Here is a 71,128-nt window from a genome sequence, read left to right as displayed (position 1 = left end):
CGCGCTGCGAGTCGCGAATGCGCGATTCAAGATTGTTTAGGATCGGCGCGAAATGAAGCTGGGTGCGCGGCAAGATACAGTTAAGCTGGCTGGGTTTACGGCTGAGCGCATCAGCTACCACATTAGCTTTACCAGGATGATACCGGATCTCACAATCGTAATCGCTGATGAGTTCGTTCCATCGGCGCTGTCTCATGTTAAGTTCCTTTTGATCAAAGATATGCTGAAGGCTTTTATGGTCAGTGTAGAGGATACACTTAGTACCATAAAGGTAGTGTCTCCAGATTTTCAAGGCAAATACAACTGCACCAAGTTCGAGATCGTGAGTCGTATAATTCTTCTCGTGAATCTTAAGTTGCCTTGATGCGTAAGCGATAACCTTGCCTCGTTGCATAAGAACACAACCGAGACCTTGGTTAGAGGCATCACAATACACAACAAAATCATCATTACCCTCAGGTAGCGCAAGAACAGGAGCTTCACACAACAAACGTTTGAGCGTTAGAAAGGCTTCTTCTTGCTTCGAGCCCCAAATATACGGCTTACCTTTGTGCGTTAGAGCTGTTAAAGGCAAAGCGATCTTTGAAAAGTTCGAAATAAAACGCCGGTAATAACCAGCTAAGCCCAAGAAGGAACGGATTTCGGTTGGAGTAGATGGCGTAATCCAGTTCTTGATTGCTTCAATCTTGGATGGGTCGACATGAATACCCATCTTGTTTACAACATGACCAAGAAACTGAACTTCATCCGACCAGAAATCACACTTGGAGAGCTTGGCAAAGAGTTGCTCGGCTCTAAGCTTTTGCAACACCAATCGAAGATGTTGTTCATGCTCGGCCTTAGTCTTGGAATACACCAGAACATCATCGATAAATACAATCACGAATTTATCCAAGAAAGGCCTACACACCCGATTCATAAGATCCATGAAAACGGCGGGTGCGTTGGTTAAACCGAAGGACATGACCAAGAATTCAAAATGGCCATAACGAGTACGAAAAGCAGTCTTGGGAACATCTTCATCACGAACACGCAACTGGTGATAGCCAGAGCGGAGATCGATCTTCGAGAAACAAGAGGCACCTTGGAGTTGATCGAAGAGGTCGTCAATACGCGGTAAGGGATACCGGTTTTTAATGGTGAGTTTGTTCAACTCGCGGTAATCAATACACATGCGAAACGATCCATCTTTCTTTTTAACGAACAACACCGGAGCACCCCAGGGCGAAGAGCTAGGGCGAATGAATCCTTTAGCAGTCAACTCTTGAAGTTGGCTTGCCAATTCTTGCATTTCAGCGGGTGCAAGACGATAAGGAGATTTGGCTACGGGGGAAGCACCAGGGACAAGATCAATACGAAACTCGACTTCACGAGCGGGAGGGATACCAGGAAGATCATCAGGAAAAACTTCAGGGAAATCACGCACAACAGGGATATCGCGAAGCTTCTTCTTTTCTCCATCAGGTTTAACCACATGGGCTAAAAATGCAACACATTTCTTCCGCATGAGTTTCCGGGCTTCAGCGCAAGACATAAGCTTAAGACCGCGGGAGGGTTTCTCGCCAAAGATATGAAGATCACCATCTTCACGAGGAATGCGAATCAACTTCTTGGCGCAAATAACTTCGGCGCGATTATGCGAGAGCCAATCCATACCAATAATAACATCAAAACTTCCAAGAGGCATAGGAATGAGGTCAATTAGAAAATCGTTCTCGTTAAGGTTAAGTGTGCAATCTTTAATCACAGCGTTTAATAAAATAGTTTCACCATTAGCCAATTCAACTGAAAAATGTTCTTTTAAATCGCTGCGCGGTCGCGCAAGCTTCTGCTCGAAGGCGCGAGAAATAAAACTTCTATCGGCGCCAGTATCAAAAAGTACAGATGCATAGTGACCGTTAAGTAAAAATGTACCATTAACTACGTCATTATTCGCTTGCGCTTGGTGCGCTGTTATGTTAAAGGCTCGGCCTCGCGCCACTTGGTTCGAAATTTGGTTCACCGGATTCGCTTGAGTAATCTGGACTTGTAGTCTCGGGCACGCGTTCCGGAAATGACTGGGATCACCGCAGTTATAGCACGACCTGGGTCGTGGATTCTGGTAAGTTGGTTGTGGGTTATGCGGGTAGGCTGGTGGTGTTTGCACAATTGGGTTGGCTGAAGGGACTCTACAGTACTCAGTAGTGTGACCAGTGCGGCCACATCTGTTACATTGTCGACACGGGGTTTGAGGTGGGTGATGAAGTCTACAGGTTGGGCAGAAGGGTTGGTTTCCTGTGTAAGGTTTCTTAGTTGGCGGGGCAGGAAGTGCTGGAGTGGTTAAGGCATAGTTGTGGACTGCAGGAGGTGCTGGGTAGGTTGATAGTGGGTTAGGCGTGTAAACTGGAGGTTGATATGCGGGCTGCTGGACAACAGGAGGGTTGGTAAGCGCATAGGCTCTGCGCTTACGTTTGGGGTTATTATGGTGTGAGGGTTCTGGTTTGGTTTCTGATGGTTCAGGGACAGTCTTGGTGGGTTTGGTCTTCTCAGCTCCCCGCAGGAACAGGGTTCCTGCTCTGACATGGTTGTCGCTGAGCACAGCGGCCAACTCGATGGCGTCAGAAAGGGTTGCTGGGTTTCTGGCCCATACGGAGTCTTGAATTTCCATGGGGAGACCCCCCAAGGAACTTCTCGATGGCTCGGCGGGTAGGGGTAACAAGGTGAGGGACCAGTAAGCTTAGCTCGTGGAAGCGCGTCGCGTACTCGCGCGCTTCGCCGCTGTACTGTTTCAAGTTCCAGAATTCTTCTTCCAGGCGCTTGACTTCGTTGGGAGGGCAGAATTCTCGCATCAGGAGATCCTTAAATTCTTCCCAAGGTACGCTAGAAGCAGCTTCTGCGCCACGCGCATGAGCTACCCCATTCCACCATGTAAGCGCCCTAGATTCCAGGACACTTGAGGCATAGAGGGTTCGTCTGTCAGAAGGGCATTGGGTATGGAGGAATGTGTTTTCAATTTTCTCCAGCCACTGGAGCATCACGGTGGCTCCCTCGAGACCTGTGAACTTGGGTGGTTTACCCGCATGAAAGGATTTAATGTTGTAGCTGGAGGTATTAGCATTGTTTTGGTTTAAGGCTTGGGCTATTGCGGCGGCCATTTCCTGGGAACGTTGCTGTTTACGCCTGCGCGATGCTTCTTTCTGGCGATAGCGAGCTGATAGTGGAGGCATTCTATAAAAGTTTTAGTTTTAGTTAATAACTTGGTTTCAGCGCAAAGTATAACCTTATAAAACTTGTTTCGCGAAGTTACATGCTATCAATGCTGAAGTAAAACATGAATTTAAATGCAAACTTAATACAGATAACGAATTCGAATTGGGAATCGACAATTCATGTATCACCATGACTTTCCGAATTCTCAATTTAAAATATACGAATAAATATATATTGGAGATTGACGATTCATGTATCACCATGACTTTTCAATCTTCGATATAAAACATACAAGAAATAAGCATTGGAGATTGACAATTCATGTATCACCATGACTTTTCAATCTTCAATTTAAAAACATAAAGTAAATGGGAATTGAAAGTCAACTATTCATGTATCACCATGACTTTTCGGATTTTCAATTCCAACAAACGAATAAAAATCGAAAAAAAATCGCAAAATAAAACATAAAACCATACGCTGCGTAAGCGCCAGCATATTTAATAAATAACGAGTAATTAACAATAAGCGCGCGAACATGAGATTTCTCTCATGCGCGAGAAGGGACTCTTAGGTTTTCTAGGTCGTTACGTCTAACCACCTATCCTAAAGTCAACGAGCTCTGATACCAATCTGTAACACCCCGACCGAAGGCGGATTATACATCGGGGCGCCACATATTGCTTCATTACTCGCGACACTATTGGTGTCAATATTTATTAATACACATTTTATCGCGCACGCGCAGCGGGGAAAATAAAGAACATAAATCAACATAAATCAACATAAATCAATATATTTATAAAGCATAATTTTCAAATAATATAAACTTGTCTGGTTACATTTTAAATCTAGGTCCAAAACAAAAGTAAACATCCTAGGTGTCCTCAAGCTTCAAAGCAGCTACTGCAAACCTGAACATGTGTTAAAATAAACGTCAAACACTTGCGTGTTGGTGAGAAATCAAGTTTAATAGATAACCATAGATAATCATAGATAATCATAGATAATCATAGATAATAATAGTAAATCTGCGCGCAACATATGTTAATCTGGTATCTAACAAGGGTGAAATCAGATTGTGACCAAGCCTTAGATTCATAGCTCATAGTTCAATCCGTACTCCCAATTGAGCACAAAAACAAGAAAACTGTGCAAGTGTAAACAAAAGAGAAAACATAAACGATAGGTTCTCCCGTGTCTACCAATGGATCCATGAGAACTTCGGAATAGGCCGAACAAAGCGGTTAATGATACACACATACAAATAACAGCCAAGTAAATATCCATAACACATGGGATACTGCGCGACTAAAACTTCATAAACAGTTTGACTCAGTTTTGTACGAACACATGAACATCCCAAAACATTAAAACAAAAAGGGATTAGATACGAGATTACTCACTTGATAAAGATGCGATGTAAGATAATGCAAGAACCAACTCTTAAACAAGCAAAGTTAACCTATAATTAAGGATTATGTTTCAACGATCGGTTTTAGGTCTAGATAATAAGTTAGCATCATTAATAAGTAAATTATTATATATAACATATTACCGGAAAAGCAGGAAGAACAAGGAGGAAGACGGAGGCAAGAGAGGAGGCGGCAGGAGGACAACGGCAGAGAGCAAGAGGGAGGAAGAGATAATAAGTGTAGTGTGTGAAGTGTTAAGAAAATATTACTATTATTTATAGGCAAACCCTAGGGGACATAAACCCTAGAAAAGATCTCCAAAAGTAAAAGAAAAGATAACAACAAAAAGATTCCAAAAGCAAGATCTCAAAAGATAACAAAAGATATCAAAAGCAAAAAGTAAAAGATCTCAAAAGATATGGCAGCAGGAAAAGAGGAAAAGCAAAAGGGAAAGCTGTCAGGGAACAGTAAAAAGCATGGGCGGAGACAGAAAAAGGTACAGGTTAAGCATGGCAAAAGCAGATCCTCAAAAGATAATGTCAGTTACTTTATCTACCAACCAATGGGGTTGGTACGCATGCTGCGCCGAGAGTAACTTTTCAGACAAAGCAGATTAGGTCAACAGCTCAAAAGATAAGACAACACAAAAGCAAACGGCTAGATTTAAACAGAACTCAAAGGGGTTCAGCGCGAGAAGGCTGAGTGCGCGAGCGCGAAGGCTGGCACAACAATCCTTAGCGCGCTGCGGGAAGAATCACAAATCCTTAGCGCACTGCGAGAACATAAATTCCTAGCGCGCCGCGGGAACTACAAATTCTTAGCGCGCTGCGTGAACCAGAATTCTTAGCGCATCGCGGGAAGAACATACATTCTTAGCGCGCTGCGAGAAGAGTTCTCTTCACGCATTGCAGGAACAAGATGTCTTCACGCAGGCTTCCTTAGCGCGTGGAGCTGCAGACATCCTTAGGCGGGAAAAACCAAAGGACAAGCAAAGGAGAGGGTTCAAGGCTTAAGGGTTAAGCAGGAGGGCGGGATGGCGACAAGACAAAGAGGCGGGACGACAAGAAAGGAAGGCGGGACGGCTGAAAGAAAAGGGGAAGAGAGAGGCGGGAAAGAACAAATAAAAATAAATATATTTAATTTACTCAGTTAAATTTACAAAGATTAATAATATACTTTAAATCATAAAAAAAAAAGAAACGGATCAGAGAAACGGGTACCTGGGTCGGGTCGGATTCGGGCAGTTGTCACAAATCGTTTATATGATTATTGGATTTCTAGTGAGAGAGTAGAGAGAGGTGAGAGCTGTGTTTGGATGTGTGAAAATGAGCAGCCCTTGGCTGCTATTTATAGACGATATTTTGGACCCCATCGCGTACCGCGCCCGGTCCTCCAGCAAGCCCGTCGCGTACCACGACGTAGGCTTGCTGAGTCAACGTGTAGGCTTGCCACGTGTCGACACGTGGCAGGCACCGTTCCACGTGGCGGACGTGTTGCCACGTGGTGACATGTGGCAGCAGACAATGCCACCGTGTGCCACGTGGCACACGTGTCACAACGTGTCAGACAACCCATCGCGTACCGCGATGGGTGTCTCCTTTGATCCATCGCGTACCGCGATGGGTCAAGAAAACAGAATTTTCAATTTAAACCCCAGAGTTTGGAAATTGGCATTTTCAGTCCCTAGACTTTAGAAAGTTGATACTTTGAACTCGAAATTTTCATGTTGTTACACTATGCCTCTCGGGGCCGTGGTCGCAGTTCGTACAATCGGGGTCATGGAAATCGCAACAATTCTAGGAACTATAACAACAATCACAGTTTCAACAACTCTAATGGTGGTAATAGAAATCAGTTTTCTTGGGCATCTACTCAAAACATGGTTTTTGGTACTTGTAACAGGTGCGGAATTGGACATATTCCATCTCAGTGTCCTAACAGGGATCTGAGTACTATGAGGTCTACTCCACCTTCAGCAAACTTTGCTGACTACCATTCACAGGCAACAATTAATTGGCTTCCAGACACTGGTTGCAGCAGACACTCTGCTATGGATCAACACAGCCTTGATCACTCAGAACCATACTATGGTAAGGATTCTCTTTATGTTGGTAATGGTGAAAGTCTCCCTATTTTACACATTGGTTCAACCAAAATTTACTCCCCATACAAAACCTTTACCCTTTCAAACATCCTCCATGTCCCTCAATTAAAACGAAATCTCCTTTCTGTCCAACAATTTTGCTTTGATAATAATGTGTATTTTGAATTTCACTATACTTTTTTTGCTGTGAAGGACACGTTTACGCGGAAAACTCTCCTCACGGGTCCAAGTAACAACGGGCTTTACTCTCTTCGGCTTCCACTTTCACGTCCTGTTCACCGTGTTGCTTTTTATGTTGTTCGTGCATCTTCTGACACATGGCATCGAAGACTTGGACATCCACATCCAGATATTTTGAAGTCTATGTTATTTCAATTTTCTCTTCCTGTTAGCAATAAAAGTTTGAGTGCCTCTTGTAATTCGTGTCACATGGGGAAATCCTCGAAACTACATTTATTATCTTCATCGTTTACTAGTACTAATATTTTGGATTTAATGTTTTGTGATGTTTGGGGCCCTGCACCCGTTAAATCCTTTAATGGGGATTCCTATTTCTTATTATGTGTTGATCATTTTACCCGTTACATGTGGATCTTTCCATTAAAACACAAGTCTGATGTTTGTGCTATCTTTAAAACTTTTCATGCTATGGTTGAAAGACAATTCAACACTAAACTTAAATCTATTCAAACAAATTGGGGAGGGGAATTTTGATCTCTTTCTCCCTTTCTTACTTCCTTGGGCATTATTCATTGTCTCTCATGCCCTCACACCAGTGAACAAAATGGTTTTGTTGAGAGACGCCACCGACATGTGGTGGAAACGGGTCTTACTCTTCTTGCCCGGTCAGGTGCTCCTAAACGGTTCTGGAACTTTGCCTTTGATACAGCTGTCTACTTGATTAACCGGATGCCTTCTCGTGTTGCTTCCAAAATCTCTCCTTTTGAACACATCTTTAAACGCAAACCTGACTATTCCTTTTTAAAAGTTTTAGGTTGCATGTGTTATCCTCATCTCCGTCCTTACAATCCTCACAAAATGGACTTCCGTTCCATACCCTGTCTCTTTCTTGGTTACAGCCATACCATCATGGTTATCGTTGCCATGATCTCAAAACACATCGCCTATACATTGCACGCCATGTTCAGTTTCATGAACAATATTTCCATTTTCTTAATTCGTCTTCTCCTCAGTCTACACAGTCCTAACCTGATCCTTACTTCTCCTCCTTTCCACTCTCTTGTTGCTCTCCGACACAACCTGCAACAAATTATGTTTCTACCCAACCAAATCTGCCCGTTTCTGACCGACAAACCAGCCCACAACCAGCTCACCCAGACCTACCAAACTTGCCCGCTACTAACCCAGAACCATCCCTACCACAACAGCCCGTCTCTGACCCACAAACCAGCCCCGAAACTGCCCACCCTACTGCACAATCGTCCTCGACCGTTACCAGCCCACAATCGACCCACTCACACACTACCGCCTCTATTGAAACACAACCGAACCAATCTATCCCAAATCACCCAACCTCATCGACCTCTATCCCACCTAATACCTCCACCAGACCAGCACATCTTCGCCAAAATCCTCCTAAAACTAAACGTTATGATCCCTCGGCTTTTCACACCACCACTTAACCAATTGTCACTGAACCCACGACTTTCACTATTGCTTACAAGGATCCTCAATGGCAACATGCTATGTCTGAGGAATACAGGGGTTTGATGAAAAATGGCACGTGGACTTTGGTTCCACCTATCTCAAATGTTAATGTGGTTGATTGCAAATGGGTGTACAAACTAAAACGGGACCAACATGGGGCTATTAAACGGTACAAGGCACGCTTAGTTGCAAAAGGGTTCAATCAACAAGCCGGTGTTGATTATCATGAAACCTTCAGTCCCATTGTTAAACCAACCACCATCCGGGTTGTTCTTTCTTTGGCAGTTACCCGTGGGTGGTTTCTTCGTCAGTTAGATGTACAAAATGCATTTTTACACGGTGATTTAAAGGAGACTGTTTTATTTAAGACAACCACCTGGATTTGTGGATCCAGCTAGACCTAACCATTTATGCCTTCTACACAAGTCTTTATATGGCTTGAAACAGGCCCCTAGAGCATGGTTTCAACGTTTATCTAAAGCTTTGCATCTTTTGGGTTTCAAAGGGTCCACTACCGACCCTTCACTTTTTATCTACTCTTCTGCATGCATTATTCTTTACATGTTAGTTTATGTTGATGATATAATCCTAACCGACAACAATGATGCAGCCATTGGTCATGTTGTTCGTAGCTTGAGTTCCACTTTTGCTCTTCAAGACATGGGTGCACTGCCTTATTTCTTGGGAATTGAAGTTAAATCTGTTGGTTCGGACCTCATTCTTTCTCAGAGGAAATACATCTTGGAAATCTTAAAAAAGGCCCGTCTCTTACAATCCAAGCCGGTTACCTCTCCATTCTCCACTACGGCTCATCTTTCACTTGGTGACAGTCTGATTTTTGATAATCCAGTTCGTTACCGGCAGGTTGTAGGTGCTCTTCAGTATCTCACTTTAACTCGGCCTGATGTTGCCTTTGCTGTTAACAAAGTTTGTCAATATATGCATTCCCTGACATAAAATCAATGGTGTGCTGTTATGCGTATTCTTCGATATATACATGGCACTTTGGATCATGGTCTCCTCATCAAACGGTCGTCTGGCTCTACTTTGCATGCTTATACTGATGCGTATTATCAGTCTTTTACAGCATATTCAGATGCGGACTGGGCTGGCTGCCCCGATGATCGTCGATCCACGGGGGGATATGCTATTTATCTTGGTTCCAATATTGTATCTTGGTCAGCTCGAAAACAAAAGATTGTCTCTCGATCATCGACTGGATCCGAATATAAAGCCTTAGCCGACACAGTTGCTGAACTTACATGGCTTGATTCGCTTATGCGTGAACTACGAGTGCCAATGAAATCTGCTCCGATCTTATGGTGCGACAATCTGGGGGCTACATACCTATCTGCAAATCCTATTTTTCATGCCCGTACGAAACATGTTGAAGTTGATTTTCACTTTGTTCGAGAAAAGGTTGCTCACGGTCGGCTTTTTGTTCAATTTATTTCTACACGTGATCAGATTGCAGACATCTTTACAAAGCCGTTGCCAACTGACAGATTTGTGACTCTACGGGACAAGCTACAGCTTGTTTCCCACGCTTAGCTTGAGGGGGGGGGGGGATATTAGACAAGTTATTGATATTTATGTATATGATTTATATTAGAGGGTATTAGAGTGTATTTATGTAGTCTATTTATATCTTGTAATCTCTTATACATAATCACATAATACAATACAATCTTCGTCGTTTATTTTGGTTCATTTCGATTTTTCTTAGTTCACTCAAAAACTTTATATATCTACATTTTAAAATTCATTGGGTTCATGTAAAGCTGAGGTAGGTCCGCCCCTACCAAACTTATTTACTGGAAAGTAAAAAAAAATAAAATTTTTAGACTAAAAAAACAAAGACTTACGCAAAGCATAGACCCGAAATCAGTACTTATACTTAAACTCTAATTTTGTTACTCCGTATATCACATCACATGCATGAAAAAAAAATAGTAAAGTAAGTAATATACTTGATCTTAATTATACTTATACTTAATAAATTTTGTTATAGGGGCATTCTGGTCACCACAATTGAATTACAAAAAAACAAATTAAAAGGTCTTCTTGCACTCCGTCCAACAATGTTTGTGCTCTTCCTGTTGTACTTCTCAAGACTTGTCTTCTTCACTCCTCAAAACACATCAAGATCATATTTTTATAAACAATTAACAAATACCCTCATGTGATTTACCCCAAAATGATCCAAATTTTAGGCTTTCTTTCTTGAAACATAATATAAAAATAATAAGTTTGAAGAAGAAAAATGGGGTGTTGTTATTCAAGAGTAGAGAAAGAAGAACTGGTTTCAAGATGCAAAGCAAGAAAAAGATACATGAAACAGCTTGTCAAAGCAAGACATGCTTTCTCAGCTTCACATTGCATGTACTTGCGGTGTTTAAGAACCACCGGCGCCGCACTCCTCCAGTTCGCCACCGCTGAAACCACCACCATCAACCACCACCCTCAACACCACATGCCACCCACTCTACCTTCACCACCACAACCACCAATGAGCCCCACTTCAGAAACATGGACAACAACAACCACCACCAACACCCCACTTCCGCCACCACCGCCGCCGTCCACGTGGGATTTCTGGGACCCATTCATGCCGTCATCAACAAGATCAGGAACAGTGGATGAAGAAGAATGGGAAGAGTGGTCGACCACCGTTGCATCGGAGATAGCTGTCACCACCACTGCTGGAGCGGCGAGTGTGGCGGCGCCGCCGTCTGCCGTTAGTGGGTTTTCTAAGATCTCGGCGTCTACGGGCACGACGAGTGAAATGGCGGTGGTGGTGTCGACTAAAAACAAAGAGTTGGTGGAGATTATTAAAGAGTTGGATGAGTATTTTCTTCAGGCGGCGGATTCCGGTGGGAAACTCTCAGCCTTGTTGGAAGTTCCGGCCTGTACCTTGCCTGCCCAAGGTAAATTAGGGGTCTGCCCGCTTCGGTTTGGGTCGGTTTTTGGCTATAACTAAACCGAAAAAAGAAACTTCGGTTTTTGGACTTTTGAAAAATCGTTTTCGAGCTCCCAGCTAGAAAATTTAAAGCTGAAAAAGAAAAATTGTTCCTGAATATTGAATTTGGGTTTAAATTATTTTGTTGATTAACTAAATATTATAACTTAGGCTAAAATATTTGAGTTACATATTTATTAATTTATTAAATTATTGTAGATTGATTGCTTAAAAAAGTCTATAAACTCGGTACGGTTATGGTTTTGAGGATATCATTACATGCAAAATTAAAATCGAACCATAAGTTCGGTTTTTACAATAACATAATATCAAATCGTTGGTTTTTGTTTCGGTTTGGTTTTTTCGGTTTCAGATCGGTTTCCCCTGGTAAATAATTAAATAAAGCATTTTCATAAATTAAATACATAATTTAAGTTAAATTTTAGTTTTAACTAATTTAGCTAGCATATTTCCAAGATACCGATGTGATGTTATGATGTTAATCATGTTGTGAGTATGCATCACGTGCACACTTCTGTTCTTTTGTCTACAAAGATTTACAAAATTGAATATTATTTTGCTTGTTTTGATTTACAATAATCTTGAATGTGAAAAATATTGGGGTAGATTTGAAAAGTCAGTGTCTTTAAATTTTGAGTTTATGCTTATATTATATGTTATGTGTTTGTTATAGGTAAAGTTAATGGGTATGGGAAGAATTTGAGCCCGTTGTTCGGCTCATGGAGCTCAACCCCGAAATTGAATGTGTTTGGTTGCAATGACATGGGCGGGGTTGGTGGCCGTCTTAGTGGCGGCAGCCATTGTTCTACAGTGGAGAGATTGTATGCATGGGAGAAGAAGTTGTACCAAGAAGTTAAGGTAACATTATTGTAACATTTGTAACCAATTGAGTTTTAGTTTAATGTGCATGTTTTGAAGTATGCTTTATATGTGCTTTTTGTTGGGATCATAGAATATGGAGAGTTCAAAATTGGAGCATGCAAAGAGGGTGGAACAATTGAGAAAAATGGAACTTAAGAGGGCTGATTATATGAAGACCGAGAAAGCAAAGAAAGAGGTTGAGAAACTGGAGTCGAGAATGATGGTTTCTTCGCAAGCGATCGAGTCAACATCGGATGAAATAGTCAAACTCCGAGAGGAAGAGCTTTACCCGCAACTCGTGGAGCTTGTTAAAGGGTTAGTCTTCTTATTCTTAACTTTGTTGTGGATATGGATTGATCATACTGAACCATGAACCAAACCTTCGAGAGAAATTAAATCAATTGTTAGATATAACACACCTAGGATAAATGGATAATGATATGATGTATATTTTCATGATTTTCTGTTTTTTCCGTATGATTTTTTTCAAAGCAATATCTTGCACCATATGATCAAAAACAAAGGACTAGTGATTCTATGTCAGCTGATATGCTGATGCAAGTTGTACTAAATATCACAGTAACTGATTTTGTACCATTATTGTCTTGCAGATTAATGGTCATGTGGAGGAACTTATATGAAAGCCACCAAGTCCAAATGCACATAGTCCAGCAACTCAAGTACCTCCAACCCTCCCCGTCAACGGACCCCACATCCGAACTCCACCGCCAAGCGGTTCTCCAGCTTGAGCTCGAGGTCCAACAATGGCACCAAACCTTCTGCAACCTTGTAAAAAGTCAACGAGACTACGTCCAATCTTTGACCGGTTGGCTCCGCCTCAGCCTCTTCCAGTTCGGGAAAACCGCGTTATCAAATACCAAACAAAACTCCCCTATCTACACCCTTTGTGAAGAATGGAATCTCGTGGTTGATAACGCCCCTGACAAAGTAGCATCCGAGGGCATCAAAGCGTTACTAACCGCGGTTCACGCGATAGTGGTCCAACAAGCCGATGAGCAGAAGCAGAAGAAAAAGGCAGAATCGTCATTTAAAGTGCTCGAGAAAAAAATGACGGTCCTCCGGGCTCTCGAACGTAAATTTGGCCCGTTTTCTGGTCCTTCAGACGGGAAGGACCAGGTTGGGGACAAACGGGCCAAGGTGGAGTTGTTGAGGGCGAAGACCGAGGAAGAGAGGGGCAAATATGAGAAAACAATTAAGGTAACGAGAGCCATGACTTTGAGTAACCTACAAATTGGGTTGCCACATGTTTTTCAAGCCGTGACGGGTTTTGCCAACGTGTGGACCCACGGGTTCGAGTCGGTTTACAACCGGGCCAAGCGGCCGGATGAGGGGAATGATGTAAAGAGGCTAATGCTTTAGAGGGAAGTGTTTGGCATATGTGTTGAGTTTGTTATGGAACTGAACATGTGTGTAACAAAAAGTATGTGTGTTTGATTCCTGTTTTGATCTTATTGTTTTTAAGACATGTTGGCAGCATGATAAAAAGCCAAAGGAATCTCAAGAAATTCACCACTTGAAGACAACCAAAAGCTGTATGATAATGAATTTTTTTCAAGTAAAATTAACATTAGTTATTAATTAATTTAAAAGAAAGCTGTCAAAGTGATCAATTTTTTTAGTAGCTAATCATGTCATAGCAATTCCTTAAATGTATTGCATATAGGCATGTCAATTTTAACCATAACATGAAACTTAGCCCGAGACATGAATATAGCAAACCCAATCTGTATTATTTCAAGAAGGGTACCGAATACTTCTTTAGAGGTTTTGAGTAATCCCGAGTTACCTGAAAAACATGTTTAGTCAAATGTGACCTAATCTTGTATTAAATGCTTGATAGTCGATGAAGAACCTGATGGAAATTTAGTGCATATTATATTTATACTTGGATATGAGTAGAGCCTTAATGGGCGTCTCTCTCACTTGGGCCTGCCAGGGTTATTGATAGCTAGACTGGGCCTGCCCTTCTTATGTGTTGCGCTTTTTGGGAGGGAACCGTCACAATCGCCCTTAAAAAAATACTCACTCCGTCCCATTATAAGTGTCATAGTTTGACTTTTCAAGTCTTTCTTTTGCAAATTTGACCGTAAATATTTTTGTCCGTGTCATATAATACTTGGTGAAAATTATATCAATGTAAAATACATTTAAAACTCAATCCATTCATATATTTTACATCAAGTATTATATAACACAAACAAAAATATTGTCGGTCAAAGTTAAACAAGAAAGACTTGAAAAATCAAACTAGGATACTTATAATGGGACGGAGGGAGTACTCAATTGTCGTTTCTAGTGTTTCATGTTATATCTAACAAATAAAACACTAAATTCATTTGGTTCTCTATAGATACACTATTGGTTAAAAAAATGCAATAAAAAAGTTAAATTTAATAATATACATAATAAAATATCTTATGGATTTATAAGATATACATAATAATAATACATAAAACGTTATAATTCATAAATATCTAAAAACCTCATTTAATACAACATTTAAAGTTATATTTGTATCTTTGTTGGTAATTCTGTAAATGGTAATAGTATTAGTTGGCATCAGAACTAGCTACTCTAGTTAAATGTGATTTTGTTTTAATAGTACATGTAGATTGGAAATGGAGGAAGAAACGAAGGATGTGCGTGAAGATTGAAGACGTTTTTGTTTTACTTTTTTTAGTTATTATTTGGACTCTTTGGTTTCTTTTGTTTAAGAATAGGGTGTTTGAACTATGTTGGTTTATTTGTTTTATTTCATGAAGTGAAGATCTTTGCTTTAACTTTAGCAACTTATTTATTATTTTTTGTTTTAGTTTTCTAGACCAAATACTCGAAACCCGATTAACTAAATCTGATAAAACCTGAACGCAAAGAACTCGGGAAAGATTAGGCTCTGGTTTCGATTCTAAAATTAAACTTTTTAAACCCTAGGAATCCAACCCGGGAAAGCCAAATGTACAACCTGAATAACACCCTTTATTGCATGCTATGGGTTTATCATTTATGTTAACGTTCAATGTGAAATGTGGTGGTAGAATAAGATGAATATAAATGATTTGTTTATATATTAGTTAAAAACAAAGTTATGTTAAAATGAGTCGTCCTGCAAGGGTGTGAGAGCCATGAGCTGATGTGGCCTTTTTCTATCAAATGATAATGAAATAAAAAACAAAAACTATTATAGCATATTGTAATAAATTAAATACTTTATTATTAAAAAGTCGAGTTGTGTCTTTTATAGCTTTTCTCATGTTCTTGAGTTAAAAGGAGCGATCCTGCAAGGAATTCTTTTAATGTAGCAGTAGCTAAAGAAAAATGTATTTGTGTTTGGACCATGAAAAAGTTAAGAAAATTATCAACTAATGTTTTAGTGAATAAATTGTTTTTAAATTATTAATACCATTATAATCGTAAATGAGAGTTGTTATTTTTTGAATAGATTATTCAATTAAAAAAATTGAAAATACAAACATTTGATGTAAACTGAATCATTCAGTTGATTAATTCGTTGATGTCCATTTTCTATGCAAATCAAGATAATGACATGATGGACCCAATTATAAAAAGTCTATAAAAACATCGTTAAAGACATGATGTCCAATAGTGTTTTATTAATGATAAAAATCAATAAATATGTAATATAGACGCCAGTCATCAGTCATCACGACATAAATAAAAAAAATATGTTAAGTTTACGCGTCTCTTCTTTGAAAACGAAATAAATATTAGCTATATTTAAGATTTGAAACGTAAATGAAGTAACTGAAAACTATATATTAATGTATATTTTTATCATGATAACTCACTACAAGAGAACTCTTAAGCAAAAAAATAAATAAATAAATAAAAAATTGAAGCTAAAATTTGAAAATGAACTTTATTTGAAGAACTCTAAATTGTGGCTGGGTAGGCTTTGTGATTGTTTCGTGTATGTTATATGTTACACGTAACCTCAAGAAATCTTAACAAATAACAACAAGAGAGATCATTTCCCGTCTTATGCTCCAACTATCAAGGTGACATGGCATGTGGTCTTCCACACATGACGAGTATTGCTATTTGCTACATGGTTGTTTTTAGTTAGTTAGTTAGTTAGTTAGCTAGCTTGTGACTATAGGTCGTCAATTAAAACATGTCGCTCTTCTATTAGGATAATCCAAGTACTTTTAGTGGTTACAAAATTCGAACCACCATTATATTTCCCAAACCATATCGGTCATACTGACCCAACATCATGTGTTTCAAAAAACACTTATATTTACTTGGTCATAACAAACGCAAATCATGTTTTCAGCACCAAATCACCGGCAGTTGTGAAAGCAAACCCCTTTGGGTGTTACCCCTCATATGGATTCATATTTGTCATAGTGGATTGATACAAGTATTTTTGTCTATAATAACATCAATCAATCAATCAATCAATCATGCCCAGTAAAATCCCACCGACAGCAAAGCTATAAGTAGGGTTTGGGGAGGGTGGGATGTAGGCACACCGTACCTCTATCCAAAGGAATAAAGAGGTGGCTTCCAGAGAGACCCTCGGCTCTAAGTACATGTGTATGAAGCAAAATAAAGGAAATCAAAGTTTAACAGTTATATAAAAACTACTACTAATTATAATAATATTAATAATAAGATCACAGTTTAACAGCTATATAAAAGCTAATAATAATTATAATAATAATAATATATGTAAGGGAAATACCATTATGGTATGTGACATAAATAAGTTAAGTCTAAGCCCTAAGGTATTCAATTCTCTCTAAAAATCCTTAACTTTAATTCTACTTCTCCACGAATTCCTATCCTCAACCATGTCCTCGGAGAGGTTTAGGTCTATCAAATCATGCCTAATCCTCTCATCCCAAGTCAATTTCGGTCGTCCTCTACCCCTCCTCCCCTCTATAGTAATGTTTTCTACGAATCTAACAGGATTCGTCGTCTGTCTTCTCTTTACATGTCCAAACCATCTCAATCTCCACTCTCTTATCTTGTCTGCTATGTTCGCCACCCCTAATCTCTCGCGAAACACAACGTTTCTTATTCGGTCTAGCCTTGTGTGCCCACACATCCAACGTAGCATTCTCATTTCTGCTACCTCCATCTTCCGCACTTGTGCCTTCTTGATGGCCCAACAATCTGTTCCATATAGCATTGCAGGTCTAACTGCCACCCTAGAGAATTTTCCCTTTAGTTTAGTCGGGAAACTCTTGTCGCACAATATACCTGTGGCTGCTTTCCATCTACACCATCCTACCTGAACTCGGTGGGTCACATCACTGCCGAATTCCCCATCGCTTTGTACAAATGATCCTAAATACTTGAACTTCGTTACCTGCGGGACCACCTGCCCTTCAATTGTGATCTGTGCGTCTTCATTGTCGTTTATCCCACCAAAATCACAGTGGAGGTACTCCGTCTTAGATCGGCTAATCTTTAAACCTTTTGTCTCTAAGGTTGTTCGCCACTCCTCAAGCCTCATGTTTAGATCTTGTTTTTTCTCAGCAAGTAACACAATATCGTCTGCGAACATCATGCACCACGGGAGAGTCCCCTGAATCGACTTTGACAACTCATCCAAGACTACTGCAAAAAGAAACGGGCTCAACGCTGACCCCTGGTGAAGACCTACCTCTACAGGAAAGAAATCAGTATCCCCCAATGGCGCACGGACACTTGTTTCACTCCTGGTATACATATCCATAATTATCTCTATGTATTTCCTGGGCACTCTTCTACCCTCCAAGCACTCCCAGAGCACCTGTCGTGGCACACTGTCGTAGGCCTTTTCTAGGTCAATAAACACCATATGTAGATCACGCTTCTTCTCCCTATACTTTTCCATTAATCTTCTTATAAGGTGTATTGCCTCTGTAGTGGAACGCCCCGGCATGAAGCCAAATTGGTTGACCGTAACCTGAGTTTCTCGTCTAAGTCTAACCTCAATCACTCTTTCCCATAGCTTCATAGTATGACTTAGTAGTTTGATTCCTCGGTAGTTACCACAACATTGGGCGTCTCCTTTGTTCTTATAGATAGGAACTACAACGCTGCTCCTCCACTGGTCTGGCATCTTACCTGATTTGAGAATACTATTGAACAGAGTAGTTAACCACATGACTCATTCCTTCCCAGACACTTCCACACCTCGATGGGTATGTTGTCTGGGCCAACCGCCTTAAACCTTCCCATCCTCCTAAGTGCATCCTTCACCTCTTCTCGTGTGATCCGTCGGCAGTAGCAGTTATTCGATTGTTGTCGTTGAAAGTTTGTGTTGTCATGTTCTTCTTGGTAAGCTCTCCCATTGTTAAAAAGATTGTGGAAGTAGGTTTGCCATCTTAGCTTGATGTCCTGCTCCTTGACCAGTACATGCCCATCTGTATCCTTTATGAACTTCACCGGTCCTAGATCTTGCCTTCTACGCTCCCTGGCTTTGGCAATCTTAAACATAGCATGTTCCCCCTCTTTTGTTTCTAGACTTTCATACATCCGTTTAAAGGCCGCCTTCTTTGCTTCCGCCACTGCCTTCTTCGCCTCTATCTTGGCCGTTTTGTAGTTGTCCCTCAATTCCACTCGCTCCTCCTCATTCGTGCACCTCATTAGCTCCCTAAAACATCCTTGTTTGTCCCTTATCTTGTCTTGCACTGCGTCATTCCACCACCAAGACTCCTTATGCCCACTTGTCTTTCCTGTTGTGACCCCGAGAGTCTCCTTTGCTACTTGGATGATCTTTGTCTCCATAGCTTCCCATATATGAGTTGAGTCCCCATTTAGTCGAGCCCGCGTATGCAGTATGAGTTTATCCTTAAACAGTAGGAGATTTTCGTCATTCAAATTTCCCCATCGAATTCTCGGTGTACCTTTCTTCTCTCGAACAGTCAGCTTATTTCTGAAGGCTATATCTGTCACTAGTAGTCGATGTTGAGTCACAACTGCCTCCCCAAGTATGACTTTGCAGTCCTTCCACCAACGTCGGTCTCCTTGCCTCATCAAAAGGTAGTCAATTTGTGTGTCGCGTCCGCCACTGCTAAAAGTGATTAAATGAGAATCTTGTTTCCTAAAATAAGAATTTATAATATCTAGGTCATGTGCCACCGCAAACTCTAGAAGATCTGCTAAAAGTTAATTTTTATTATTAATAATAATAATAATAATAAAAATTAACAAGTTTTTTTGGTAGATGTAAGAACAATGACGTAGGTTGAGATTTTGTTAAAATACGAAGCAAGTTTTGTTAAAAAGGAATGATGTTGATGTCTTTCCAACCCCCACTCTCACACACCATAATTTCATGCACCCAAGTTGCTTAACATACACACTAAATTAATTAACATAATTAGTTTCATCATTTGATTAATATAGGCCTATTTGAAAACCTAATCGATCGAGTTATTGAACATATGGTAATTTAATTCGAATCATTCGTATTACGGTGATGGAAAATATAGTTCTTATTAAGGGTAACAGTTTTTATTTTCGATTAAGTTGAGCTCTACTAAAACGGGATTTAGGAGCTCATTATCGATATCATCTTATGATATTAAGTTTTTCAATCTTTTAAATATAACTATAAATTGATCTACGTGAAAATTAAATTTTAGAAGACCCATATATATAAGATAATCAGGCCAAACACCTGATAGAAGATCAAATATGTTATGAAAAATGTCTTAAGTAACTTATATTTGTGAAACCTTCAATATTTAACTAGAACATTTTGGTCACATAATTTCACATGTAAAAGACAACTCCCATATGATCATATGCAATGATATAGGAAACATGTGAGTTAAGTACAAGACAAACAAATCAAGTGGTTTGGGTTAATTATTTTATTTCTCAATTATATATTTTAAAAACATATTGTATGGTATTTATTATTTAAAGAGATTATATTTCTATTTTCAAATATAATTATGTGATATTAAAAAACTATGTTGTTTTTTTATAGAAAGTGTTTTACTCCCACACCCTAAAAAAGGTATTTATAAGTAAAGAGGCAGACGAAAGACTAAAGAAAACCCAAAACTTTATTATTTATAATAATATCTGCTTGTGTTGAAGAAAGAATATGAGTGCATGTGCATCAAGATTCATAAAGTGTGTGACTGTTGGTGATGGTGCTGTTGGAAAGACATGCTTGTTGATTTCTTATACCAGCAACACCTTCCCAACCGTAACAATTCTATTTCACAGCTTTTTACTTTCATATATTTCGATCTGTTTAGTAATTTTCATTCATTTTAGCTAAACTCTTTGTTCATTGTGGTTTTAACAGGATTATGTACCAACGGTATTTGATAATTTCAGTGCCAATGTGGTTGTCAATGGCAGCACGGTTAATCTAGGCTTATGGGACACTGCCGGTAACATTTTCAAAAGATATAATAATTAACTTCATAATAACAACTCTTTGATTTATGCCTTGATCACGTGCTCTATGAAACAGGACAGGAGGATTATAACAGATTAAGACCGTTGAGTTATCGCGGGGCCGATGTTTTCATTTTGGCATTCTCTCTAATTAGCAAGGCCAGCTATGAAAACATTTCCAAGAAGGTTTTTATATGTGTAATTCCTGACTTAACGATGTCGGTTTATTTATCTATTTTGCTATTTATGTTTTAGTGGATTCCAGAGTTGAAGCATTATGCCCCTGATGTCCCGATCGTTCTTGTTGGGACGAAACTCGGTCAGTTATTATTTCACAATCATTTTTGTTAACCATAAAAATCTTCACTCCTATAATAAAAATTTGTAGTTTGTATCATAAAACATGAATCATGAAGCTAAAACTCTAAAATTGTTTCTGTATTGTATGTACTCTAATGAGATATTGCTTCAACTTTCAATCGTTTGTAGATCTTCGGGACGATAGTCAATTCTTTATAGATCACCCAGGCGCAACTCCCATTACTACTGCTCAGGTGTTTAACTCATTAAGTCGACCCGTTTTGCTGTCGGTTTTTTAATGTAGAACACTAAATGTGGTGACTTTTTACAGGGAGAAGAATTAAAGAAGACAATTGAAGCTCCTGAGTATATTGAATGCAGTTCAAAAACACAGTTGGTGAGTCGGGCTTGTTTATATTTTATTTATTTTTCTGTTACAAGATTTGTTATGTTGAATAAACATTTTCTTTTATTTTGAAGAATGTGAAGCAAGTTTTCGATGCTGCGATTAAAGTTGTTCTGCAGCCTCCAAAGGGAAAGAAGAAGAAGAAAGGAGGAAAGGGTCAGAAGGCGTGCTCGATAGTGTGATCGAAAAACAATAACGAAACGAGCTGTAATTCACCTTCGTATGTTTGTTGATTGATTTGTATTTTGATGTTTTTAATTACTTGAAGATAGTGATGTACTAGTCCTGTAAGTTGGCCAAAGTTTTTTTTCAATGAAAAGTGATGCTGGCTCAAATTATCTCAACAGAATTGTATATTTTAGTTTATATTAAATATTATAGTTCATTAAAGAAAAACTACAATATATTTTTAATGAAAAATCAAGAAAAAGAACTTTCTCAATACACTTTTAAATAGCAAAAAGGAAATTGCATTACTTATCAAAATTGTTTTAAAGTTCAATAACTTAAAAAAAGTTTGTTAAATAATAATTCTTAAAACAGGTCTCATATTCACAACCATCACTTTGTGAAGTTTGTTAAATAAAAATTCTGAATTGTATATTTTGTTATGAAGTCAAAATGTCCAACAAATGATTTTCTTTCTTTCCAAACAGGTGGGAAGGTAATGAATATGATACTTGTCCCATGAATTTAATTATACTTGTGAGCCACACAAGCTCCACATCACTATCTTCTTGTTTATCTCATTAATAAACTGCTCTTTCATGTGAAATTTTATTTTCTGAGACATTGATATAAGTCCACTGGTCTACTGCTACTTCTCAACAGAAGGGCCAGATCGTTATTTACTATCGGATTGTCTACCGTAGCTGTAGCTTTCTCACCCCCTTTGAAAGCACACTAGTGCTCGACTAACAATAAAAGGAAGCATGCAACCTTATTATTACCAATAATAATAAAAGTAGCCTTTAACCCAGGGCACTAGGCTCTTCACTCTTGTTTTAAGTTGAGGACCTTCTTTGCAAATGTTTGCATAAGTGAAAGCATTACATGATGGAATGATGAGATTGCATTGTTGCAGTGATGCAGAGGTTATGTGGTCTATTGCGACATTGTATATTTGTATGTGGTAACTGGTATTTGAACAAATTAGATGATCAATTCCAATATGTATATGCTTTTCAAATCTGATCATCAATTCTACACTAGGTTTGACTAGTTGAACAGGTTAGACTATCATTTGAGCAATCTAACCAGAGATGGTGAGAATAAATTACATTACAGTTTTTAAAAGTTAACCAATTAACATATTGTCTTTAAATAAATCTTTTGTATTTTTTTAGCAACCTTGAGTCCTTAACACCTCACTCGCATATCATTCTTCAACTTTGGGATTAAAATGCACCAAAGCACAAGCTTCTAAAACCAAGTTGAGGACTACACATTGTTTTTTGTCTAATGTTGATATATCATGATGTAGATATAAAACTGAACTCTCTTTCAAACATGTTTTTATTCAATTTTATATTAATTTTTATGCAAGCTTAGTGAGAGATCCGAACTTTTTACTCTTTAAATGCTTTTGCTTAAAAAAGTAAACAATTACATGTATAATAGCAGCATGTGACACTGGTGTTTTACTTACATATGGATCCGCCCTTGTGCACAGCAAGAAAATTACAACAAATTGCAGAACATAGAAAAATTCAAAGAAACTTGAAAACCACCAAACTATAGTATTACTTGCCATAAACAAAAAATAAAAGAAACAAACAAACCAACTCCTAAATGAAATTGTTCTAATAATATTTACAAACCATAACATTCAACATATTATATCATTATCAACCATAGTATTCTACCACTCATCAAGATGATGACTACCTCCATTAGATTTTTCAAAATTGCACCATCATACTCTACCTACGCACTAATAGCAGCAACCTAAAAAACATGAAACTAGAGAGAGAAAGACAGGTTTACCACTATACATAACAAAGACTGCAACAAAGCCTAAAGAAGCTTATTCTGAGCAACAGCTTGACAAAGCTCAAGCTCTTCATCATAGAACAACACACGGTTGGAACCAAAAGATTTGCATATCGGTTTCGGTATTAAAGATGGAACAATGTAGCTAGGAAGAAATGCCGATTCTTGAAACAAAACTGCTGCAATTTGTCGCATTTCTGTTAACTTTATGCGAGAGGGAGGACGGGGCCCGTGCCTAGGTGCTTTTGGAGTTATGGGTAGTTTAAAACCTTTGTTTTTATCATCTCCCTTGCTATAAAAGATAGAAGACCACACCACCATTAAACTATTTGATAATTAAACAAAATAATAATTTTCCAAAAAAGAAACAGAATATTCATGAGATGTTAAGTGTTAACCTCACAAAAGACAACTGTTCACAAGGCTGTGTTGATGTGCACAATATTTCTTGTCGAGACCGATCTGGTGTAGTGTAGTTGAAATAAAACTGGCGAGCTATCACGGTCTGAGGAATGAATATGCAAACCATTTTTAAAACTATTGCTTTTATGTAACAGTTAGACATGGTGATATGTATAAAATAACTCACAGCTTTTCTAACTTGTTCAGAGACATGGAATACTGCTTTCAGTTGGTCATGATGCAAGTGGCAAAGTACCTTTACCTGAATCAATAATAAATTACAGGTATTAAAATATAGGTTATGCTAAATTGGAATGTATGATCGGTATTAAATAGATATGAAAAATGGATTACCAGCAACTCCATTGGGAGAGATTCAAGCCTGGAGTCATAATCAGATCCATCCGGTTCAGGAAACGGGTCACGAGGTGTCTTAGGTGTTCTTTGTAAATTATTCTCCTTGTGCACATCAAGTGGTCCAGTCACATGACTGTATCTGAACTTTTCAGGTGATAATAATATAGGGCTGTCATATACACATTCATTCTGAAATAGAGTATTCTCTGTATCCATAGCATCAATCTTCTTATTCCCAATATCTGCAGATAACTTTGATGCAGACGCCTTGCTGTTGCGAAGCTGAGCAAGAGCCCCTGGCTTCAAATACCTGTTGGAAGCGTGCACACGCCTCTTTTGCTTTGAAGTCTTGGACATTTTCTCTTTAGGTGACACTTTTCCCATTTTACTCGCTTGTTATATGCTTGCTTCCGCTACTGCTGCTCAAATCAAAACAAATATCAATCAGATCCGGTGAAATCACATCAGATATCAACCAAATATACGATATTTAATTTTATTCCTACAATAACCCCAAAATTAGGTAAATAACTAACTTTACACAGAATTACCAAATGCAGATTGAAAAATCTGATTTTACAGGTTGGAAATCGAAGCTTAAAGCAGACAAAATACATCTGTATACAACTACTTCACGCAGAACAGTACATGATACAGTTAATGTCCGTTATTCTTTTCAATAAGCTGAATAACAGTCATTAACGGAAACACAGAGGGACCGCAGCCTACGATCTATAAACATGAACTTATTTCTACTGAAACTTAAGAGTTTAATCACATCCAGGTATCAATTAAAAAAATATATATATAACTAACTCTCAACAAGCTAAATAGCAGTCATTAACGGAAGCACAGACTACGATCTATAAACATGAACTAATAATTAACTGGTAATAGTTAGAGTTAAATCACATCAGATATCAACTGAATATATATTATTTAACACAATAATCAGCAAATTCAGATACCGATCGATAAACATGAAGTTAATTTCAACAATTACCGTCAGAGGTCACGGTTAGCCTTCATCCTCTCACTCAGTATCAGTTCACCTGCAAAAATTAACAAAAGCTTAATTAAATCCTAAATTAAAGCACGTGCGATGCAGAAATCAAGTAATAGATTCATTTCAAAGCAATGAATTGAATCCAATACGAACCTGTAAAGAGTGTGTGAGTGTGAGAAAATTGGGGGAAACGAAGGTTTTAAATCAGCAATTTGAAATGATTCCGGTTGCCGCCAAATTCATCTATGTTTTATGGAAATAATAATAAAAATGGGAAACCGAAGCTGACGTGGATCAATATGATTGGTGAGGAATCCAAAGCTCTTTATTCTGCCCGGTGGGGCCTATCTTCACCGCCGTTAATTGCGGTTTATTTTTGTTAAAATATTTATTAGAGTCAGTTACACCAATCTTTTATTGTTTTAAAATATACCCTAATTAATTAAAACCATTTATTACTCATATCATCCATTCCATACTTTTAATAATAATTTACTAAATTGTTATTTAGGTATTTATTTACTCATTTATTTTTAATATTCAAACTAAACTATGTATTTGATAACTTGAAACCAAATCTTTTGAAAAGCAAAATATCAATATCACTCAGATTATATTTAACGATAGATATTCAACAAAGTTTTAAAATGTTGATTTATGTAAGCTAGATGTGGAGTTTAGCTAGTTTCAAGTAACACCCACAATAGGTTAGAAATTAGTTATATCTATGTAATCAGCAAAATTATTTTACCATAACAATAAGATATCTTAAGACTTTGGGAATATCTCACAAAATAAATATCTTGTTTTTAATTAGGTTACTCATGCAATTTTTATCCAAATCGAGCATCGTCAAATTTTTTGTGTGTCTAAAAAGCAACGGAGGAGAACATATGAGAGTTGGGATTTTCAATACGTGTAGTTAAAATTAAAATTTTCAAAAAACATTAATTATATTAAAAATAAAAAATAAAATCTATGTTACCAAAATAGATACAAAGATTTCCTCATTGAAACAAAAACAAAGCATGATAAATAAACACTTAAAAACCTAAAATTTAATAAAAAATGAAAATTGAATGAATTTATTGAAACACTTTTTAAAATTGAGTGACCAAATTAAAACTTAATTACTTTTCTACAAAATTAACTGAAGACTTATGACATAAGCATTAGAGAAACCTTTTTTACCATGTTGATCAATACCTTTCTATCTTCCAAACCTATGTCTAGATGACAATTTTCTTGTTATTTTCATCAAAATTCCTTATTTTTCATTCTTATTCAACCACTTTTAATGGTGTTAGTAAACAAACGGTTTCAAAACTTCCTTGGCTTTAAATGCATGTTTGGGTCATGTTGACCATACAAAGAAAGAACTTATTCATGTATATTTTAAAGTTGGTTGTAACTTTTCAATTAAACGAATAAGATTTTAAGGCCAATACGTCGTGGTGTTTAGTTTTCATGTATCGTAGCTATCGAATTAGCCTCGCATATATTAACACCAACCATGATTACGTTCTCAAATTATAACGAACTTCTCTCGTTTAAACTACATGCCAAATGATGAGGTGTTACACAAACGATAAATGATTATTCAAGTAACCTAATGATGATTAGGAATGAAGTGTCCAGTTTGATACATGACTAGAGACTATTTTTATTTTATTGAGAAATGGTTCACTTAATTAATTGCTTTCTGGATTTCTGAGGCAAATCAATCCCTACGAAAATGTTTATTATTATATGTATATCCACATATATATAATTTATAATAAAGTAGTTGATTAAAATAGTTTATTATCTTGAGATGGGGGTTTATAGTTTTTTACAAATGTCAAAATGGAGTTCAGAGCAAGTGACATTTTGGTGCCGGGTACACATGACACTTGGCACTTGGCAGTAGTCGGTGGTCTCTAAAACTATGTTATTAAGGATTAATATATGAAACTTATTCTGTTGTTTTGTTTGTCGGTTCATTTCCGTCTCATGTATTTGTGCTACTTAAATTACTCTTGATATTACTTTTTAAACACATGGAGTTTAAAGAAACTTGAAAACAAATTAAATAACCAATGTAAATATCTAATAAACATATAGGAGCGTTCATGTGGCATATAGCTCGATAAAACTAGCTTGAAATCGGCTAGAACAAAAATCGATTGGAGACGACCTAGAATGGGAATAAAGATGTAGAAAGAACAGCCAGTCTGTAAAATGTAAATACAGGGGATGCGCACAGGTCTCTTTTGGGCCAAACCATAACCCAAGTGTCGATTAACCATACAATGATAACTAATCGGTTTCGGAGTTTTGTATGTTGGATTGGTTTTTTGGTTATGTCCCGTTTATCGAACTTTTCTTTAAACAAAAAAAAATGCCAGTCCCCAAAATAGCGCATTCCATTCAACCAAAACACCACAAAAGAGCAACTTGAAACAAAATCAAACAAATTCAGGCATAACAAATGCAAAAGACCTCAGCCACACCTGCATCAAATATGTCTCATGCATGCAAGAGTGAAGATAAAAAGTATTGTATCATATTCAAATGGAACTTAATAATAGCACACAATAAATCATCCATATGATTTGATCACAAGTCCAAATCACCTCAGAGCAGCAAGTATCATACTGGGGAAGTAAATCACAAAATTCTCCCCCAATAACATCAACCCAAAACATAAACCAAGAACCACAAAGGACAGACAGATAGTTTTAAAACATTGGTCCAAAAAAGAAGCAAATCCTTAAATCCAAACAAACCCATACTTACTCATGTCATAATAATCCTATCCTTTTGGTGTTTCTTCCATTCATTATTAAAGTCTTTCTTTTTTTGTTTTTTTTTTTAAGTTTTTTTTTTGGTCCGTCCATGTGCCTCTGAAATCATCATACTTGATATCCATTCTTCTCAAAAAACGAGTTTTTGAGATTAAAGACTCCGCTTTAAGCTTCAAGCTGCCGATGCATGGTCAAAACCAGCCTGTTGACCAGTCACACCAACGGTCCCCTCACCTTCAGAACTCGACCTGCTAAACTGAGTCTCAACTTGCCCGTGCAATGTAAGACTCTGAACCTGAGACACCAACCCTTCATGATTGGCCTGTGGGCTTGATGGATTCAAGTATTGACCAGGTGCAGGCATTATCCATTTCATCCAATCATTTTGCCTACGTATCTTATCACCCTACAAAGTAAAGCATGTTAACAAAGTATGACTATTCTTTTATAACAAAGTGAGGACTTCGCATAACATCTAATAGTGCAAGTTATCAGCAAAAGTTTGATAAAGCGAGATGGTGAAAATAACTCGTACCTGCACTTCTACAACAGCTGAACTTCGCATAACATCTAATATTAGCTGAACATTATCCGTCAACAAGGAAACCTATAGCAGGGCAAAACATCATTTCTTTCATAAGTACATAATAGAAAAACCAAGAGAAGGTGAGGTGATGGCACAGCCTGCAGTGATATCCAACAAGATAGTACGAAGGCAGTTTAACAACTGACTAGAGCCTAGAAGTCAACATAAAGATGCAATGTGATCCCATAACTTGGAAAATTCAAAACTTACATGCATAAAAGATCAGACTGTTATCAAATCAAGAATACATGTATATCTAACGGTGTATTTACTTGAACTGTAGAATTAAAGGTACGTGGTAACACCAAAATATCACAATCATAGTGGAATATATAACTTGAGATGGTGACTGTTTGCATTCTATATTAGCAAAAAAAAAAAAAAAAAAAAAAACCTTACACCACAATGAACTATTTTTACAGAAAATACAGAGACAAAACATAGATGTTATTTTATCAAAGGTTCTCAAAAACTTCACTTTTCAATCATCAAGTAGCATTGTTTTTTTATGTATCAATTAATTCATAGACACTAGAATGTAACATGGCTTATATTAACAGGTACATTGGAATGCTTCATGCGTCATTATTTCAAAACCATATTCAGTGATTTAAAAGTCTATTTAACTAATTGCTACTAATGAGTGTGTAGAACAGTCTACTTTGATTATGCCATTATGAGTGCATCCCATGTCTGTAAAACCACTACTTTTATCCTGAATCCATTGATACAATTTGATTACTGTCTGTCTACAGTCTATGTGTAAGCTCATTATTAACCAAGACTGTGGACATAGACGGACAGTAATCAAATTGCATGGGTGTATTCAGAAAAAAGGATATAGTGTTACAGGTATGATGATGTGTTCGTAATCAAAGTAGTATGTTCTATACGCTCATTAGTAGCCACTAGTTAAATTAAATGGACATTTAAAACACTGAATATGGTTGGAAACTAATGTTGCCTGAAGCATTCTAACATATTAGTTAAGATAAACCATGTTACATTTTATTATCTGTGAATTATAAATGACATGACTTGTGATAGAAAAGTGAAGTTTTTGAGAACCTTCGATAAAATCACATTTATGGAAGACAAATAAGCTCTAATAGAAGTAATAGCTAATATTAAGAGTCAAGACAATTCTAGAATTATTTCATGTTCTGTTCAAACACCAAGCTAGATCAAGAGTCGCAAATATATGGCTCAATAAAAAAACGCAAAAAAAAGGGCACTAAAATAGAAGAAAGCATTAACATGAATCAACTAACAGAATTATTATTTCAACTCACTTTTTTGAAGCCAGCTATTAAGCTAGCAGAAACCCAGCCTTGTTCATCCATGTTTCGCCTCAAGTATGTATCTTTAACCAGGTTCTCATTACTGCAATGACACCATCATAAATGACAAGTTTCTAATAATATAAAAAACCACCATCTGTTATCCATTTAAAAAAGATGCACCTGAAATAGTAATCAATTTGGCTCACTATGTTCGCATTCAACAAAGGATCATGACCAAAATACACTGGAGATAACGGTGCACCAAAAGGCATGGGTGGAGGAGGTGGACCAAAATAAACTAAAGAAGATGTCACATCTGCAGAAGGATGCAAACATCATGCAAGCAACACACACGGTTAATAACATAATATCATTACCTATAAAATAATTAAAAACACCTCACCAGGGTACAACATATTGTTGCCAAAAGGTTGCATTGGCACATGCATTTGTGGTGGAATAAGTGAAGCAGATGTATGTACAGCGGGTCGTATATAACCACCACCCCTGGGAAAACCTCTTTGAGACTGCAAATGTGTATCACGGTTATTAAAACTTCTACTGCGTTGATTCCATTCTTGATTCCCACGATCATGATCTCTGTTATTGAAGCTTCTACTATTTCCTCTTTTATATCCACCCCTTTGATTATTATGCTGCTGCTGCTGCGGATGATGATCATTACCACCATGAGACTGCGCTCCTTTTTGTGAGTCACGATGATCGTTTCCAGCTTTCCCAGTTACGTTAACATTATGTGGCGGCTCCACTACCAAATCCTGAGTCGTTGGAGGCTGAGACACCGCTCCCTTGGCTGATACATTTGGGCTAGAATTCCCACCACCACGCTTAAAAGACTTGTGCTTTGAAGGTGCCACATGATTTGGAGTTGAAGTAGGATTCACATTAGCAGCAGCCGCCTGTTTATTCGATGGAGATGAAGTTCCTGTAACCTAGAAGAAGCGACAATTTCACGTAATATTCATAGCTCAAAACATGATATAATTTCATAATAATAGCAATAATAATAATAATAATACCTGTAATGCAGGTGACAATGAAGCATCTGCAAGGGAGTCGGAGGACTTAAGGGTGGGTTTAGTGGACTCTCCGAGGGCAGGCCAGGCGGCACCCATAACCGGATTAAAAGGAGCAGCATCCACACCTCCTCCTCCTCCTCCTCCATTAGAAGGCGTATTCCACACTGGCTTCTTAGAGACGTCATCAGTACCGGAATCATCAGGAGAGCTGACATTCTCCTCCGTAACGGCCGGAGTAGGTACAACCTCCGAGTCACGGACAGTCCGATTCCAAGGAGAGTTAGGGGCATCGTCAGCGGATTGAAGATTAGTGGCAGCCATAGGATGGGTTTTATTGGAATTGAATTAGGGTTCTAGGTCGACAAGTTGATCGATGAAACCCTAACTAAGAGGGATCAACAATAATTATATTAATAAGAGGGAGGTACGTACTAGGGTTCCAAAGATTACTGGTCGGATCGATTCAGTGAATGATGATGATCCGATCGTACAACACAACACAGCACAGCACAGCACGGAGGCTGATGTTGTTTCTATAAATTACACAAATTAGTCTCTCTCTTGGAAACTGGACTCTATGTCATATGACGCTTTTGCCCTTTGCTTCTATTCTATGCTTTCAAAACAAAACATCCCTTCTTTCTTTTCCTTGTATCGTTACTTGTGATACTTGCTTACATCTATCGACAAACCTACCTATTCAAGTCATCAAATAAACCATATACTTACCCAAGAGATGTGAAAGAATTCTAAGGGAAAACGTAACACGCATCACCTTAAACAGATAGATCCAAAACTATGTGCAAGAAAAGGTAGGATCATTGGAAACGTTAGAACCGTCAGTGGGCTAGTGCACCACAGCCGACATGCATAGGAGACAACAGTACCAAAAAGTGGGTCTTACAAAAAACAACATCCACGATCTCCATTGTGGCGGCTACAGAGGTGGCAACCCAGTATTTCCCCGACACGTGGTCCAACGTGACCTCTCAACCTTTGTACACCTCCGACTATATATAGAATGATCCCCTTAACAATAACATCTCTCGAACCTCATACTCTCAATACATACACTCTTTTTGCTTATCCACATTTTGCACGGAAAGACCTTGATGAAGCCGATGACTCTTTGCTAAGTTGAGAGCATCTCTCTCTTCTACTCATAATCACAGACTCATTTTTTGTATCCTTATATTTGCATATCCAAATTTTTATTCCATCTGATTCAAGGCTTGGTGCATCAACCTTGTGGAAATACCCACTCAAACTCGGTTTGAACTCGTGTTTCTTTAGTTTCAAACACCACAAATCAAATTAATAATATTGGACTCGGGTTTTTGGGGTGATTAAGATCTAGGGGTGCAGTAAAGTGAGCAAGGTAATTTTGGGGGTGGGAGGTTAAGATGATCATAAAAGGGGACAAATCAGTCAATTTTTCATTATTTGATTCTATGTTGATAAAGTATACACCTAACTTCTACCAAGAATATCAGTATATCACAATATTATTTCCAGTATACCACAATATTATTTCTAATCTATGGTGAACTTATCATCGTCGAATCTAGAGTATTAGGTAAGGTTTTCAAATTATTTGAGAGAACTGTAGATTAAATTTTGATTTGCAGCCTACAAGATGTATTCCGTTCAGGATTCAAAATCATCTAAGTTATTAAGTGATATATTTCATATCTTTACTAGCTAGACATGCGTGTTTAACCATTAAATTGATTTTTCGAGTGCTTCAACGCTTAGATCTCTAACATCGACTAAAGTGCTTGATGTTTACAATAGTCATGGATTGACCATTGATAGACCAAGTGTGATCGATGTAACATTCACGTTAGTTCAATTTAATACCCTCAGTGTGACTTGCATTTAAAAATATTTCTTGAGCTTTGTATATGGTTAATATGGCACAACGGAAAAAAAAATTTCTTTCATACTAATTGTGTTTGTGGCAGACTCATGTAGTTCATTTAGTTAATTAGTTTATATACACGTTGCATGAATGTATACATTTAGAATTCATTCATTTAACAAACATGATCTTTTATTTAAAAACATACACTATAATATTAATAATAACAACGTTACATGTGAAGAAACACGAATCCACCCCTCAAGGTCTAACACGTTAGTTCGAGGGTAATGGTTAAGTATTCCACACGATGGGTTATAAAACCTTCTTGGCGCAGACAAGTATAACCTGCAAAACAGAACACCGTGAGCTCGTTACGAGGAATGGGGGGGGGGGATTCTCTCGTAACCACCCTCCGGCGTGAGAATCAGTACTTGATAGTACGAAGTATAATTTGATAGTGATAGTAGGAGAAAGTATATGCTTTACCATTTGGAGGTTTACTGGTATTTATAGCCGGAGGAGAGATAGTGTGACCAACCACCTTGTCAAGTTTTCCACCAATAATATTCTCCATTCATGCGGTCGTGGTGGTTGGTGGAAGTTGGTGGGAATCATGGCCTTTTGACAAGGACGTGATTGTACTCTTTGTACCGTCCTTTATGTGTTGTCCAATCCCCATTGGTTTGGTGTTTATCCCTATGCGGGTTACCATCTTTTTGTCCCATGCTGGTGGGACCCTCGTATTACCATTCCCGAGGTGTTAGGAAAAGTTATACTGGACTCTACTCTTCTCGCCATGCACTACGCTCTGCGTTAGTGGCTTCCTGGCGCTTAGTGTTCCGCCAAGCGTATGCAATTGGTGTCATACTTTGTCAAATGGTGGGTTTCATACCCTACATCTACAAGTCCCCTAATCCATAGTCGCCATTTTTTCAAGAAGTGGGGGCTGTGGACTTATCATGGGCTTTTGGTTATGTGTGCTACATGTTTTTCCCTGATTTTCCTCGTTAGTTTTGGTTTATTTTCGTGGATAATTCCACATGTTGGGCGGGTGACTTCCATAATTTTAACCGCAGTTTGGCGATTGATTTATGTTAAGTCGTCCCGCATCGTAGCCTGTTTTGGCGGGTGATTTAGCTTAGATCATCCCATGGCGAGGCCTGGTTTGGCGGGTGATTTAGCTTAATTCACCCCATGGCGGAGCCTGGCTTGGCGGGTGATCCAGCTTAAATCATCCTATGGCGGAGCCTGATTTAGCGGGTGATTTAGCTTAAATCATCCCATGGCGGAGCCTGGTTTGGCGGGTGATTTAGCTTAAATCATCCCATGGCGGAGCCTGGTTTGGCGGGTGATTTAGCTTAAATCATCCCATGGCGGAGCCTGGTTTGGCGGGTGATTTAGCTTAAATCATCCCATGGCGGAGCCTGGTTTGGCGGGTGATTTAGCTTAAATCATCCCATGGCGGACCCTGGTTTGGCGGGTGATTTAGCTTAAATCATCCCATGGCGGAGCCTGATTTGGCGGGTGATTTAGCTTAAATCATCCCATGGCGGACCCTGGTTTGGCGGGTGATTTAGCTTAAATCAGCCCATGGTGGAGCCTTTCTTGGCCAACACTTATCATCTTTGTTTCCTTTTATATGGATAACGTGTAATTTGGCGTTGATGAGTGAATTAAATGCAAGTAAGTGAAACGACAGCTGGACGTGACAGTTTGACGACGGTTGCTCTGCCCTGCAGGCTTTCTGCCTGTGTCAGGCGAGTGGGCGAGAATCCCGGTGACGCGCCCAGCTGTATCAGATATCTTCTTCCATCCTATTATCGTGGTGTTTTCTGATTGGGACACGCGTTAATTATCCCTTTTGTATCCCCCCTCCTTCATTAACTGCGATTAGTATAAATAGGGGGAGGTTACACCATTTTAAACACCATTTCTCACCGTTTTCTTTCCTCCAAGCCTTCTTTATTTTATGGCTAGATCATCTCAAACCTCGAAGACTAAGAAGAACAATACCATGGAGTTCGTCGGTTGTCGCATGTCTGCCGACGACTTCAACAATGTGGTCAGGGTCTATAACCTTGGCCCTGAGTACGAGACTGAGTTGCCTGCCTTCGGCAAGACGGCTCGAGAGGCTCCCACCGGCAAGATTGCCGTGTACCGGGAATACTTCTTTTTGGGCAACTTCCGATTGCCCCTTACCCGGTTTTTGGTGGACGTTCTGGGTGTATTCGGGCTGCATCTCAGCCAGATTCATCCATTCGGGATGGCTCATCTTCGCCATTTCGAATATACCTGCCATTGCCTCGGTATTACTCCGACGGCTGACAGGTTATCTGCTTTCTACCGGTGGTGTTTCACCCAGGGGTGGTACAACTTGCATACTCGCCCTGGTGCCAAGGCTATCGCCTTGGATGCGCCACCTAGTTTGCATGAGTGGAAGAGTTTGTTCTTCTACGTCTCCCTGCGCGTGGTTCCACATCCCATGTTTTTTACGGATGTGAATGAGCTTCCTGAGCCGAAAGTGGCTCCTTATACCGGTTCGGACTGGTTCAACACTTTGCAGGCCAGGTTCTCTCCACTCCGTCATTATCCGGAGCTCGCGTTGGTGTTGTTCGGTATGAGTCGCATCTGGGATGATGATGCAATGGTACCAGTTATTCTTAACGGTGGTCAAGGTTAGCGTCATTTATATTTTATGCTTCGAAGTGTGACCTGCTTTTGCGATGTTTTAACTTGTTTTTGTTTCAGAGGTGGACGACCGCATGCTACTCTTGCAGCCTGCGCCTGAGGGCGTCAAAATGCTGGGGCGGAGGGAGTTAGGTCCCCGTGAGCATTGATCCTTGCTCGGACCGCTCGAAACTTTGTGTTTCCTCTTCCTATGATGCGATTACCTGCATCGCGACCGCTGCCACCTCCTAGCTCTGTTGCTCTTCAGAGTGTGTAGGTTCAACTGTTTTCATTGTTTTGCTTTCTATTTGATCATCTTGCTAACCTCTCGTTTTCTTTCAGGTAGAAGATCTAAAGTTGTGCGCTTTCCTAAATGCAGTAGTAGGGGCGCACAACGCGGTGTTGGGGAGACGGTTGTGTCTCCGATAGACGCCGCCGCAAGAAACGCCGTGGATGATGATGACGATGTCGTCTTAATCTCCCATGTTCCTTTTGAGGAACCGGCGCCTTCTTCGGCATCATTGCTTGAAGCACTCGGTGTGAGTGCCAGCATTGCGTCTTCCCCAACCACTTTCTCACAGGTTTCTGTTGGCTTCTCCTCGCCAATAGCTTCATAGCCTGTGGTTGTTGTGTCTGCGTAGTCTACAGCGGTTGCCACTCCAATTTTGGTGGCTACTGATGTATTTTCTGCAGCTGCAGCTTCTGTAACCATTGTGGATACGAATTTCATATCTACCGGTCCATCTTCCTCTTCCTCCTCTTCACTGGGTGGGGCGTTCACTGTTCCACACCATTTGGGTCCCACCCCTGTGATTAATGAAGATGATGAAGAGATGCCCCGCGCCTTCAAGAAACCTCGTCTTGGTGGGTTTGTCAAGCGTAGTCTTGTTAAATCGTCAGGTATGATTTTTACATCTCTTTCATTTTGATTAGACTTTAGTCGCCTCTAAAAATCGTTTTTGTTTATTGCAGGCGTGTTGGAGATTTCTTCATCGACTTGTTTCTTCCGCCACTTCTGGCGTTGCTTCATCTTTGGCGGCCCTGTTTGCCAGTTTGCCGATGTTGACAAGTGTTGGTGGCTTGTCGGAGGTTGGGCCTACTGTACAGATGCTGAGTTTGCCGATGATGGCGGGTCTGGTTGGCCTGTCTGAGGCCGAAACCGTTGTGACGACTGTTCGTAGCGTCAACTGGGTCCCTTCCAGTTGACACTCTACCAGCTTCGTCAACACAACCGATGAAGGCGATTATGGGCGAATCACTTAAGGTTAGTCTTGAATCAGCGAGCCTTTCTGTCGCTGATTTTATGAGATCAAGACAGTCCTCACCAGACAAGGGTTTTATCCTTAATGGTGATGAGCTTGTGCCACCGCCCCCCTTTTCATCTTGGTGCGACGGTGCAAGGTAAATTTTTTGAACTCCAAGGCAATAGCAGTGGCGGGTTTAGCGGGTGTTTGAGTGGGGGTGTACTAGATGTGGATATGGACCCCCGCGATTCCATGGAGGCGAGCCAAGTCTTCCGCCCTCGCTGGAACGTTACTTGTGGCGCTAATTTTGAGGATCCTGCCACTTGCTCCGAATTTTGGGAGTATGTTGTTCCTCCAGGTGAGCGCATTGCTCGCAAGATCCAGCCTCGGGGCACTTTGTACTCCGACGCTGTTTTTCACCAAGTCCAGGCTTTCTCCTGTTTTGCGGAGTTGCTGCGCGAGAACCGTGCCCTTCACGCAGACAAAATTGATGCCAGTGCTCGCATGAGAGAGATGGATGATGTGTAGTAAAACACACTTACTTTCCTTATGATTTTATCATGGTTTTTGTGCTTAATTGTTTATTTATGAAAGTATTGGGGGTTAAGTGCAATAATTTACAAAGTTTAAATGTTAATTGTAGGTTTATGAAAGATGGTGAAAAAAGAGTTAATTTGGAAGATTCTAGAGGCCTTGTTGGTCAAGTTTTAAAGCTACAACTCAAGGCCCAACCCAAGCCCACAAGTTAGAAGCCTTGTATAATATTATATTAAGATAATTAATTGAGTTTTCAGCCATGATCCAGCCAAGAAACTCGAAATCAAAAGAACCCTAACTTCTTCACTAGTTCCGATCGGAACTACAGCACGAAAAGGAAAAGAAAAAAAAGAAGAAGGCGGCGGCTGTGGTGGCTGTGACGGCTGGAGAGGAAGAAGAACATCAAGGAGACTCTTGTGCAGCTTCTAGGCATCAAATACATCCATAAACTCAGCCATATAACCCTAAGTAATCATCTTTAAACTTTGTTTATTGTTCAAGAACCCTAACTAGTTGAATTGATCTTTTTCTTTGGATTGTTTTGCAAGTAATTGATTGTTTGACTTTGATTTAGTTATTCTTGGATCTTGAATGAGTTTGATTATGTTTATGATGATTTACTTGAATTTTAATGGCTGTCCAAAATTAATGAGTAACTAATCTTGTTTGTTCTACCTAGGTTTGATGAATATTGTTAGGTTTTGACTAGTAATATGGATTGTTAATGATCATGGCTTAAATTGTTAATGTAAAGTTTGATTTAATAGTAAATTAGATTGTGTTTGGTGGCTGTGTTTTGTTTGATTATACCTAATAACCTCGTGCTTTAATTAATTGAATCGGTTTTGATTAGTTGTTGCATGTTTAAGGCTCTTTACTTTGTGTTTAGGGTTTGTTTGCGGGGTGTACAACCGTAGGGATAAGTGGGTAAATTAATTAAATAAAATCAGTTGTGAAACACCTTCTTAGAGACCGAGAGGTGATAAGAAGTAAACTTGTCTCATTACTTTTACTTGTTAGAATTAAGATCGCGCGAGAACGGGTTTTGTTCTTGTCGGGTTTGGGTGTTTGAGCGATTAGTTGGTCTAGTTTAAGTTAAGTTGAATTGTTCCTCTATCCTTGGTTGCGTAGTATTCGTTTCCATTAGGCTAGTGTGTCGGTGAGACCGAGAGGTGAGTTGGCATTAGAACACGTTATTAATTTGTTTTCCCGGTTTGTTCTTAAAATCAACTAAGATAAGTTAGAGTTTGTTAGTGAGACCGAGAGGTGATCTGATCTTCTTGAGCGAACCTTAGTTGAGTCATCCTTTAGAACCGGTGTCGTGAGAGTTTTCAATCCATTGTCTTGTCATCTCCTTCAATATGATTCTTACCTAGGTAGACGTTTTTATCACTACAGTAAAAGTTTCCGAAGTTTTGTTAAAAGTTTTCATTTAGTTAAGTTAAGTAGTTAAATCAATTCTAAAATAAATCAATTAAATATTTTGGTGAGTCTTGGTTAGAGTTTAGTAATTATAAACGTTTTCACGTGTCTTCGAGTTCGATATCCGGACTTTCTTCATCTGTGCTATACGCGACCGGTACACTTGCCGTTTGTGTGAACTAGGATAGATTGTTTGGTTTTTAAAGCTTTGTTGCGACTTGTGTTTTATTTATATATATATTTTCGCACATCAAGTTTTTGGCGCCGTTGCCGGGGACATGGTTAGAGGCGTACTGAGAACGACCCTAGTTAGGATTTGCCTTTTGTATTTTCGTATATTTAGATTAGATTAGTTATTTTAATTAGTTAAGTTTTAGTTTAATTTTATTTTAAGTATTTTGTTCTATTTTTATCTGGTGCCCGTGATCCCTTTTCTTTCGAGTGTTCTTTAATGGAAATATGTTCGGACGACACGTTGGAACGCCATGGTGCAAAGTGTGTGGCGGAGATCACTGGGTACATGATGCTTATGAGCGAAGGAGGATAGAAACCGAGGCACAAAAGGCTAACTTCGAATCACTTTGGGTAGAACCTCCATACCGTTTCGCATATGATCTGATGGGGAACTTCTTAGGGTATAGGGATTCATTGGGAAATATATTAGAGCCCACCCCGGAATTGGAGGCAATAATGGACGATGTATTGCATGCTATTGTGAATGACTCGGTATATGTTCCACCTCTGAGTCAAACACTTATCGAACCCCTAAGTGAGATTGAGATGGTTGCCGTAACAAATCAGTCCTTAGATGACGACACCGAGTCGCATACCCCTGAGTCTGGCGTGTCTGCTGAGATCGTACGAGACGATCCGATGGACCGACCTTCGGTCGAGAGTCCTCCTTCTTCCTTAGAGATTAAGGATTCGCCTGCCCACCTTGAGTATGTGTTTTTAGATGAAGAGAGGAAGCTGCCGGCTATCTTTGCATCTACTTTGACGGAGGTCGAGAAGGCGAATGTGGTTGTCTTGGATATCGAGGGTTGTCATGAAGAGCTTGTGGAGGATACCTCTATGGAAGTAGATGATATGCAATTTGACCCGGGAGGTGACATTGAAGGAATAGAAAGATTAATTATCAGAGAGACATCACAGAAGAGGGAACATGTATACTTGGATCAAACGAACTTGAAAGTGAGGATACGACATACGAAACAAAATAAAAAGTTGACACACAGCAAAGATGACATCCTCCTTCATTACACGACTCGTATAAAGTTTGGTCCGGGTAAGTATAAGTCTTGGTGGTCCGACCCGTTTCAGTTTTTCAAAATCTCTTTAAATTTTTCAGGTAAGTTTTTCCCAACCAATAGTAGACAAATAAAACGAAACGGGTCGAGTGGGAAACGGATAAAGGAGAAGCCACCTGATTGAAATTGAGATTTGGGGTCAGGCTGAGGACCAGTTAAACTAAGCGCTCTCTGGAGGCAGCCCGAGATTTAGAGTTTTGTTTTTTTTATTTTTGTTATTTAAAAAACATAAAAATACGAAAAAATAAATATTTAATAAAAATCAAAAAAATTAAAAAAATTCAAAAACACAAAAATATGTTTATTTCTTATGTTTTTGTTTTCTGTTTCGTACGCCGATACATGAGAGCGAGTTTGAGTTTTTACATGTATTATTATGCGCATGGTAGCTCTGATGGCGTTTTGGAACTGGTTCACCCGAGGTTGCGGCCGCGAATGAAATGCTATACGGTCGTTCTTTCGAGTCATACACAGCTGATGAAGAATCTGCATCTAAACCAGGGGAGTAACCCGTTCTCTATTTTAATTTCTTTTCTTTCAAGTTTTAATTTTATGCTTTACGTTTTATTTTTATTTTATTTCTTTTCCTTGTTCTCATCGAGGACGATTTCGTTCTAAGTGTGGGGATGGGAATTTATTTTACTTAGTTGCAGAAAAAAAAAGAAAAAAAATGTCCCTTGTTTTTAGCTTCTTTTGCATTAAAGTGGGAGATGATGATATTTATCAGAAATTGGTTTTTCAAACTACTAATAATATGAGATAAATAAAAGAAAACGCACTTAACTTGGGATGTGTCGGTAGGCTCAGCCTTGAAAATGAAAGGGCAAATTTGATAAAACGGTTAAACGGAAATCTTTTGTGGGTAAAGCGTTTTGTCCGTGGAAAATAAGCAATGAAAGGTCGGGCCATACTCAAGCCTCAAATTTTGGTATGAAAAAAGTGGAAATATAATGAGTTTTAAAAACTTGAATACGTTATCATATGATGCTTGGGTAGGTTTAACGTTAGAGTATGCCGTGTAGCCTGTGATATAAATCTTAATTGCTAGTTTAGTGTTTTACACCTCATTGGCGTATGGTTTTATAACCTTAAATCCTGTATTGATGGGATGCTTCGGGTCCGGAGACCATGGGTCTGTATGCAATCTATTTATCTGGGTATTCACAATTCCTAAGTGGGGTTGTGGATATTTAAAAATAAAGCCAAAGAGCAAACCCTTATAAGTCTATAAACATGATCACAAAAAGTACAAAAGTACAAATACACTACAGACTTGATCATCCACGCTGTTAGCCATGTGGGGTCCCCTTGCTCGCGTCTCATTACCATTAAGAAACGAACCACAAGGGACACGCTACATGTAAGCCCTACAGATGAAATTTTTCATACTCACTTATGGTGATGGATTTGGGGTATTGCTTGATAACGGGGGTATGTCATGTTGTGGGGAACACTAGCTATTAATAAATTGAACCTTAATCGTATCTAATGGCTGCTTGGTAGACTTTGATGCTTAAGCTTAGGTGGATAAACAATACCCTTGATCGTCTTAACTATTCATAAATACTGAGCAACAAAGTTTTAATTCTGCTAATTTTGAGGTTTAAGTCAAGTTGGGTTGTCTAGTCCGGTAAAAGCTGAAAATAAGCGAGTCTTAATTGTGTAAACCACTAAGTAATATTATTGTCGGATCTTATTTGTCCCGGTAAAGATTAAGGCATGGGTTTAGGTGGACAATAATATCGATGATCGCGGTTTTTGCGTTTTTCTGAGCTTTAAAATCTAACCTATATGTTTGATTTAACTTTGATTTTCCGATTCTGATCCAACTGCAGTCAAATCTTTTTCAGGGACGAAAAAGTCTTAAGTGTGGGGATGTTTGATGTGTAGTAAAACACACTTACTTTCCTTATGATTTTATCATGGTTTTTGTGCTTAATTGTTTATTTTATGAAAGTATTGGGGGTTAAGTGCAATAATTTACAAAGTTTAAATGTTAATTGTAGGTTTATGAAAGATGGTGAAAAAAGAGTTAATTTGGAAGATTCTAGAGGCCTTGTTGGTCAAGTTTTAAAGCTACAACTCAAGGCCCAACCCAAGCCCACAAGTTAGAAGCCTTGTATAATATTATATTAAGATAATTAATTGAGTTTTCAGCCATGATCCAGCCAAGAAACCCGAAATCAAAAGAACCCTAACTTCTTCACTAGTTTCGATCGGAACTGCAGCAGGAAAAGGAAAAGAAAAAAAAGAAGAAGGCGGCGGTTGTGGTGGCTGTGACGGCTGGAGAGGAGGAAGAACATCAAGGAGACTCTTGTGCTGCTGCTAGGCATCAAATACATCCATAAACTCATCCATATAACCCTAAGTAATCATCTTTAAACTTTGTTTATTGTTCAAGAACCCTAACTAGTTGAATTGATCTTTTTCTTTGGATTGTTTTGCAAGTAATTGATTGTTTGACTTTGATTTAGTTATTCTTGGATCTTGAATGAGTTTGATTATGTTTATGATGATTTATTTGAATTTTAATGGCTGTCCAAAATTAATGAGTAACTAATCTTGTTTGTTCTACCTAGGTTTGATGAATATTGTTAGGTTTTGACTAGTAATATGGATTGTTAATGATCATGGCTTAAATTTGTAGGTTCCCAGCCGGATCTACACGGAAATATCTCGTTCTACGTATGTGCGGAATCCCTACGTAAGACGATACAAGCGTAGACTCAATACACGTTAAACACAAGCAAACACAAGTTACAATAAACAAAGAACACGTTGTATTGCAACTGATAACACGTGATATACCAATCACCGTTTACACAAACTGAACAACTTATCCAAATAACCCGTAGGCTAGCCTATATATCATACGACAACTTCGCCTAACATGTTTAGGCGAAGTTGTCACTAACTTCGCTTGTTCCACAAGTTCGCCTATATCAGGCGAACTTGTGAGACAACTTCGCTTAAACATAAATACAAAACATACTAACTCGATTACAGACACTAGATATTGAACTACTGACATCATGTACCAACAGACTCCCCCTTGGCAGTAGCTTCATATCTCTATCTTCAAACACGTGTCTCGTAATCCCAAAAATATTGTATCTTCCATCTTCAAGCATGAATGCCTTCTCGTACGCAAACTGAAACGACTCTTTGATATTTCTTTGCTTCTTCTTTCCAGGCAGGAATATAAAATATCTTTTTCTCATTTAGCACCTGCAGATCAGCTTGAGACAAATTCACTAAATGCATTGGATCATACACTCTCATCAGCTCTTGTTCATCTTCATCCTCCATCACTGCTTCAGCTGTTTCACTATCAACGTACCACCATTTCAGATCCTTTAGCACGTCCTTGGGCATTTGTTTCATCAGCACTTCTTTTAAGCACCGGATCGGCTTATACTTCATTATCATCCAAGGCTTGCCATCTGCTCTCATTCCTCTGTCTCTGTCTTCAACGAGCTTTCCTTTCTGTGGCTTTAATAACTCGAACTTTTTCTCTTTTATGCTTTCTTTCCAAACTATCTTCCCAATAATCCTAGCCATATTATCGTCACTCCTGTTTATCAACCCCAACCTGGCTAAGTCCTTCACTTCACACTCAGGCAACGTATTCAACGAACTCAACAATCTCTTGAAATACTGAACCCCATCATACCGTTTAATCACAAAAAGCCTCAACTGCTCATCATATAACCAACATATAATCCCCTTTTTCGATTCAGCATAACCCCTGATGTTGTAACTTTTCTTGAACATAGTAGGGACCGCCGGTTTCTTAGTCTTTATGAACCACTGAGCGTAGCCTTCTTTCCATCTTGGCTGCTCCTCCCATTCTGTCTCATCACATTCCGTATTTTGACCCAAATCTGACTTTTCAACTGCTGGAATTTCATGCTCAACATTCTCCTCCACAATCTCTCCCTCTTCGACTTCACTATCAATCACGATCTCAGCCCCTATCTTCTCTATCTCCTCCAACGGTAACACATCATCATCACACATAACGTCATCATCTAACACCTCCTGAACCGCCAGCTGCACTCGTTGACTCCCCCTGAGATGTGGAAGTCCCAAGAGCTTGTTCAGTTCTTGGCAACTCTCCACCTGCATCTTTCGATGCATTGGGATCATCGTCTCGATCGTTACGCTTCTTCGTCCTCAGCTCGTCACCCTTACAGCTCGTCTCCCCCTGAGATGCCAAGAACTGTTTCAAGGCATCAAATATTTTACCATGCTCGATCAGGAGGGACGACTGAATCTGATTCTCCGCAACGAGGCGCTGAATAGCATGAGTCTGGATAAGATTTACTCTTGATTGTTCTGCCACGACCCTTTCCAGCGCTGCTATTCTGTCCGAGTCGGATAAGGTTGCATCGAAATCAAACCTCATATGTGATATGTCTTGAGCGTACGGAGGAGGGATCCCCAATGTAACCGGCACCTCAGAAACAGGTGGAAACGTAACCGCAGGTGGTATCGTAACCGACAACCCTGCAGTGGCAACAACTGTCGACTCAACAAACCTTGCTACAACCTCCGATGGTGTAAGAGTTGGAGGTGGCAAGGACACAATCTCCGGAGCCGAGAGATGGAATGTAGTGGGTGAGATGCCGAAGGAAGATGGGGTAGTCACCACGGGAACATCCGCGGCGCTTAACCCTGTAACTGGCAGTGATGAAGGGACCATAGTCATACCAGACAGTGCGGGTGGAGTGAAACGAACCACCCTTGAGCTCTCACCAGCTCCCGAACCTGCACCTGCCCTTTCCCTTCTTGCTCTACGGACCAACCGATGTAAATCTTCCTCAAAATCCAAATCACTGTCATCGGTGTCCCTCTTTCTCTTCCCATGAATCCTTTCTTGTGTAACTAAAATCCGTCTAGCTTCAGCCACATCATCATCTGAGGAATCAGAGTCAGCCTCCGTCATAGCTGCCATTGCCACATCCACACTAGTAACCCGTGCAACCGAGACCTGTACATCTTCCTCTGGATAAACACGTTCCATATCAAAGAATCCTTGGCCGCCAAAAGCAGCTTCAAGATCTACATTTTCCTCCGGTGCCACAACAGGAGCAGCAGGTAAAGCTTGTTGTACTCAGGCGGTGGTTGAGGTGCTCCAGCCTGTTGTGGTGCCGGATCCCGAAACTCGTCCCCACGAGCTGGAACATACTCTGGGTTGATCAAGTACCCAAATAATGGAGTATGTCGATGACGGAGCTCAGGTTTACTCCTCGCACTTGATGATCTGCACTGGGCGAAGATTCTCTTGCTTACACTCTCCACATATCTAATCGGGCGGCGCTGAGGTAACGTGGGAGCTACGTGATTCAAGATCATTTGAAGGAATCTTGGGTACATTAAGAATCTCTGACGCGCCACCGCTCTTCTTTGACGGTCTATCTCGTAGAAGACCATCTGACTAAAGCTATAACGCTTGTTGTAAGTCAGTGCAGTCATTGCCGACTGCATGGTCGCATCCATTCCATCTGTACCAGCCTTTCTCCCCGACATACACACGATCATCACGTGCATAAGAAATCGCCATTGGTCTAACAAGAATCCCTTTCGTCTTTGAGTATCCCCCAATGGACCAGAATAGCCCATTCTCAGAAAAGCACCATCTCTGGATGGAGCCACGAAGTCGGTAGGGTCATTTCTCGTTTCATCCCCAAACTGCAAAGCCACCCTGATCTGCTCAGACGAGAACTGCACTACCTGATTGTTAACCGTTGCACGCATGACTGGGGGCTCGACTCGACAATCATACTCCACTGTCTGCCAAAAATCTTCTATGTTTGGCAAAGAGATAGGCAGTGTTGTGGTAATAGCGTGGAAGATACGCGAGCGGATAAGAAACGTGATGATTTCGCGGAAATCATCAACACCGCTCGCATCCGGGTCCAAAGTTATGTTCATGTTATGCCCCGGGAAAAACTGCCGATTGTTATCTCCTCCTTCGTCACCTCCAGCACCACCTGCTCCCGCTACAGCTGCCATATCTGTAACACAAACTGTCTAAGTTAGAGAAACGTCGAAGCAAATCACAAGTTCGCCTGTTACCATGAGCGAAGTTATGATTTATTATGTATAGGCGAAGTTAGAGAAAGGGCGAAGTTGTGAATAACTTCGCCTTAACTATAACTTCGCTTGATAATAGTTAGTGATAAAAATATAAAGGGTCAGGCGAAGTTAATGATAACTTCGCTTGACCACACCTTCGCCTCTTGTGAAGAGAAACAATTAAATCAACAGGCGAAGTTAAACATTAGGCGAAGTTAATGATAACTTCGCCTAACCTGTAACTTCGCCTGAATATGAAGAGGCAACAGTTTAGACGTTCAAACGAAGGGAATTTGGTCAATTTGGAGATTGCGGACTCCACCAAACATATTTTGACGGACATCTACACGATCAAGTTGAATACAACTACGTTAAAACAAGTTTGAAAAGCGGGCGTCGGATGTTTGAAAGAGCGGGTCACAAACGGATCAAAACGACCTCTGATTAATGTTATTAACATAGATTATTCATTATCCCGACACTACACACCTTTAATATGGGTTGAAACGGATTAGAATTAAGGTTAGATTTGAGTAGATAAGTTCGCCGAAGATGATGGGTGTATAAATTCGCTTGACTTGTGAATATGAACAGGTGTTTGACCAAAATGCTCTTTATATATGTCTGACATTATACAGGCGAAGTTAGGGTTAACTTCGCTTACCCCATAACTTCGCCTGTTTAAACAACTTCGCCTCTTTCAGCAACTTCGCTCAATATGAAACTTTACCAAACAGACCCTTATAAATTGAACATCATGCCATTAACTTTTATGACTTCCTTTAAAGAGTAAAGAGTTACAATCAACTTCCAAGTAACCAGGTATAAAACCATAAAACGACATATGTAAAATAAACTTTAGAAATAAAGTGCACAGGATCAAATTTCAGTCTCGACAGGGACTACCACGTTTTAGAAAAGATCCGAACAGGAATCATACTAATTAAGTGACTGTCACACAGATCCATGTTCAGCTGTATTATGACATAAAGAAATAGGTTGTAAGCAGGTAAACAAACTTAGTATGGTTTTCCTCGCTTCTGTGATACGGATTAGGTTCAATTAGGCTCAAAACTTAAATGGGCAACACATCAGAGATTGTGATGCCTCCTATCTATTCTCAAAGCGTATTTGGCTTTCCCCAAGTCACCCCGAGTTAACCTCGACCCGTAGTGTCTGATTAAATAGTAAGTACACGTCGATCTGTAGAGTCTTCTTCCCATTCTCTTTCTTGCATCTTGATTGAGAAGTATTAACATTATAAGCTCTAGAATGTCTCAATAACACATAATAATTTTTTTTTAATAAATATTTACACAGTTTCAGAGTAGTAAACAACTGCAAGTCCCGAATCTGGATCACTGCAGTTTCTTGACACGCTATCTTCACGGGAATCAGAACACTCACGGGCTCGTGTATGACTGGGTAATCGCTTTTCTGCCTATCATTCGGAAAGATATATGCGGAGACATACACAACTCTTAATGAGTTTCCACGTAAGATCGAGGAGATTTAGTTAGTATCACTTCTACTTTTACGCACCATAAAAAGCTACCATGACATACAATGACTGTTCTAAAGTCTTTTAGGCCTAATAACTTCACTAGTTAAGCACACATAATCAGTTTGTCTATCACTTTCCAAGGTTGGATCAATTTTCTTTTAAACATAATAAAGAAACTTCTTACGAAGTAGTAGACTTGAAAAATTATTTCATCTCCCTTAAAAAAGTTTAAATTCAAACGCCCCGATCAGGTCAAAGTCTTCAGGTAAACGGCTATCCTGAGGATCCAATGGATCAGCTGGACCGACCACATACGAGTATGTGTCCTTCTAACTAAGTATGAACGACTAATTTTCAGCGAAAGAATAAAAACACATCATAAACCGCCCCAGTCACTTTCAGTCATCTGGTTAATGGCTATCCTCATACTCTACAGGTAGAAATGAGGACCAAACATATCCGAAGATATGTCCTTCAATCTGAAGCAACCGACATAATTCTAAGCGATAGTGACGTTTTTTTTTTTTTTTTTTAAGTAAAAACGAAAAACACGGTTACTCGGGATTGATCATCCCATTTAGCTCAACAAGGTTTTGAAAACGAGTTTTGTCAAACGCTTTAGTAAACAAATCAGCGAAATTATCTAACGAATCAACCTTTTCGAGCACTATCAATTTCTTCTCAGCACAATCCCGTATTAGAAAAGAAAGGTTTCATCAGGGTGCGAAGGTTTGGAACCTTATACAAACAAAGAGCGTTTTCTTTCAAATGACAACTGCCTCTTCCTGTAAATGATGACGGATGTCAATGTGTTTAGTTTTGCTATGCTTTACGGGATTGTTAGTTACTGAGATAGCAGCAGTGTTATCTATGCAAATAGGAGTATGAGTGAAATTCAGACCGTAATCGCGCAATTGCTGTTGTATCCAAAGAACCTGGGAGCAGCAGTTCGATGCTGCCATGTATTCTGCTTCACAGGTAGAAATGGCGACTGAGGTCTGCTTCTTGCACTGCCATGACACTAATCTGCCTCCAAGAAACTGACATCCACCTGTTGTCGACTTCCGATTCTGATTGCATCCTCCATAGTCAGAATCCGTGTAAGCGACCAACTCCAAGTCTCCCCCTTTCGTGTACCACAACCCTAGCTTAGGCTTGCCTTTGAGATAACGCAATATCCTCTTCACACCTTTCATATGAGATTCCTTTGGGTTTGCCTGAAAACGAGCACAAAGACAAACTGCAAACATAATATCAGGTCTAGATGCAGTTAAATACATTAAAGAACCTATTATTGCCCGATATTGGGTGGGGTCCACGTCTGGATCACTGACTGAATCAGCACCCAATTTATGGTTGACGCAAACTGGAGTATCAAATGGAGTGCTGTCCTCCATCTTGAAGCGTTTGAGAACGTCTTGGACATATTTAGTCTGATGAATGAACATCTCATCTTTCTTCTGATCAACCTGCAATCCTAAAAAGAAAGTTAGTTCACCCATAGCACTCATTTCAAACCTCTTTTTCATGACGGCTTCAAACTCCTGACACATGGCGACTTTTAATGCAGCAAAGATGATGTCGTCCACGTAGACTTAAACCAGAAGAAAGTCTCTTCCTTTTCTCTTCACGAACAGTGTGCTATCGATCTTTCCCCTTTCAAACGCATTCTCAAGTAAGTAATCGGATAAAGTTGCATACCAGGCACGAGGGGCCTGATGTAGCCCATATAGCGCTTTACTTAGCTTGTACACGTGATCAGGAAAGTCTGGGTCAGGAAAACCCGGAGGCTGCTCAACGTACACGACCTCATCGACTTTACCGTTAAGAAATGCACTTTTCACGTCTAACTGGAACACCTTCATCTCCTTGTGTGCAGCAAATGCCAAAAACAAACGAATCGCTTCCAATCTCGCCACAGGAACAAACACTTCATTGTAGTCGATCCCTTCTTGCTGATTAAAACCTTTAACGACTAGCCTCGCCTTGTTCCTGATAATTATCCCTTTTTCATCTCTCTTGCATTTGAAAACCCATTTTGTGCCAATCGCATGCACATTTTTCGGTTTTGCAACCAATTTCCAAACCTCCGTCTTCTCGAACTGGGCTAACTCTTCTTGCATGGCTTCGACCCACGAGCTGTCTTTTAGAGCCATTTGATAGTTCTTTGGTTCAATCTGGCTAATGAAGCAGGTGTACAAGCATTCGTTAATGATGCCTGTATCTTTAATGCTTGTGTAAACACAAGTGTGCTCATTCAAGCTTCGTCTTGTTTGTACACTGTCAGACAGATCACCTATCACGTTCTCCAAAGGGTGATTTTTGTGAACACTCATAGTCGGAACCGAACTGACTTGCAGATTGTCTTCCAGGTTCGAAGATAGATCATCAATGGGTGATTGTTGTTGGGAGTGAAAAGGATTGAAGAATTCCTCTTCTGTAGAGGTAGCAGGGGTATCAACAACATTTGACGAGAAAGGTTGACATTCATCGTACTGCGGTCGTTGCACAAAATTTTCTTCCTCATCATAAAGAATCTTCGTAGCTATTCTCTCATCAACTTCTGCACAATCCAAGTAAGGCAAATTAAAAGATTTATAAAGCCTATCATAGTCGAAAGCCCCAGCGGGTCCCGTGCTTGGTTTTGGTGATTTGTAACTTGTGATGTCAGTGTTACACACCACCTCAACCTTGCTGGTCGATAGATTAAAGACTCGTCTGTTGGGTGTCCCAACAACATATCCGACTAAAATACCTTCGTCGCCTATCTCACCAAATTTTGAGTTCTTCTTTAATATCGAGCACGGGGACCCGAATGGTTCGAGACCACTCAAGTTAGGCTTTCTACCATGCATAAGTTCATAACATGTTTTATTCAATCTTTTAACAGTTAAAACTCTATTAAGGATATAACAGGCTGTTGCAACAGCTTCAGCCCAGAACACCACAGGAAGTTTAGAATCAGCAAGCATGGTTCTGGCTCCTTCAATTAGCGTTCTGTTCTTCCTCTCAGCCACCCCATTTTGTTGCGGAATATACGGAGCACTGTACTGGTGGTCTATCCCTTTCTGTAAGCAGAATATCTCCATCTGATAGTTTTTGAACTCTGTCCCATTGTCACTCCTGATGTATTTAACCTTTTTCCCCATAATATTCTCAACCTTGGTAATCAAATTCATTACCAACTGAACCGTTTCATCCTTTGTCTTCAGGAAATATACCCAAGAATATCGAGAGAAATCATCAGTTATCACCAAGCAGTATGATGTTCCACCTAGGCTTTTTACATTCACGGGACCGAAGAGATCCATGTGAAGTAGGTCTAGGGTACCGACTATTGAATTAATCTTCTTGGTGTGATGAGATTTCTTGTGTTGCTTTCCCTTTTTGCACGATAGACATTGGTCTTCAAAGTTGAAATTTTTCAAGGGAACACCCAGCACCAGCCCATTCTTGACAATGTAGTTCATTTTTCGAAGATGTATATGCCCCATTCTTCGATGCCATAACTCGGACTCCGATTCAGTTGCTTTTGACAGGAGACATGATTCTTCTGTTGCCATCTCAGTCGACCTCATGTCCATAACATATGTATTCTTTTCCCTTGGAGCCTTCATTACTATCCATGCCTCTGGTATCTTCAAACCAGGATACAGTACAATCGCTTCATTTTTGGTAAAGTGCACAGTGTAATCTTTGTCACAGATTTGAGACACACTCAGCAAATTATGCTTCAGCTCTTCAACGAAATTCACCTTTTCTAGCTTCATTTTACCATTTGTCACCGTCCCCATTCCAGTAATTCTACCACCACTCTCTCCAGCAAAACTTACTCTACCTCCCTGAACAGGTTTCCATTCGTGTAACAAATTCTTGTTACCAGTCATGTGCCGGGAACAGCCGCTATCCACAACCCATAGATTGTTTGCAGCCCTGTTCAACTGTTCCTGCACGATTAAAGCAAAGGATTAAAATCTGGGGACCCAAGACCTATTGGTCTTGGGTCAATTAAATCTGTTAAAAGGCATCCCGTACTTTGGCTGTCCAAAGTTTGTATTAGAATGATTTCTGTAAGTCCTAAAAGGATACCTTCTAGTAGATTGACTATGAGGCCATCTAAACCTTCGTGAATTAAATGAATTATAACTAATGATTTGCTTGTTATAGGGAAAAACTGAGATCGACTTCTTTGAAAACCAGGATTAGTCCAATATCTGAACTTTGATGAGTTTGCATTCTTACCATTATAGTAATTACAGTTAGCTCTATTCTCAGTTTTCGAAGGCCTCATACCTCTGAATCTCTGATTCAGAGGGCAATCAGCAATCAGGTGTCCTATTTGATTGCATCTGAAACAACTCCTGTGTTCAACTTTCGTCTCAACAGTTGTTTTAGATGTTGAGGTAGCATTACTGCCCGTTTGTCTAACATATGGTGGGACATACGGGTTTAGTGGAGAATTCTTTTCAGTTGGTTTATGTTCCTCTCCACGTTTTAGTAACACTGCCTCTTCTTTTGTCTCACTAGACTCGGATGTCTTGTCCGAATTTGATGAGACAGAACTAGGAACAGAAATCTTAACATTCGAAGCAGACTTACTCGTTTCGTTTTTACTAACTTCTGGATCTTTAATCGTAACCTTAACAGGAACTGTCTGACCAATTTCAACATCAACAGATTTCTGATTACTAGGATCAAAAGTATAGTTATGATTATAAGGTGATGGAACTTCAGAATATCCAATTCCTCCCCTTTTAACTGGGGAACGTTGATCACTTACGAGGTGATCAAGTATTGCGGAGGAATTTCTAAATTGCTCAAGCTTTCTGTTTAGTTCCACCACTTTCACCTGGTAATCAGCTATCTGTTTATCCCTTTCAGCAATTAGTTTGGTTTTCTCTTCTAACACTTCATAGCTTAGATCAATTACTTGTATTTTTTCAGCTAGACTGGCTTTAAGACTTCTGATATCTTTCTCACTAGCTTTTATTTTTACCGTGTAACTGTTTTATCTAGTTTTAGTGTAATAATGATCTTCTTTTAATGTTTTAAATTGAGCATCCAAACTAACAAACTGATCAGTTATTGTTTTCAATTGTTCAGACAGATTTTCACATTTCGTACAAGGGAGTTTAGAACTTACCTCAGAGAGCTGATCATTCACCTCTGCCATATAAGCTTGATCTTTTCTTGTCTCTCTGTTTTTTCCTTCAGTTTCGATGTTAACCAAGTTGGCCTGTTCGAACACTTCCTCAACTTGCAGATTCCAATTGTATTCCCCGTTCTGTCTGGATATCATCGCCCTATTCTCGTTACGTCCCCCATTCGGTTGTGTTGGTCTGTTCTGACTACGTTCTACTCGCTCATTTGTGCATTCTTTAGCAAAGTGTCCATTTGGAGGTTTACTGGTATTTATAGCCGGAGGAGAGAGAGTGTGACCAACCACCTTATCAGGTTTTCCACCAATAATATTCTCCATTCGTGCGGTCGTGATGGTTGGTGGAAGTTGGTGGGCATCATGGCCTTTTGACAAGGACGTGATTGTACTCTTTGTACCGTCCTTTATGTGTTGTCCAATCCCCATTGGTTTGGTGTTTATCCCTATGCGGGTTACCATCTTTTTGTCCCATGCTGGTGGGACCCTCGTATTACCATTCCCGAGGTGTTAGGAAAAGTTATATTGGACTCTACTCTTCTCGCCATGCACTACGCTCTGCGTTAGTGGCTTCCTGGCGCTTAGTGTTCCGCCCAGCGTATGCAATTGGTGTCAAATAGTGGGTTTCATGCCCTACCTCTACAACATGCATTCAAACCTAAAATGAGAAAAGCAAGCATGTAAGATCAATGATCACCAAGTCATAACATACTTTGATGGGCGATCGGTCAAGAGGTGGTTTAAAAGAGTAAAAGGGTGCACCTGCGTGCATGGCAGCAAGTAGGAGGCACAGTGTACGTACATGGTACGTGGTGCTGCTTGCGACTAGAGAAATTAAAGAGGTGACAAGACCCAAGTCTAGGATTTCACGGTGCGAATTGAACGAGGGGCCGACAGAATGTGGACGGCCATGAGTAGTTGTCGTAGCTGTGGCACACCAGGCCCGCGATAGCAGGGGGTAGTTCATGGTGATTAGTGGTAGTTCGGGTCCAAACGAATGATAGAAAGCTCAGGATCATTTTATCCTAACAAGGAGAGTTCATAAGCCCTCTTTTAAATGCTTTTATTATTATAAATAAACGTTAATCCAAATAAACAACATTTAATATCTACTTATTATTATTTTTTCCAAATAAGAACTATTAATACAAACACTTGTTTGGTCTAATAAGTTAATAACAAATGTGCATGACTTTTAATCACTTGAGACAAGAAAAAAAGATGGAAAACATGATGTTAATTGTTAGAAAAAGGAACTATTAATTTCTTTTAGGGTTTATTGTAATAGTTATATCTCTAAATAATTATACAACCTACATTATTTATTCAATGATTCTTGTATATGTTTTTTTACCTCGTTAAAAACATTATTAATAATAAATTTACTTTACTCGTATGTAACTATTTGAGATTGTTACTAGAAACTATGATGGAATTAAAATTAATGTCATGATCGATTATCAATATTAAACTGATACACTCGCATCTAATAATAATAAAATAAATTAAAAAGAAAAAAAAATTAGAGGACTTCGAACAAGTTTCCTCCCTACATCGTATGATTATATTTTATGGTCTTCAGAGCATCCATAACAAGATCATTTTTCCTAAAGCAATTGGCAAACTTTGAGAACATAAACGTCCTTGCTTTGAAGTGAAGGTTTTGAGTGTGAAGTCCTTCTCTACAAACTTGCAAAGAACTAGTGAATTGGCACTCCCTCTCACATGCACACACATATATTATATATATATATACACACATTTAATATTTTTTAATGAGGTTTGTAAAGATTTGTTTTTGTGGAAGAAAATGATGTTTTTAAGATAAGTTTGGAATATGATGTTGCGGTTTGTATAGTGTACAACTTAAATGAATTTTTTTAATACGGATTAAATGATTTAAACCCGAGTCTCGTCAAAAATGGATCAATAAAATTTAAAATTTTGACATATATATTGGCCCTTCCAACACAAGGTAAACATTTCTCCCAACACATGACTTTGCTTCAATTAAATTGCGCTACATGTACTCACAGTGTGAACGTACAATTGAGTCGGCTCCACCTACCCAGATCAATTACTCACACTCACACTCACACGTCTCTTCTGATAAAAGGGAGACACGTGTTTTTAAATGAGCACAAATGAGTTAGCTCCACGTGTCCCATACATAGTTACTCACTTTCTAACCCGGGAAAATATGTAACCATGTTTGATTTGTGTCACTAAAATACACGTACATGTCGCATTGGATGACTTGTGTGAGTGGGAATAACTATGCCAAAGAAAGGATAGGTGGAGCTGGTTCAGTGGATCGATCACTTGTGATGACACATAGGGTACTTTTATTAGAATAGAATTAGTGGCCAACTCAATCGTTCACTTATTGCCGAACGAGTTTATGTGGCAAGCTCATTGATCCATATCAATGGACAATGATCATACATTAAACAAAATTCAGTGTCTATTTGCAAATTGCATCAGTGAATTCCCAATATAAAATAAGTTTCTTTCTAAACTTTTCTTTTCCATACATGTGACCGTATGTTCACAATACAAAAACAAACACATACAAACAAACAAACTTCATTTATGGTCTATATCCTAGTAAACCTCTTGGATATATAATCTGGTGGGTAATTAAAACAATAATATAAATTTAAATAGGTTATCCTTATTGTTAACATGTTTGAGTTCATTAAGATAAAGTAACTACACATGTAATATTCGTGTTACAAAATTTTAGTTGTGTCCGGATTAATGTTGTTATTTTGAACATATATATGTAATTCAACCCATTACCCATTAAGCTCTACATAATCAGTAACGAAGCTTGAATGAACACACATGCATTTACACTATTGGACGAAAACACTATACATAATATCATTAAGCTTTGTTCTTGATTCTAATTTAACTAGGGAAGTGAAAGGAAATGAACGAGTGGTCCTCGGTCACGTATAGCATTTAGAAAAAGTGTCTATAGTTGATCCGGATAGTGGTTTAACGTAGACAGCTGTTTTGGAAGCATTAGTTGAAACTGTTTAATAATAATAATAATACATAAAAAATAAAAAGAAAAGGGTCCAGCTGTTTCTTGGCATGCAAGACAGCATTTAGTTGGCACTCGTGGGAACATATGACCCGCACGTGGACGGATATGCATGTGATAGCTGCTCCTCATTTCATTTCTCGTCCCTCCAAACGCAATTCCTTTTCCACATATTTATTTATTTACTTTTTAGTTTGGTATATAAAAGTTCAAACTTCATTATATGTTTATTTACCTTTTATTATTTTTAGTTGTGTATACTAGAGTCCAAACTTCATATTTACAATGGGCTACTTTTCATCCTTTGACTAAAATTTGTTATTTTTCTTAATGTAACCTACAAGAGTTTTTCTTAATTTCAATACGAGTGTTATTTTCATTGTGATATGGTTGTAGAGAGCATACATTTAGAGGATGTTCGGGATTTCTTATTGTACCTTCTTATAACTTATTTAAAACATAAATTATAAGTTATAAATTTGTAATTTATATCTTATACACTCATGAAACCCTTAAGTTATTATAAGCTATAAATAACTAAAATAAGAAATCTCAAACACCCATGAGAGAGCATTTTGTTAAAGTGAGACTATATTTTACAAAGAACAAGTACTATAATTACAATAATAATATTGTGAATTTATAAATATAAATAGTAATACCAAAGTTTTAATTTCATCTCTCTCTCTCTGTCTATCCTCTCATTCAACCATCTCCTCCTCCTCCTCCTCCTCCTGTCCATATCCTCATCATATCTACAACAAAACTTCACAATCTATACACACACATGTATATATAAACATTCATCCGCTACAGTTTTCAATTTGATGCATGAACTGAACAGATCTCAATCCACACACTTTCACTTTCACTTTCACTTTCACTTAAATTCCTTCCATCTGGTATGCTTCAGCAGCTCAATTTGTTTCCATGAATTGATGCCCTAATTTTTTTAAGTTTTTATTTTTAGTCAAATATTCTTCATTTGACCAATTCATTGTTGACCTAGAAATTTGATTTGACTATTAGCTTGTTCTCTACTAATTGGATCCTTGTTCTCTTTTATTATTGACAATTGATCAATCTGAGGAGATTAAATATTTACGTATTTATAGGGCTTTTTATTTTCACATCAGAATTTGGATGTTGAGAGATGAGGCAGAGGGATGGTATCACAATTGATGAACATTTTAACATCCTGCTGGTTCCCGTCTTCGGACCGCTATGATATCGGTTCAGACGTCGGCAGGCAGGACGGTCTTTTATGGTATAAAGATTTGGGGAAACATATCCATGGTGACTTCTCAATGGCTGTGGTTCAAGCCAATATGTTGCTTGAGGATCAAAGCCAGATTGAGTCCGGCTCCCTGAGCTTACTCGATTCAGGACCACACGGGACGTTTGTTGGAGTTTATGACGGTCATGGTGGACCAGAAACGTCCCGTTACGTTAATGATCACCTGTTTCAGAATCTCAAAAGTCAGTAATCATTGTTTCAATTTCATAAGGTTTTGATAATAGTTTATAATGGTACTTATTTTTTTTAGTTTGAATCTCTAGGATTTGCTGCAGAACAAAAGTCAATGTCGATGGATGTGATCCGGAAAGCGTATCACGCGACAGAAGACGGGTTTTTATCGGTTGTCGCTAAGCATTGGGCGGTTAAACCGCAACTAGCTGCGGTTGGAACGTGTTGTCTGGTTAGTGTTATTTGTGACGGGACACTTTACATAGCCAATGCAGGTGATTCTCGAGCTGTTTTGGGAAGAACCGTGAAGGCAACTGGTGAAGTTATTGGTATTCAGTTATCAACCGAACATAATGCAAGCATCGAGTCGGTTAGACAAGAGCTTCATAGTTTGCATCCCGATGATCCACAAATTGTTGTATTGAAACATAACGTGTGGCGTGTAAAAGGGCTCATACAGGTATGGTTTGTGTGTGGGTTGTACTGTTGAAACTTGAAAGTGATAAGGTGATAATAATATTGTTATCTTAACTCATGTTGTTTGGAATTTTATTGTTGTTGTAGATATCAAGATCTATAGGTGATGTGTACTTAAAAAAGGCGGAATTCAATAGGGAACCATTGTATGCAAAGTTTCGTCTACGTGACCCGATTCGGAGGCCGATACTCAACTATGACCCATCCATATCTATGCACGAACTCCAACCGACCGATCAGTTTATTATACTCGCATCGGATGGTCTTTGGGAGCATCTTAGTAATCAAGAAGCCGTGGATATAGTGCAGAATCACCCGCGTAAAGTAAGTCTATTACAATGGTTCGTTTTAGGCTTCTGATATAGTGATGTAACAAGTGTGAGGTGATGTAGGGAATTGGTAGAAGGCTGGTGAGAACCGCGTTACAAGAGGCAGCGAAGAAGAGGGAGATGAGGTACGCGGATTTGAAGAAAATTGATAGGGGAGTAAGGCGTCATTTCCATGATGATATCACGGTTGCAGTTATATTTCTAGACTTGAATCTAGTTGGTTCGTGGAAAGGGCCTACTTTGTCTCTTAGAGGTGGTGGTATCCAGCTCTCGGGGAAAACTCTGGCGGCGGTGCCACCGTCAACCGCATAGGATCACGGTGGCACTGGTTACTCCATGTGGTTGGATGGAGTCCAGAGAAGGTTAAAAAGGTAATTTACCATCTCTAAGTTTAATTGCATCATGTATAGGGAAATCCTTTGTAGCTTATGTTGTGTAAATCTTGTAAAACTTGTTTTTAGATTTTTTTTGTTGTCTTGTTTTTTTAGATTCTTCACTTTGTGGGCCTGTTATTAAAAAAAATGAATAAAAAGTGTTCATAGGTTAACGCGACTCGATCTGTTTTGTTCTGGACGACACTCCTATGACATTTTTTAACGCAACCCATATGTATCACCGTCTATTGTAGTATTGTTTACCACCTCATCTCCTGTGCATGAACTAAAAACACAACTCCATCGGTTTTCTTGTACGGTTTATGTATAATCACGGGGATACTTAAAAGGGTCTTCAATACGAAGGCACATCTCTTTGTCAACATGAAAAACAATATTGCGTTGCGGCAGTTGGTGGTGGTCAACATGAAAAGCTATTGGCTGACCAGAGAGCTGCCTCTTAACTCTTGAGTCGTGGAGGACCGGGGAGCCTTTATCTGGGCCGTTTGACCATACACTGATACGTCATAGTGTCATACATCTTAGGCTTCAATAGGCCCATTTTGGCTTTTATCTCGGCTGTTCAACATTTCAAGCATTGATACACCTTAGGATCAATGGGCCAATGATAAGCATGATCGTTATTATTATTATTTTTTTATTTATTTATTTTTAGTTACTTAATATATGCTTTGGTTTGCCTTTTATATAATTTACTATAAAACGATTACAATAAAGTGGCAGGCAAACGAGCAACAAGCTGCGCCGCAACCCCCTTTTGAACAGCAAAGCCAATCCTGCTAAAAACGAAGCTTTGGGACCTAGAAGCTGAAGAGGTTCCGTGTACGACGCGCTGAACCCTACTCAAAAATTTCACAGCCTCTGGAGCCAGAAAACCAAATGTATCAAAGGCAAATGGTAGAAAGACATGTTGATTATCTAAACAAGCTTTCTCGTGTTTAACAACTTTGCCCGATTCAGCCTTCAACGCAGCCTGACCCACAACAAACCCACGGTCCCTGAGCCCAACAAGAGGAGACACTCCTGTAAGATCCACACAGGTGTGTTTCCCCCCTGCCCACCCGAACACAAGAATATCAGCTGGTCGTAAAGTAGACCTCCCTTCAATAGGATCCGTGAGAAAGTTAACAGGGGCCTCCTTTTTAGCAGAAATCCCTGATCGTTATTTATGTAAATTATTTGCATAACTAAGTCACATAACCGCTTAATTTTGACATAACATACATACAAAACATACATGTACCAATAATAAAACAAATGTTGAACGATTGACATGGTAAAATACACAACACATAATATCGTAGAACATATATAGTATCATACACCACGTATAGACATAAATACACAACACATAATATCGTAGAACATATATAGTATCATACAACACGTATAGACATAAATACAGGATGAATCACCTACTAAAAGGTAGGAGAATCTAAGCTCCTAAGACACAGCTAAGACACAAGAAACATCCACCAAAAATCCTTAACCTTAATCATACGTCTTCCTTCACAAACTCCTATCTTGAACCATATCCTTGGAGAGGTGCAACTTTAACAAATCATATGTTATTATGCCCATATTACATAGCAGTTTAATAGTCAAATGATCAAGGTTAAGGATATGATATAGTGTTCTTTCTACCTTTTCAGTTATTAAATGTTGGTAACAAATCGATGTCTGGTCGCTAAAGATATGCATATGAATAGTAGAAAGTGGATAAGCTTTTCATGAATGAAAACCTTACCTAATAGCTAGGAAACATAACATAACCTTATCATGTCTTGTACTCCATGCAATAAAAGTTATGCATCCCTAAAAAGGTGGAGGATGATGCCTATAAACGACCAAAAATCCACTAGCAATAACATTGTGTGCCTTGTTGGGCTACACTTGACAGAAAAACTCAAAATCCGGTTAATAGTGTTAGTCAAGTGGACTCGAATAACAAGAAATACAAACCATATGCAAAGTTTAAACCTTTAGATGAAAGTGACAGTTTTTGTCAAACCACATAGACGGAAATTGGTAATACTTTTGATAAATGACCTTATCGATATAGTTTCGGTTACATACATTTACACTACTGGAACTAACAGATGGATAATCGAACAATTTGAAACCAAACGAACTAAATGTATTTTTATAAAAGATGAGTATCATAAAGGGAGGGACCATGATTTTAATCAAGCACCAATATTCGGTTACAGAATCGTTTTATACTATTAACCAAACCAAGCCAAACCAAACAGATTGTTGTTTCTACATTTTCAATAACGAAACTCGATAAACATTATTCAAATTAATAGTACAAATTCTCAAACAGAGGCCGACCCACAAGGGATAGAATGTTATGTTTTATACAACTATAATCTGACTCTCAAAAGGTATCAAGATACATATACTGTATAACCTAACTACATACACTATCATATACAAATCAAAGTATATTGACATATAAAGAAACATACACGTGTCAAAATACGAAAAATGTCTCCTTTCCAGAATTTACAGAGAATAGAAGAATCTTTAGAGATCGCGCCTGCATAACGGACAAGATCCGTGCCTTATAAGCCACTTATCGATGCAGGGTAAGTGAAACATGTGATGACATTGTGGCAAACTTCTCACAGTTTCTCCAAGCTGAAAATCCTGAAAACAAAAACAAACAAATATTACCACTTTTATGATCATTTAACACAAAAATATTTTTCAAGAAAGTTATTCAAACACAAACACAATCGCTTAAAGAAGTTTTATTACCTGAAGGCACACAGAGCACGAAACCCGCTCACCCGAATCATCCAAAATATTGTCTTTGGAAACCGTGATTTGTGGTATCTTTTCAACAGAATATTCAGGTAAATCTTTAGACCCGCCGATGTCAAATATGTTATGAACCTCTTCAAAGCTCGTTTCGACCGCACCCATCTAAAGTAAACCCGTAAACATCAATAACAATAAATAAAAAATAACAACAAATTACACTAAAGAAAGATTTCAAACTTTACCTGGCTCTGTACTGCACTTAACATTGCGGGCCCCATCCGTTCGCGAACAAGTCTTCCACTTAACAGGCTTACAATAACATCAATCTGTTGGAAACACAAAGGGATATATTATTAGGGTGAGGATCAAATAAAAAGTCTATTTTGTTTAGGTAGCTTAAAAATGATTTTTTTAAATCCGTAACCGGCTCGTATTATTATTCTTTAAATTTTGTGAATTGGAAAATAAAAGTGCTCACCAAGTACAGAAGACATCTTATCCCGGATTCATCAGATTGCCATAAAAGAAGAGAAGATTCGAAAACTTCGATTGAAAAAACAGCACCAGAAATGGCACCAACCGCAGCACCCCTAACGAAGCCGCTTTCAGTTTCTTGACCGATCAAAGCACCAGTCAATGCTCCTAATAAAGTGCCCACTGCAAATTCAGACAGACCAACGATTAGAATTGTTCAAAACGTTTAAGTTAAGGTGCCCGCGCAATAAGGCATTTTTCAGCTGGATAAAATAAACGAGCAGAACCCGTTCCAGCTCGTTTAAGTTCAAGCCCGAGCTCACGCCGGCTCGGCTTGTGAACAGCCCTAAAATATATGTTAAAAAGTTGTAATTTGAATGGTTTTACAGAAAGCCCCAAATTTGAACCCTAATTTGATAACAAGAGCCATGAAATAGGAAACAAACAGAAAAAGCCAATTGAATTACATTACATGAATATTCAGCAGCACAATAAACGAAGGAAAAGAAAACGGTATTACCTAAGGCGAAGAAGAAGGTGAAAATTGCAGAGAGAAGGTTTCCAAGGATTGCGGAAAGAGCATAGCTGAAGAAATCTTTGACTTTTGTAATCAAATTCACAAACGAAAAGGATGAGGAAACTTGGTAAAAATCCATTCTTGAATCGCTTTGTAATCTTGATTGTATTATTAATATGTGTGATGGGTTGAATAAAGATTGATTGATGATTGTGTATGTATGTATGTATGTATAGAGGGTTTGAAGGAAGGATCACGGGTTTAGTGACGTTTGGTTTGGTTTGGTTTGGTTGTATTGTTTAATGCTTAAGCAAAAAATGAAATGAAATGAAATTGTGTGGGAATCATACTGTATTTATAACTTCCTTCCTTCATATCTTCTTGTGGATGATTGGATCCCATATATATCAGACCTTTTTTCTTTTTTATCTTTTCCTTGTATTTTGAAGTTTTGTATAATAATAATATAAATAAAGGTGAAATTTTATTGTCCCATCTTCAACGGGTCGTTTATGAGTGGAGAGGAGCCGTTAGTTGCATAGGCTAGAGGATAAAGTCTATAGGTGGAGCCCTTGTGTTATGGTTGGGGGGGGGGGGGGGTTTCGGGCATTGTGTGAGTGCGTGTGTGAGAGACCGAGAGAGAGAGGGGATTCCAGACAATTTGCGGTTGTGTTTTAGTTCCCTTACGTGTTGGATATGATCTTAAAAAAGTTATGAAGTATTTGAGACCATTCACAACAATTCAATGGTCAATATTAAATATTAAGCTTGCTTAAAATAATATCAGATTAAAATGAGTTGTTTTAGAGAAAAAGTATATGTCACACTCCAATCCAACACCAACCTCACGACACCCTCACGCCACGAACCCCCACCCCTAGTTATTGAACATGTTGCTTTCTACACTATGTGGCGGTAGTGGAGACGGAGACGGAGGTTACAACGACATATATGTCGTTGTAACCTCCGTCTCCGTTCACCACCAACTGACACCTCTATATTGATAGTGTCGGTTGGTGGTGAAGGTAATAGTCTTGGGCGTGTCAGTGGTATCAAAGACGATAGTCTGGGACATCAGCAGTGATCTGTTGTGGTGGCGACGACAATTTGAAGACTAGTTGTTGAAGATAAGCAATGATCACGAATGATGCTAACCTATATGGGCTTTTTTTTAAATTAAGTGTCTTATAACATCTATCTATTTTGACATGTTTAGTGTTGACTAATTTGAGTTGATCTGGTTTGATTTGTTGGCTGATTTAAGATAACCTAGTTTGACATATTAAAATAATTTAACACGACTCAAATGAATCCACGTATAGTTTAGTTTTGCCCAAATTAGCTCATTCCTTGAAGAATGAATCATAGTTGCAACATATAGTCAAGTTTTATGTAATACATAGTTAAATGGGAAAGAAAGAACCTTTAGTGTGTATTACATTTGAATGTAGTCATATAATTTTCAAAACTAAAACAACCTCAATGTATTTTGTTAATTTTTAATAATTTATACCTTAATGTTAAGAATTTTATTTTTTTTAACTTTTAATATATTCTTGAAGAGGTAGGTCCCAGCAAAGCCCAGTTGGACCCGCAAGACTCACCTTAAACAGGGACGTCTGCGCAGAGACCAACTGGATCCGCAGGACCAACCATGCTCAGAGACATGACGTCCTTACGCGCAGTACGCAAGCTGTTCCCGCAGGAAATGCCTCCCATGGTGAAGGACTCCGCCTGTTCCCGCAGCCTCAGATACAAGCCATGAGGGAAGGCCACCCGCGCAGCATGGCTACACGCACAAGGTACTTAGCTCTCGATCATTCAGTGTCACCTGAAGGAATGAGCAAAGCCGGGAGCAATCCCGCACAGAGGCGGGAGGGGGAATACTCCCGCCCAAATAAGCCAGTCCGTATACTGAAGGATCTTTTACTGTACCTGACGAGGTATGGGCGAAAGATCTGATCAGAGATACGACAGCTCACTGATACAGTATGGCGAGCAGCATGCTCCCGTACTGTATCACTATTAGCCGCTGCCTACTCACCAACTACTGTCATACCACGTGCGTAGCCGGCAGTTGGTAGAAAGGGAATAGTGTGCAGCAGGCCTGGTCACTATCAGCCACTGCCTACCCACCAACTACCAGCAGGGCACGTGCGTAGGCTACTGTTGATGAACAGGAACACTGTTGCAGCCGGCCATACCTCCTTGGAAACCTACCTTCGGCTATAAATACCACAAATGGTATGACCATCTCATCTCATCTTGTATCATCATATTATACCTGATATCTGCTCTAGCAATCTCTTAATATACGTCTATATTTAAAGAGCAATCTAGTCTGATTCTCACGCCGGAGGGTGGTCACAAGGAGGAACCCCCCCCTTCTCAGTGACGAGCTCACGGTGTCTGTTTTGCAGGTTATCAGAAGAACCATCTTCCAAGGGTCAAACCCCTCGTGGGAAACATCTCTCCAACCCCCAGGTTACCAGTAATCTGTCCGGGGTCCGGTTAGTGTTTCTTCATTGGCGCCATCCGTGCATAAAGCTAGAACTTTATCTCTCCAGTTTTTTCAAACTTTCTACAAAAGATGGTTAGAGAAATTCCGGTAATCACAACCCCAGTTACTGGGGTGAATACCGGTAACACAGTTTTTACAAACACTACCCCGGTTACCCAAGCCGGGGCAAGTGAAGTAAATTTTACAAACACTACCCCAGTTACTCAAGCTGGGGCAAGTGCAGTAAATGATCGCCTACTGGGATCCACTGATACCCAGCTTGAGAAACGAAGACTCCCCCGCCAAACTCTCGATGAAGTTAAGGCATGGGCGGAGGCACGACAAAAAGAATTCCAGGCTGAGTTGGACGAACGCTTGCGTTCCGTACAACAGGCCGACGAACTCGAATACTGGGAGGATGACTCGGAGGAATCCGACTCCGACGCGAACCCTCGCCATAAGGCAAAAGGGAAGTGTAAGGAAATGGAATCCCAACCGAAAAGGCATTTTGGACAAGCCTTCAAACCAAAAAGCACAGGTGGAAGTCCACGAGACTTCTCCAAAACGTTCAGACCAAACGTAGCAAATGCGGGAACGTCCAAATTTGCACGGGACATTGCGGAAGCAATTGCTCCAAGGAGTGCCAAACAGATGCCTAACATAGGCACGTATGACGGTATATCTGATCCAGACGATCATTTGAACAGGTTCATAGCGGGGGCAACCGTCAGCAATTGGACGGAACCCACGTGGTGCTACATGTTCCAAATGACGCTTGTTGGGGCTGCTAGAGCTTGGTTTGATCGTCTACCGGTCAACCACATCTACGACTGGGCAGACTTCCAGCAGAAGTTTAGCCAACACTTCAGCCAGCAACGGAAGTATACCGAGGAGCAATGGACAATCCTCAAATGCATACGAGAAGAAGATGAATCTCTGCCAAACTTCATCACTCGCTTCAACTCAAAGAAGCTAAGTTTGGGCAATATCAGCGAAGATCTTGTTCGCGCTGCCTTCATCCAAGGCGCGCACGACTCAGAGCTCATCCGCACCCTAACAGGTAAAGATGGCATGCCATCCACATGGGATGCCATCATGACAGCAGCAAAACGCTATGCAGAAACGGAGAAGCAACTGGGTAGAGATCTCCCACAGAGCACAAACCTCTACACTCAAAAGACGAGAGAAGACAACGTCCTCTCCGCCCGACTAAATAAAAAACGGAAGCAAGGCATTTGGCAGTCAAGGGTAAACTTTGACACCTCATCCGGCTTGCAACATCGATTGGGCGGAAGGGATAATGCACAGCCGCACCGGAACTCCAGATGGACGCCACTCAGCAAAAGCGTCACTGAGATATTTGCCACTGAACAGCTCCCGTGGCCAAAGCCTCCAATAATCCGACATCGTCACGATGCTGATCGGAGCAAATACTGTGACTTTCACAAGACTAAAGGCCACAACACTGAAGAATGCACAGACGTGAAAGACATGGTCGAAGCATTTGTCAGAGATGGGACGCTCGCGCACCTCGTGGCGCAATAAATGCTGAGCAGGCAGGTGCGTGTAGAACCCCAGCTGGGGAAAACGAATCAATTCCAGCTTCAATATCGAGACTACATGCTGCGTAAAGAACGAGATCCCGAACCAGGTGCGTATCGGCTCGATGGCACTCCCATCCCAACATGGAAGGGAGCTCATTTACACAGTTTGCATGTAAATCAATTCCAATTTGTAAAGAAAAGGCCAAGAGCCACTTCTAATGGAAATGATTCTCTTTAAGAACATCGAAGCTGATGATTTTACATTTATACTTTTCTGAACACTAATATGCCGGTTTTCACCGCATAATTACGTGAAGTCATTGCATGGGAAGGCGGTCCTACCCGCACGAACCCAATAACGTGACAAACCTTCACGCAGGTCAGTTTGGGAAAAAATTCAGCACCCAAAAATGAAAGTGCCGGTCTATCCGCATGAATCATTAAAGGAAACTGAATAATAACCTAACCGCGCGTCGAACGGTTAAACTATGCAACACTGGTAACGGCGTTCACATTACGTGAAGTCGTTGCGTGGGAAGGCGGTCCTACCCGCACGAACCCAATAACTTGACAAACCTTCACGCAGGTCAGTTGAAGGGGAAGAGTACAATTATCCCATTAAATGAAAGTGCCGGTCTATCCGCATGAATCATTAAAGGAAACTGAATACTAACCTATTGACAACCGCGCGTCGAACGGTTCAAAACAAAATTCTCAAAAGGATGAGGAAAACCTACACGCAGGTCAGATAAGGGTAAAGTTTTGCCATCCTACTAAGTGCAAGTGACGGTTCTACCCGCACAATCACGAAAGAGGAAGCAAAACCTCACACCTATTATCAACCACGTTCAAAGGTTAACTTATCCTCAAAGGATGAGGAAAACCTACACGCAGGTCAGATAAGGGTAAAGTTTTGCCATCCTACTAAGTGCAAGTGACGGTTCTACCCGCACAATCACGAAAGAGGAAGCAAAACCTCACACCTATTATCAACCACGTTCAAAGGTTAACTTATCCTCAAAGGATGAGGAAAACCTACACGCAGGTCAGATAAGGGTAAAGTTTTGCCATCCTACTAAGTGCAAGTGACGGTTCTACCCGCACAATCACGAAAGAGGAAGCAAAACTTCACACCTATTATCAACCACGTTCAAAGGTTAACTTATCCTCAAAGGATGAGGAAAACCTACACGCAGGTCAGATAAGGGTAAAGTTTTGCCATCCTACTAAGTGCAAGTGACGGTTCTACCCGCACAATCACGAAAGAGGAAGCAAAACTTCACACCTATTATCAACCACGTTCAAAGGTTAACTTATCCTCAAAGGATGAGGAAAACCTACACGCAGGTCAGATAAGGGTAAAGTTTTGCCATCCTACTAAGTGCAAGTGACGGTTCTACCCGCACAATCACGAAAGAGGAAGCAAAACTTCACACCTATTATCAACCACGTTCAAAGGTTAACTTATCCTCAAAAGGTGAAGAAAACCTACACGCAGGTCAGATATAGGTTTAAAGTTAAAGCCATCCTACTAAGTGCAAGTGACGGTTCTACCCGCACAATCACGAAAGAGGAAGCGAAAACTTTAGTCCATTATCAACCACGTTCAAAGGTTTAACTTAATGCCTTAGAAATTTCGAAAAGGAAAACCTACACGCAGGTCAGATGAAGGTTAAAGTTTAGCCATCCTACCAAGTGCAAGTGACGGTTCTACCCGCACAATCACGAAGGAGGAAGCGAAACTTTAACCCATCATCAACCACGTTCAAAGGTTCTTATTCTAAACACTTTGGAAAATTGCTAATTTAAACTAAGTATGCAAGTCATAAGTTTATAAAGCAAGGAACCCAAAGAAGGAAATAACAATCTTATACGCAAAAAGATTAATATTTCAAGAATATATTACAAGAATGGCCGGGTAACTACCCGCCTAAAAGAATAAAACTGTACAAGTCTATCTTAGCAATGGGAAGGGATCTTCAGGATCAGGCTTCAGGGCCGCTTCCACTTGGACCCGCTCCGTCAGAACGGGGTGGTTCGAGGAACGCTTTGAGGACAGCTAACCCATCATCAGCAGCAGCTACTTCGTCCACCTTCTCCACTACTGGATGCGGGAAGGCGGCGTATTGGCTCAATGCTTGGTCATAAATGGCTTCGGTATCCACATCGAACAAAGGGAAGTTGGAAGGCGGGACGCCTTTCTCAACAAACCCTAGACCAAGCATGAAGCCGGCCTTTTCCCCATCCTCATGAGAAGCGTTGAGGGCTGCGGTCATAGCATCATCGTAAGTGGTCTCTGAAAAGACCCGACGCACAACCTACAAAGAAAACACAAGTATTAGAACCTTTTCTTACAAAAGGAAAGCGTGAAGATAAAACTAAACATACCTGAGGCAACGCTTCTCGAAGAAGCCATTGGAGGGCAGCTTGAGCTTCATTATGGGCGCGTTCGGCTTCGCTCTTGGTAAGGTTGGCAAGTAAAACTTCCTTTGCGGCAGCCTCTTCGACGCCCTTAAGCTTCCGCTCGGTGTGGTCAAGCACCCCCCTCTGGTCCAGGATTTCCTGGAGTTTCTTGGCATCTTCCATTGCCAAGGCATCATGAGCGCGTTGGAGAGCCTCTAATTTGGCCTTGAGCTCCTCATTCTCCACACGCAAAGGCTCAGCAACGGCTTCAGCCTTGGCAGCCCTCTCGGTTGCGTTTCGCGCAGTCTCCCTGGCCAGCCGAAGCTGTTCATTCACAGCTTGGGCAGCCTTGGAGCGGGCCTCGAGTCGCGCCTGAACGTCAACCTCGAGGGCTTTGAAGGCCTTCTCCTTGTCGGCGGCAGCTGCCGCCAGCTGTTGGTTCTCCTCCCGAAGAGCACGCGCCTCAGATATGTCCTTGGCGCGAGCTGCTTTCAACTTGTCGTTTTCACGACAAAGCAGCTCGACGCGCGGCTGCATCCGGGCTTGGAGAACCCGAAGCTCATTGGTTAGCCTACCCTCCTGGTAGCTAGCCATGGCTTCCCCCAACGCACCATGAGGAGCAGCGTGGCGAGCCCAGTCCACGCACTCCACAGGGGTACGAAGGGTTGTTCCTCGGCGTATGTTCCATCGTGGAACATACACTTCATTGGAATCCGACACTGCAAAAGAAACAAAGGCAGTAAGGAAAAGATGATAAAAAACATAAGGGAAAAAGAACCCTACGCACCTGTAGGGTCAGTGACAGGCCGATAGCCGCCAAACCCATCACCTGAACCTAAAGGAAATCCATCCAACAGGTCAGGCAGACGGGAAGGGGGCAAAGATCGGCGGGAAGCCCTGCGCGTACCTGATGGTCCGGCCATCGGTGCCGGTTGCGCGGGCATGGTGGCAGCCGCCGTGGTCGCCCTTGTGGTCGCCGCCGCGGTCGCCGCCTCAGCAGCAGCAGTAACCGCCGGCTCCGTGAAGGATGCTGTAAAAATCGCACTCACGGCCGGCGGTGACGTCATCTTAGCTGGAACAGTCTGCTCAGAGGGAGCAACTGAACCAGCGGAAGCAGGCGCGGTCACCTGGGTCGACGCCTCAGGTAGGCTGACCAAGCCTACCGTCATTGGCGGAAGGGTACTCCCCTGCGTTTCACCCCGGAATGCGTCAACATCCACGCCTGCACAAAGAAAGTGTTAGATAAATTCATGAAGTAATAAATCTACAGACAAACTATGATTGTACTTACGGGTTTTCTTGACCCTGAACGTACGGACGGGCGGGGAGGAACCCGATGGAGCCGGCCTCTTGGTACCGGTCACCGTCGTCTTCGTTGGTTCTCCGGAGGTAACGGTCATAGCCTCCGGAGCAGTGGTCTTCTCACCACCGGGCTTCCCCGCCACCTCTTCACTATCTGACTCCGAGTCAGATAGAACCACTGGATCAGCTGTAGAGGCCTTCTCCTTCCCCTTCACGCCGGCAGCAGCCTTCTTCTTCCGCACAAGGGGAGGACCATCTGCGGATTCCTCAGAAGAAGACAGGATGTAAGGATTTCCAACAGCAGGTACAGCATTGAGGGGTTCAGGATAGAATATCTCCTTACCTGGCCGCCGGTGGCTCAGGATCTCTTGGCCCGGCGGATAGACCTCCACAAACCTATCCGCCGTTTGCTCCAGGATGGGCAACTCATTGTCGTCCAGAGCACGAGTGCCCACCCGCACGGGACTGTCAGCTTCCCGCGGGAACAGGAGCGACTCCAAATTATTCCCCTCTGAAAGAAAAAGAAACAGTTAGAAAATAAACTAATATCAGCAAGAAAGACAAGACATACCATAAGGAATAGAGTTCAAACCGTATTCGAGAAGGATAGGGAACCGAGACGCCTCCTTCCACACCCGGCTCATCCCCAGCAGCACCATCCCGGACTCCGCAAACCGGTAAACCGGAGATTGGACCCGGGATATCTTCGCGAACCATTCCGCCTCCTGGTAGCTGGAAGCGTGAAGGCTCGGAAGCGCTTGACCCTTCTTGAACTTCATAGCAATGGGGATGGCGCGGGCAGAGATGTAGAAGAACTCCCGCTTCCACGATCGGAGACTGCGCTCGGTCACGCAGATCTTCAAACCCTTAATACGGGTTGTCAGGGTGTACCACCCCTGGACGCACCTCCAAGTATAGAAGGTCATCAGGCGGTCCACGTAGGGCTCAATACCCAGAATCCGGCACACCCACTCGAAGTGCCGGACCTTGGCAATCGCCATCGGATGCACCTCGGTCAGGTGCACCCCATGCCTCTCCAGGACACGGTACACAAACTTTGTCAATGGGAACCTAAGGTTCCCATAAACAAAGAATGCAGCATATACCCCGATGTTGCCACTGGGGGCATCGTACACAGTCTGGTGGGATTCAGGAAACTCAGGCTCGAGAGACTCGAGCATGAACTTCCTGACGATGTACTGGTACTGATCGACAGGTAGAGCACACTGGCACTCGCCAGCAGTACTCCTATCGTCGGCTACAGCTTCAGCATCATGGGAAGACATCTTGAAGAAGAAAACGATTTCGAGAGAATGCTCGATTGAATAAAAGAGTATTCGCCGGAAAT

At 40.1% G+C, this 71,128-nt stretch overlaps 5 protein-coding genes across 6 annotated transcripts; 2 read left to right on the top strand and 3 right to left on the bottom strand.

The window, feature by feature from the left end:
• The first annotated feature begins 10,639 nt into the window (after window positions 1–10,639).
• LOC143538048 (rac-like GTP-binding protein RHO1) lies at window positions 10,640–21,607 on the top strand. Of its 2 annotated transcripts, XM_077031689.1 has the most exons (10): window positions 10,640–11,303; window positions 12,030–12,214; window positions 12,309–12,532; window positions 12,829–13,576; window positions 20,517–20,604; window positions 20,688–20,797; window positions 20,867–20,930; window positions 21,101–21,165; window positions 21,243–21,308; window positions 21,392–21,607. In XM_077031689.1, exons 1-10 carry the CDS (start codon window positions 10,640–10,642, stop codon window positions 21,497–21,499), a joined length of 2,322 nt encoding a protein of 773 aa, XP_076887804.1. In that variant the 3' UTR covers window positions 21,500–21,607. The 2 variants fall into 2 exon arrangements, with proteins under 2 accessions (XP_076887804.1, XP_076887802.1); XM_077031687.1 differs by lacking the exons at window positions 10,640–11,303; window positions 12,030–12,214; window positions 12,309–12,532; window positions 12,829–13,576 and adding an exon at window positions 20,305–20,414 and having other exon boundaries at window positions 21,392–21,528.
• A 1,375-nt stretch (window positions 21,608–22,982) lies between these two features.
• On the bottom strand, window positions 22,983–24,773 carry LOC143538018 (F-box protein At4g35930-like). The gene is made up of 3 exons (XM_077031660.1): window positions 24,066–24,773; window positions 23,708–23,973; window positions 22,983–23,601 (listed from the first exon to the last, which is right to left on the bottom strand). The coding sequence occupies exons 1-3, from the start codon at window positions 24,450–24,452 to the stop codon at window positions 23,334–23,336; spliced, it is 921 nt and encodes a 306-aa protein (XP_076887775.1). The 5' UTR covers window positions 24,453–24,773; the 3' UTR covers window positions 22,983–23,333.
• A 2,703-nt stretch (window positions 24,774–27,476) lies between these two features.
• LOC143538047 (la-related protein 1C-like) lies at window positions 27,477–31,298 on the bottom strand. The gene is made up of 6 exons (XM_077031686.1): window positions 30,770–31,298; window positions 30,133–30,682; window positions 29,910–30,045; window positions 29,739–29,829; window positions 28,396–28,467; window positions 27,477–28,266 (listed from the first exon to the last, which is right to left on the bottom strand). The coding sequence occupies exons 1-6, from the start codon at window positions 31,088–31,090 to the stop codon at window positions 28,033–28,035; spliced, it is 1,404 nt and encodes a 467-aa protein (XP_076887801.1). The 5' UTR covers window positions 31,091–31,298; the 3' UTR covers window positions 27,477–28,032.
• A 25,289-nt stretch (window positions 31,299–56,587) lies between these two features.
• LOC143538046 (putative protein phosphatase 2C 46) lies at window positions 56,588–58,361 on the top strand. The gene is made up of 4 exons (XM_077031685.1): window positions 56,588–57,081; window positions 57,163–57,530; window positions 57,635–57,871; window positions 57,940–58,361. The coding sequence occupies exons 1-4, from the start codon at window positions 56,769–56,771 to the stop codon at window positions 58,186–58,188; spliced, it is 1,167 nt and encodes a 388-aa protein (XP_076887800.1). The 5' UTR covers window positions 56,588–56,768; the 3' UTR covers window positions 58,189–58,361.
• A 2,025-nt stretch (window positions 58,362–60,386) lies between these two features.
• On the bottom strand, window positions 60,387–62,207 carry LOC143538017 (NEP1-interacting protein 1-like). The gene is made up of 5 exons (XM_077031657.1): window positions 62,035–62,207; window positions 61,519–61,697; window positions 61,283–61,366; window positions 61,035–61,202; window positions 60,387–60,923 (listed from the first exon to the last, which is right to left on the bottom strand). Exons 1-5 carry the CDS (start codon window positions 62,168–62,170, stop codon window positions 60,801–60,803), a joined length of 690 nt encoding a protein of 229 aa, XP_076887772.1. The 5' UTR covers window positions 62,171–62,207; the 3' UTR covers window positions 60,387–60,800.
• Between the last annotated feature and the right edge of the window lie 8,921 nt (window positions 62,208–71,128).

Source organism: Bidens hawaiensis, unplaced genomic scaffold (assembly GCF_021521415.1).
Source record: "Bidens hawaiensis isolate Kalapana, Puna unplaced genomic scaffold, B.hawaiensis_p1.1 tig00011466_1, whole genome shotgun sequence".
NCBI classification, from domain to species: Eukaryota; Viridiplantae; Streptophyta; class Magnoliopsida; order Asterales; family Asteraceae; genus Bidens; species Bidens hawaiensis.
The sequence above is the reverse complement of the archived record's forward strand: the minus strand, read 5'-3'. Positions and strand labels throughout refer to the sequence as shown.

What these genes read in the sequence shown, in the direction of transcription:
- LOC143538048 (XM_077031689.1), top strand. Translation starts at nt 10,640, where the DNA reads ATGGGGTGTTGTTATTCAAGAGTAGAGAAAGAAGAACTGGTTTCAAGA. An exon ending in CTGTACCTTGCCTGCCCAAG is followed by an intron (nt 11,304 to 12,029) that starts GTAAATTAGGGG and finishes TGTTTGTTATAG; the next exon opens with GTAAAGTTAATGGGTATGGG. An exon ending in ATGAAAACATTTCCAAGAAG is followed by an intron (nt 20,798 to 20,866) that starts GTTTTTATATGT and finishes TTTATGTTTTAG; the next exon opens with TGGATTCCAGAGTTGAAGCA.
- LOC143538018 (XM_077031660.1), bottom strand. Translation starts at nt 24,452, where the DNA reads ATGGGAAAAGTGTCACCTAAAGAGAAAATGTCCAAGACTTCAAAGCAA. An exon ending in CTCTCCCAATGGAGTTGCTG is followed by an intron (nt 23,974 to 24,065) that starts GTAATCCATTTT and finishes TTATTGATTCAG; the next exon opens with GTAAAGGTACTTTGCCACTT. An exon ending in GAACAGTTGTCTTTTGTGAG is followed by an intron (nt 23,602 to 23,707) that starts GTTAACACTTAA and finishes TATCTTTTATAG; the next exon opens with CAAGGGAGATGATAAAAACA.
- LOC143538047 (XM_077031686.1), bottom strand. Translation starts at nt 31,090, where the DNA reads ATGGCTGCCACTAATCTTCAATCCGCTGACGATGCCCCTAACTCTCCT. An exon ending in CAAATTGATTACTATTTCAG is followed by an intron (nt 29,830 to 29,909) that starts GTGCATCTTTTT and finishes GTGTCATTGCAG; the next exon opens with TAATGAGAACCTGGTTAAAG. An exon ending in CAGCTGTTGTAGAAGTGCAG is followed by an intron (nt 28,267 to 28,395) that starts GTACGAGTTATT and finishes TTTACTTTGTAG; the next exon opens with GGTGATAAGATACGTAGGCA.
- LOC143538046 (XM_077031685.1), top strand. Translation starts at nt 56,769, where the DNA reads ATGGTATCACAATTGATGAACATTTTAACATCCTGCTGGTTCCCGTCT. An exon ending in CCTGTTTCAGAATCTCAAAA is followed by an intron (nt 57,082 to 57,162) that starts GTCAGTAATCAT and finishes TTGAATCTCTAG; the next exon opens with GATTTGCTGCAGAACAAAAG. An exon ending in GTGTAAAAGGGCTCATACAG is followed by an intron (nt 57,531 to 57,634) that starts GTATGGTTTGTG and finishes TTGTTGTTGTAG; the next exon opens with ATATCAAGATCTATAGGTGA.
- LOC143538017 (XM_077031657.1), bottom strand. Translation starts at nt 62,170, where the DNA reads ATGGATTTTTACCAAGTTTCCTCATCCTTTTCGTTTGTGAATTTGATT. An exon ending in TAAGATGTCTTCTGTACTTG is followed by an intron (nt 61,367 to 61,518) that starts GTGAGCACTTTT and finishes TGTTTCCAACAG; the next exon opens with ATTGATGTTATTGTAAGCCT. An exon ending in TAAGTGCAGTACAGAGCCAG is followed by an intron (nt 61,203 to 61,282) that starts GTAAAGTTTGAA and finishes GGTTTACTTTAG; the next exon opens with ATGGGTGCGGTCGAAACGAG.